General features: G+C 48.2%; 1 protein-coding gene across 5 annotated transcripts; it reads right to left on the minus strand.

Moving 5' to 3' along the window:
* Nucleotides 1-15,737: 15,737 nt before the first annotated feature.
* RGS10 (regulator of G protein signaling 10) lies at nucleotides 15,738-57,502 on the minus strand. 5 transcript variants are annotated; one of them, XM_061403637.1, is made up of 6 exons: nucleotides 57,190-57,502; nucleotides 56,556-56,654; nucleotides 43,599-43,717; nucleotides 42,343-42,429; nucleotides 30,817-30,960; nucleotides 15,842-16,193 (listed from the first exon to the last, which is right to left on the minus strand). In XM_061403637.1, exons 2-6 carry the CDS (start codon nucleotides 56,602-56,604, stop codon nucleotides 16,047-16,049), a joined length of 546 nt encoding a protein of 181 aa, XP_061259621.1. In that variant the 5' UTR covers nucleotides 56,605-56,654; nucleotides 57,190-57,502; the 3' UTR covers nucleotides 15,842-16,046. The 5 variants fall into 5 exon arrangements, with proteins under 5 accessions (XP_061259617.1, XP_061259620.1, XP_061259621.1 ...); XM_061403633.1 differs by lacking the exons at nucleotides 56,556-56,654; nucleotides 57,190-57,502 and adding an exon at nucleotides 49,914-50,108 and having other exon boundaries at nucleotides 15,738-16,193; XM_061403634.1 differs by lacking the exons at nucleotides 15,842-16,193; nucleotides 56,556-56,654; nucleotides 57,190-57,502 and adding exons at nucleotides 22,460-26,971; nucleotides 49,914-50,140.
* Nucleotides 57,503-71,467: the final 13,965 nt, after the last annotated feature.

Below are 71,467 nucleotides of genomic sequence, written 5' to 3' on the forward strand. Positions count from 1 at the left end.
GGGTGCTGCCACCCACGTGATGCGTTGGCAAATGTCTCTGTCACTCATTTTCACAAACCCAATTCAATGGGTTTTTGAAAAAGTGCCTGCCACAAGGGAACAAAGGCAGGCAGAAAAAAATAGAAGGACAACTCAGCCGGTGTTCCAAAGTTACTTGAGAGTTGCTCTGGGGACAGGGAAGCCAAACCAACCGGATGACTCTTCAGGCCAGAGTTCAGATGGCCAGAGAACCTGGGGTTCACAGGACAGACAGAGGGCAAAGCGCCAGATTCACAGTCAGAAGAGTTAAGCTTAAATACCCAGGTGTTCTTCATGCAGCTGTCACATGCCTCAGTCTTACTTTTCCCATCTGCTTAATGGGCGTATTGATACCAGTGTTTTATCTCTAGACTTCTGGTGAGGCTTCAAGGAGAGTACTTGGAAGAGTGAGTGCTTTGCGATCTATAAGATGGGGTTGTGGCTTGGGGAGCCAGAAAGGCAGATCGCATGCTACAACACCGAGCATTAGCTTCTTCCAGGTAGGAACCTGCTGGTCCCCCTCCATGAAGTACAAGGGTTAATAAGGTAACATACATAAACCCAGAACCTACATGGTCCATCTCAGAGCGGCCGCACAGGTGAAGAGGCCAGTCCAATGTGTTTTCCTTTTATTTCCCCCAAACCCTGCAGGAGATCCAAATACCAAGTTCTGGGAACTTGTTAAAACCCCGTTTCTCTCCCTCCCTATCCCCTCACCCCCAGCAGTCGCCCTGGCACCCCTCTGTGCATCTCTCAGCCCTTTTCTCTACCTTTCCTGTTTGATGGAGCTCCGTGTAGCCTCTCTGCTTCAAAAGAACCCTTTTTACGCGTGGGTGGTGATCCAGATGGTCCAGATGGGATTCTCGAGGGCAGCTGGTTGTAGAGGAAGGCTCCGGGGTTAATAATTATTTTTTATGCCAAGACGATTGTTTCTTTTGATGGTGTCCTCAAAGCTCTCTGTGGCCCAAACTTAAGAGCTTATGTAAATATTGAAAACAAATTATGCCTTTTAGGATTTTTTTTTCCTCCCAAATCTCCCTTTTAGCTTATTTTCTGCTTTCCCTCTGGGTGAAAATGAAGATTTGAGTTCCTGCTTTTCTTGAGAGGCGTCTTTCAGAACATAAACCCACGGCCTGTCCGAGTTGAAAGAGGCTTCAGGGTTCACCAAGCGCAATCTCAGGTGATGCTTAAAGGCTGCATTCCATAGCCCAGCCTCTGCGTGGAGACCTCCAGGGAGGGAGTGTTCTCCTCCTTTCCGAGGCCCAGCAGATGATGTCTGACTTCCTCCCAAGTGAGCCATCCCCAAGGGACACTCCGGCTTCCATGTCCAGGCTCTGCACCTCCCCACCCTACACGTCCAATCCCAGGGAAGGCTGAATGAAGGACATGAGCCAGAAGAGCCCCGTTTACAGAAGGTGCCCCAAATGTTCGAGCAGATGCGAGTTTTGAAGAATGGTTTAACTTTCATTCATCATCTTGTCATGCTCAGTCATGTCCAGCTTTTTGCAACCCCATGGACTGTAGCCCACCAGGCTCCTCTGGCCACAGGATTTTCCAGGCAAGATTACTGAAGTGGGTAGCCATTTCCTCCTCCAGGAGATTCCTGACCCAGGGACCGAACCCACATCTCTCACTGCGCCACCTGGGAGGGTATGATCAACTAGAATTTCAAAGGCTTCTTCTCAGATTCACAGTTGAAGTTGTCTCAGAAAAAGGAATTGGAAAAGCACTGAAGTCAGAAGCATGGGCCACAGCCAGGCCTGCTGATGGAGGCCATCTCTCAACATTTCAGTTGAGAAGTTTAAATAATTCACCAAGGAGACTGATATTTTTCATGGAAAAAAAGAACCCTTAGCTCCCCTTGCCTACTGAGATCCAGGGGAAAATGGCCTCATTTGCTGTGGGATGGGAGGGAGAGGGTCAATATCTATGGAAAACGGCCGTGACAGGGTTTAAATCTACCCTGATGCTAAGTCATACTTGGGAGATATGTCGTTTATGTCCCTTTCCTCTCGGCAGCTGGAGAAACTCAAGGGTAGTGCTGGTCTTGCTCCCCTCTGGGTCCCACGCTGCTCAGGGACTGTCATGTAGAGATGTACCCGACCAGCTCAGGAGAGCAGGTTTTCTAGAGAGGGGCATTCACAAGGCCGCTGGTATCACTCTACTGGTTGGATTAAGACTCAGACCTTTTCCACTGAAATTTTATTTTGTCTTCTTCCATGCTCTTCTCTGAGAGTGAACTCTGTCAGAGTTGACCTCAGAACACATTTATTTATTTATTCTTTTGTGGACCAAATTGTTAAAGGCTTTACTAAATTTGTTACAATATTCCTTCTGCTTTGTTTTGGTGTTTTGGCCACAAGGCATATGGGATCTTCACTCCCTGATCAGGGATTGTACCTGCACCCCCTGCATTTGTACGGTGACCAGGGAAGTCCCGGGATGCTCCGTTTTTAAACACGCATCTGAAACCCCCAGGTCGGTTTCCCTAGCTTGGGGCTAGGAGTGTTCCTTGTAATAAGATTCCCAGATGTTTCTGACGCATAGAGTTTAGGAAGCACTACTCCGGTTAAGGAGGTGGTGGTCTCTTTTAACTTAATGGTGACAAACCTGTATTGGTTGACTTCGGTTCCGTTTGTTCAGTCCGTTGTGTCCGACTCTTTGAGACCCAGCGGACTGCAGCACGCCAGGCTTCCCTGTCCTTCACCCTCTCCTGGAGCTTGATCAAACTTACGTCCGTTGAGTTGGTGATGCCATCCAAACATCTTGTCCTCTGTCGCCCCCTTCTCTTCCTGCCTTAGATCTTTCCCAGCATCACAGTGTTTTCCAATTAGTTGACTCTTCGCATCAGGTGGCCAAACTATTGGAGCTTCAGCATCAGTCCTTCCCATGAATATTCAGGGTTGATTTCCTTTAGGACTGACTGGTTTGATCTCCTTGCAGTCCGAGGGACTTGTCTTCTTGCCACCTTTAATCCTTGCAGCTGAAGTTAAGCAGATGCCAGACTCATGCTATGAGTCCCAGACTGCCCACAAGGCACACGGAGGCCACAGCAGACCAGGAGTGCCTTATACTTTCAAGGAAAGACACAGGGATAGCTGACACTGACTCAGCTCAAGATAGTTCATAGTTTCAGCATATCTACATTCCTTCTGATGGAGCCATCTCTTTCCAAAGCTGGGCTTCTGATCGCTGCTGTGAGAAAAAGGAAACAGCATACAAAATCACTGTGGGCCAGGATCTAAGGGGCATCACTCTGATTCCAAGGTTTGAGGAGCTAGGAGGAGCCCACAGGTGTATACGTTCCGTTAATAAATACTTCTGGTTATTTTTGAATGAAATAGAAATACTGTTTAAATTTTGATTTGTGTATATTATCTTAAATGTCAACTATGAAACTGTTAGGACCCAAATGCTTATTAAGTTGCTGGGACCTGTTTAATCAATGGAGCTGTTAGTTTGGGGTTTGTTTGTTCAACCTAAGGACACTGAAAAAATCTGAGACCCCGGGGCATCATGAACTGAGAAAATTCAGGAGCCACTGGACTAAGGAGAAAGTCAGCAAATGTAATGTTAGCCTCAGAAGTAAAGGAGACACAGGCTAAGTGACACCAGGAAGAAACAATAAAACAAGTCAAGAATGGGCCGCATTTTATACTACGCCTGGTTTCCTTGATAAAGGCAATGCCATTAAATAAAAAATAAAAAAGATTGGGAGACTGTTCTAAATTGAAAGACTTTACAATGCTAGTTCCTTGATTGAACCCTGGCTTTGAAATAAAGGACATTTGAAAATGTCCTTCTAGTTTGAGAAGTTTGAGTATGGAGTAGGTATTAGATAATATTAAATAATTGTTCATTTTAAGTAGAATAAGTGTTATTATTTTAGATGAACCATTACATCTAATTAAAAAAATAGTTTGGCAAAAAATATAAACTATGGCAGAAACATGGCTAATGATTATTAACAATTAGTGATAATTATCAGCAATTATTAATAAATATAGATAATGCTTTATTGCAATTGTGTCTTTCTTTTCTGAATGTTTTGAGACTCTTCCTATAAATAGTCTTCATAAAGTAACAGGTTAGTGGTGAACTGAGCAATACAACTGGTCAGCACTGAAGAAGCAGGATTGTAAAGATTTGGACAAATCCACTGAAATCCCTCCCAACTTTGCCACAAAACTGTACAAGCCGGGCCTTCCCTGGTGGTCCAATGGCTAAGAACCCACCTTGCAATGCCAGTGGGGGGTGGGGTGGGAACTAAAGTCCCGTGTGCTGTGGAGCCACAAAGCCTGTGCGCCACAGCTAGGGTCCATGTGCCGCAATGAAAGAGCCCACGTGATGCACCGAAAACCCCACGTGCTGCAACTAAGGCCTGCTGCAGCCAAAATAAAGTAAATATTTTAAAAATTGTACTAACTGAGAATGGCACCTTAGCTGTTAACTATTTTGCAAAGTAAAGTAACTCATTTCCCTAATGAAAAAAATCAGAGGAAAGTCTCAAAGAGTTCTGTACATGAAGAGACCACTTTATTTTCACTCCACACAGTTGAACAAGGAGCTGGGGACAGGGTGCTGATATCTGCATCCGTGAGAACTGAGACAGGAAATATGGAAGGCAGGGATAACCAGGAATGTGGGGGTCCTGGGTTCCTCGACATCCCATCCCCAACATCACTGCAGCCCCCTGGTCCCAGGGCTCCTGTCAAATGTTCTCTGGGGTGGACTTCTTGAGGGGATGCCCCTTAAAAACTGTCCCCCAGATGCTGGCAGTGTTCTGTAGCTGGTGTGGATTCCATGTGTTTAAACAAACAAGAGAGGCTTCCCAGGTGGCTCAGTGGTAAAGAATCTGCCTGCCAAGCAGGAGAAGAGGGTTTGATCCCTGGGTTGGGAGGATCCCCTGGAAAAGGAAATGGCAACCCATTCCAGTATTCTTGCCTGGGAAAACCCTTGGACAGAGGAGCCTGATGGGCTACAGCCCACGGAGTCGCAAAGAGTCAGACACAATTTAACTACTAAACCATCACCACCAAGCAAACGTGAACATCCACTGAGCTGCCCACTCAAGATCTGTATATTTACTAAAAATTAATTATTCCTCAGTTAAAGAAAAAAAAAAGCCCTCCCCTTACCTCTGAAATAAGAATGCAGCCCAGAGATCTGGGGAGAAAAGAGTGAAATTGTAGCCTTTTCTCTTGGAAGCTTCAGAAGTAATGACTACATTTCAGAACAAACAGGGAGATAAAAGAGGGGGATTTGGAGACAGACTTTTAAAATCCACCGATGAGAAAGAGAGAAATTTAATATCTCAACCATTTTAAACCTTTAAGCCTCTGTGCACAAAGCTAGTCATTTCTTGATCTCTTTGTTAATGTAGCTTTAGTACCGGGTGGTTTACTGTGCGAAGTTGTGCAGTTCTTTAATAAACTCACATCAAAACATTGTTTCCAGGTGCTTTCAAAAAATTAGCAGCAACTTTAGAAATGAATGAAATGAAGGAAACAGTCCTCCAGTGAGGAGTCTTTGAGGCCAGTAGAGGCCAAGGGGTGGGGTGTGGGGTGGGGCGAATTGGCGGGAAGAGGCTAAAGAAAACCTCAGTGTAAGCCCAGGAAGTTCCTCGCCCTCCTGCCTAAACAGCTATGGGACGGTGGTACCTACCTTTCTGCGACTCACACTAGAAGCCAGGGTTGTGGCCCTGGTCAGCTGCCTCACCCCCAGATCCCAGGTACCCGGAAGATGATTAGCAGAAAGATCCTTTTACAACCAGACCGGGGGAGGGGTCTCCACGGGACGCCTCTGGGGTCGGGGGAGAGGGGGACGTGTCCCAGGGCGGGTGGGAGTGATGCCCAGGGCCTGGGGAGGGTCCCGTTGCAAGACCCTCCCTGAAGGGAGCCCAGCTTCTCACTCCCTCCATGGCTCAGCAGCTCCCCCGTGAGCCCGAGCCGGGAACTTCAGGAAGCCAGGTTCCCTCCTCCCTGAGGGTCGAGGACATCCTGGAAAGCAGGAGGCAGCTTCTCCCAGGGAAACCACGCCAAGGGAAAGTCCTCAAGGATACAAGAAGCCCCTCGAAGGACATCTAATGGATTCCCTTCCCCTTGCTTCAGATGCAAAATGCCTCCAGAGGAGACCCCAGCTTCCTGTTTTCACTGCTTTAAAAAAGGCTGACCCTGAAGAACTGATGCTTTCGAACAGTGGTGCTGGAGAAGACTCTTGAGAGTCCCTTGGACTGCAAGAAAATTAAACCAGTCAATCCTAAAGGAAATCAACTCTGAACATTCATTGGAAGGACTGATGCTGAAGCGCTAATACTTTGGCCACCTGCTGCAAAGAAGTGACTCACTGGAAAAGATCTTGATGCTGGGAAAGATTGAGGGCAGGAGAAGAGGGGACAGAGTGAAATGACTGGATGGCATCACTGACTCAATGGACATAAATTTGAGCAAACTCTGGGAGATGGTGAAGGACAGGGAAGTCTGGCGTGCTGCAGTCCTTGGGGTCACAAAGAGTCGGACACGACTGAGTGACTGAATAGCAACAACCTTTGTCACACACTAACTTTTTCTGTCAGAGACCCTCTCTAAGACTTCTTGCCTTTAACTTGGCCACTTGGCTGAACTAGGAAGCTAGCTCCCAGTTGGGTTGGCAATTCAGCCGCCTCCCAGCCTTGATACTCAATTCCAGGCCCTCCTTGGTCTTACCCTCCCAGGCTGCCACTCACATCCTCCAGTGCTGACCCTCTCCTGCTCAGAGACCCACATTTTCAATGTCAGTTATTTGAGCAATATTCAGATCCAGCTCCCTGGTCCTGGGGCTCTTCTGTGGCCACTCAAACAATGTGGAGAAGCAGCCCCAGCCAAGGAGACAGGAATTAACCCAAGCTAGCAACCTGCCATGGGCTTCCCTGGTGGCTCAGCTGGTAAAGAATCCGCCTGCAATTCAGGAGACCCCGGTTTGATTCTTGGGTCAGGAAGATCCCCTGCAGGAGGGCATGGCAACCCACTCCAGCATTCTTGACTGGAGAATCCCCATGGACAGAGGAGCTTGGGGGCCTACAGTCCATGGGGTCTCAAAGAGTTCGACATGACTGAGTGACTAAGCACAGCACAGGAACCTGCCACACCTTCCCTGTGTGACCTTGAACAGACCACATGACTGGGGATCAGTAAGATTTATTGACCAAGAGCTGTGCTATGCACATTACATGTATTATCTCACTGAATCTCATTGAGTCAATGTTATCCCCATCTAACACATGAGGGAATTTAGACTTGGAAAGATATGTGACTTCCCAAGATCACAGAGCTAATCAATGATGAAGCTGGATTAGAATTTAGGCAGTTGAACTCCATGACACGATCTCAGTTGAAATTCTCATGCTGGTCAATAGTTTTAAAAAAAATAGTAATAATAAAAATAATTGATGGGCTTCCTGGTGGCTCAGTGGTAAAGAATCTGCCTGCCAAAGCAGGAGACACAGGTTCAATCCCTGATCCTGGAAGATCCCACATGCCACGGAGCAACAAAGCCTGTGCACACAGCTGTTAAGCCTTGCCCTAGAGCCCACACATGGCTGCTACTGAGCCCTCGTGCCACAACTACTGAAGCACGCACACCCAGAGCCCAAGCTCTGCAACAAGAAAGGCCACCCCAATGAGAAGACGCATGCGCACCGCAACCAGAGAGTAGCCCCTGCTCGAGCACGATGTTGCTGCTGCTAAGTCACTTCAGTCGTGTCCGACTCGCAACTAGAGAAAAGCTGGTGCAGCAGCAAAGACCTAGCACAGCCAAAAATAAATAAGTTAAAAAAAATTATTTAAAAAGATAATTGAGATTCTTCCACTGCTAAGATTCAGGGGAAAGCTGCCAATTTGGTGAAAGTGGACCCACGTTTTCACATCTCCAGATGGGCCATGGTTAAGGTAACCACCTAACAAAGTTGAGATAAAACTCCCTCCAGAAGGGGAAAGGACAGCCCTCCTGGGTGACCAGGGTCTCAATACAGATATTTACAAGGCAGCCAGTGGCACTATAATTCTCCTTGATTCTTCTTAACAAGGGTAAGAGAGGCGACATGTGGACCAAAAGTCACATACTTGCAAAGACATCCTTCCTCTGGAGACCAAGAAACAGCAGATTCCTTTCCTGGGAACATCTCTATCAAATAGACATCTGTTACTCTTTGGCGATCTGTATGCCATAACAGTTTAAAAAACAGAGTTTAAATGCTTAAATAAGAAGAAAACAGTTTGCCCGTGTTGCAAAATAGCATATAAACTGTGCTGGAATTAGTGCAAGGGGAACATTTATCTTTCCTAGATAATCTTGAAGCTGGACTTTTTTTTTTTTTTTGATGGTGTATAATTATGTTTACTGGCATGGAAAGATGGTCATGATATATCACTAAAGGGGAATAAAAACCCCAAACTGGCTGTAAACACCAAACCAGACTTATTTTTGCCTTTTTAATTACTTGCTTATTTTTGGTTGTGATGGGTCTTGGTTGCTGCCAGACCAGACTTTTTAAAGGAGCATTTGACTGTGACTCCCTGGCTGGGGTGAGATGCCCTCTCCATGTCCTGTGAAAGAAAAGGAAGAATGGGTCGAGACTGGCTGGGTTTCTTTTAGCTGTAATGGCCAAAGACTTGTCTGAGCTGAAATCTGGGCCAGCCTGGTGTGCAGAAAAGATGGTAGGGTGGAGAGAGGAGTCTAAAAGACCTGACTTCCAATCCTGGCAACACCAACCGTGAGCCACGGTGACCTGGTGCAGATTCGATGCCTCCGAAGGTCAGCCCCCTTTGATACAGTGGAAGCCACGCCCACTGCCCAAGTTTGATGCCATCCGCAGTGCGCCTTGCACAATGCCAGGCACATGGGAGGTGCTCAGGAAGTGGTGGGCCTCCCCATTCTGCAATCCCAAGGGTTGACCATTACCAACTGCAGTCACAAGTGTTGACCATTAATTACCAAGGGAAGAGACTGAGGTGCCAGGCTGTGAATGAGATCAACCAAAATCTGAGACCCCGATCCACTTGACATTCCTTTGCTCACTCAAGGAACACTGATGGAGGGACTGCCATGTGGCTGCTCGGGGCCAGGCAGTAGGCTCACCTCCGGGAACTCAGTGAAACACACCCCTTCCCTGTCCTTGGGGAGAGGGATCATAAACAGGTAACAGAGAAATAGCCTTGTGCCTGGGCTCTGGGGGCACTGGAAAGGGGGCATAAGGACAGGGGGCTGCTTCGTGGGGTCCTCAGGAAAGACCTCTCCCAGGAGCTGACATCTGGCCTGAGACAGGAAGGAGCCATGGTCAGGAGGGGCAGCCTGAACAGAGGCTGCAGAAAGCAGCATCTGTGCCCTGCTCACATCTGAGCTCTACTCAAATGAGCCGGAGAGGTATGCTGGCAGGGGAGGGGGGCTGGGCTCAGCTCTCCTGCCTTTGCAGTCAGGAGGCCATGGTCATGATCTGAACACTGGAGAGCAAAGAAAGGCCCAGAAGGGGTTTATGAGCAATGGGGTCAGGGTTGTGCTTTTAAAAGGTGGATGCTGGAAGAAGGTGGGGAGCGGATGTGGAGTGAGGAGGACTGACCAGCGAGGAGACTCCATCAGGCAAGAGATGAGGGACGCAGCTTGGTCAGGACCTGGGGCCGCGGAGACAGGAAGGGTGGACACATTCAAGCTAGATTCGGGAGAAGGTGCTAGAGGGTTGCTGATGGATCAGACATAGAAGTACAGAAAAGGGGAGACCATCAGGCCACATCCAGGTGCCCCAGCCTAGTGTCTTTGTGGGAGTTCAGAAAAGGTCCCCACTTTCTGCAATGGATACAGCCCTGGGAGTACCCTGCAAGCACCCAAAGAAGGTACGACCTGCAAGACCCCCACTCAGAGTTCCAAGCAGAGAGACCGTCAGGTTTCTGCTTGAGCAACTTTGGACTCACAAAGCTTGCACTTCCTGTGGGAATGCCAGGAAAGCCATTAGGGGCCATTTCAGCAGTCCTCCCCTGCCTCCTCTGGGTGTGAGGTTTCTCCCCTCCCAGGCCCGGGGCATCAGCCCTGCCACAGTGTAGGCTGCTGACCCAGAGAAGAAGCACAGCTTTAAAACCTCGGAAGCTAACGGTGCAGCACGACCGTTTAGCACTTAAATAGATGCGAGTTCTAGAACATCCACAGCCAAAATGAAAGTAAATAGTGACAGAATGTGAGTCATGACCGCGCTTGCCGAGTATTTGCAGAGCGTATAAACAAAGTGTGCTCACGGATTCAGAGCGAGGACCTAGGAGTTGGGTACCAATTCATCAACTCCCAACTCTAGCACATGCAAGGACATATTAATAAAATCATAGTCCAAGGGGTCGCAAGGAGTCGGACACGACGGAGCAACTGAGCATGCACACACACACGATGGAAAACTTAGTTAACTAAGCCTTCCTTCTCTGGAGTTCACCGGAGACTGGAATTTAAAAAGCTTATCCCTGGCTCTGTGACAACCTAGAGGGGTAGGATGGGGTTGGGTGGGAGGGAGACTCAAGAGGGAGGGGACATATGTATACCTATGGATGATTCATGTAAATGTATGGCAGAAACCAATACAATACTGTAATTATCCTTCAATTAAAAATAAATAAATAAATTTTTAAATACATATTCATTTTAAAAACTCTTATCCCCAGGACTTCCCTGGCAGTCTAGTGACTGGGACTTTGCCTTCCAATGTGGGGGGTGTGGCTTCTATCCCTGGTGTGGGACCCCATATGCCTTGAAGCCAAAAGCCCAAAGCATGGTGCAGGGGCAATATTGTGGCTAATTCCATAAAGACTTTTTTTAAATGGCCCATATTTTAAAAATCTTAAAAAAATAAAAAGCTTATCCTGATAAAAACCAGAGTACTCATTCTCATGTTTCTCAAATCACTTCACCACCAATGTTGACATGAAGCTTAATTAACACTCCGATATTTAGGGAGGGGAAAACAAAACAACTGAGCATGTAAACCTAAGAGATGAACACAACCAGCCAGTCTTGACCCATCAGTCTCTCTCCCAGGAGCTGGTCACTTATTTTCTTGTAGCAGAGTGTTTGGTAGTGACCCCTTATCATCTCCTGATAAGCTGGTCCCTTAGAGGCAGAGTTGATGCCTTATCCTTTAATCCTCCTCCATTCCTATAGCTAGGAGAAGGTAGTGAGTGAAAGTCTCTCAGTCGTGTCCGACTCTTTGTGACCCCATGGACTATACAGCCATGGAATTCTCCAGGCCAGAATACTGGAATGGGTAGCCTTTCCCTTCTTCAGGAGATCTTCCCAACCCAGGGATCGAACCCAGGTCTCCCGCATTGCAGGCAGATTCTTTACCAGCTGAGCCACAAGGGAAACCCAAGAATACTGGAGTGGGTAGCCTATCCCTTGTCCAGCAGATCTTCCTGACTCAGGAATCAAACCAGGGTTTCCTGCATTGCAGGCACATTGTTTACCAAACTGAGCTATCAGGGAAGCCCAGGAGAAGGTAGTAGTTGCTCTTTAAGTATCTGCTGTATAAGTGACCATCTTTACTAATTGCCAGTATTCACCGCAGCCCTGGGCTCCCCTAGGGTCCTGTCCAGGCAGAGGATGGACCCAAAAAGGGGGCTAGGATCAGGAGATGGAAGGTTTGGTTCCAGCGCAGACCCTAGCACTCACCAACCTGTGTCAGTCGTGTCCTTTGTTTTCGTTTTCTCGTCTCTAAAATGGGAGAAATTGCTATTCTACTTTTTAAGGTTTTTCAGATGAGGCAGTGGGAAAGAAACACTTGGAAAGGTGTTCTTCGAGTGTGAGGTGACCCCTGCCTTGCTTTAGAGGGCAGTTCTGTGCATGTGAAGGCAAGATGCTGCAGGAGTGTGGACCACGGCAGACTCTGGGCGGGTCAGCAGGGTGGATCGGGAGTTATCGTTAATGACCGAAGTGTCACAAAGGAAAATGTCACCAAGGCTGTGCTGATCTGCACACAGGAGATGGCAATCAGGGCACAGACTCTGGAGCCAGCAGATAACATAGAACGTGACTGGCCTTAAGGCAATAGGACATGATGGGGCCTGCGGCCAATCGGAGATCCCACTGGTGCTCTGCCCAAGGCAATTGCTTGGACAGCTTTAAAACACAGGCCGGGTCAAACACAGCATCTATGTTTTGAGACCCTGCAGCCTGTTGATTTAAATATATGTTTTATTCTGATGCTTTGACCTCTTTGAGAGTCCCTTGGACAGCAAGGAGATTCAACCAGTATATCCTAAAGGAAATCAGTCCTGAATATTCATTGGAAGGACTGATGCTGAAGCTAAAACTCCAATCCTTTGGCTACCTGATACGAAGAACTTACTCACTGGAAAAGACTCCGATGCTGGGAAAGATTAAAGGCGGGAGAAGGGGACGACAGAGGATGAGGTGGTTGGATAGCATCACCACCTCAATAGACATGAGTATGAGTAAACTCTGGGAATTGCTGATGGACAGGGAGGCCTGGCGTGCTGCAGTCCATGGGGTTGCAAAGAGTTGGAACCAACTGAGTGGCTGAACTTTGACCTCGGGTCCTGGCTGGCCCTGGAGCCACTGCTCGTCACAGCACCAGCCAATTCCTAGAGATAGAAAACAACTGAGCAACCCAGAGCTTGCACCCTAGACCCTTCTTTATGGGGTGCTTGCACTCTGAGCCACCTGCCCTAGTCATTCAGCCCAGACACCAGACCATTAGGGACAGCCCCAGAGCCCACAGAAACGATCCAAGCTGGCCAGTCCTACTCTTTGCCCCGCCCTTTCCAAGAATACCACAATAAAGGATTTTGCCAACATTTCCCCCTCACTCTCTCCACCTCCTGACCCACCCTGGTGATTTCCCATCAGCCCTGCATGGCGGGACCTGCTCCCTTCTCTTAAAAACTGTAACAGACTCTCCTATCAATGATAGGCATCTCCTGATATCCTGGGCTAACCATACCTGAATAATAATAACACCTACATTTTAACACACCTGTGAACCCCACTGGAGCTTGAATCATCATGGCAGCTACGCGGCCCCCATTGAATCTGGGCACCCAACACAGTGGACATGAGTTGGACGTGAGTCTGAGCAAACTCCGAGAGATAGTGAAAGACAGGGAAGCCTAGCATGCTGCAGTCCACGGTGTCACAATGAGTCAGATACGGCTTAGCGACTCAACAACAACCACCAGACACAATCTCTACCCCGTAGAAGACACTATTTATTCTTTTAAAATAATTGTATTTACTTATTTATTTTTGGCTGCTGGGTCTTTGTTGCTGAGCTGGCTTTTCTCCAGTTGTGACAAGTGGGGGCTACTCTCTAGCTGTGGAGCACAGATTTCTCATTGCAGTGCCTTCTCCTATTGTGCAGCATGGGCTCCAGGGTGCCTAGGCTTCCGTAGCTGAGGCTCTTGGGCTCTGGAGCACAAACTCAATAGTTGTGGCTCACGGGCTTAGTTGCTCCACAGCATGTGGGATCTTCCTAGATCAGAGATCGAACCTGTGTCTCCTGCCTCAGTAGGAGGATATTTTTTTTTTACCACTGAGCCACCAGGGAGGCCCCAGATGCAATTAAGGTACTAATCAATAAATGGATGGGGGAAAGTGAAAAGCTGAGTGTGGAAGCATCATCTGGGGATACACATGCCCTACACTTCCATCTCACTGTTGCAACAGATCCAGGAAGCTGCATTCTGTACCCGCCTGGTTTTGCACTTGGAAGGGATGTAGGCAGCCAGGCGGGAGCAAGCCGGGGGAGGTGGTGTGAGTACATGCTGGTGGGAGTAAGCTGTGGTTAAACGTAAGCGGCTCCCCCTCCCACTGGGGAGCTTTTCAACCAGCTCTTAAGAAGCTCTTCTCTTGGCAGACAGCCTTCCGGCTAACTCTAGCTGTTTCCTTTATGTGTTTCTGAAGAGATCACCACCTCAAAGGGTCTCTGAACCCAGGGGTAAAATTGTGAAAGCCGGAAAGAGGGTTCCCAGCCATCTGCAGTCTCTGGGACCCGCCCGGAACAGGCTCTCAAATAGGAGGATCAGGGTTTCCCAGGTGGCTCAGTGGGTAAAGAGTTTGCCTGCAATGCAGGAGACATGGGTTTGATCCCTGGGTCGGGAAGATCCCCTGGAGGAGGAAATGGCAACTCACTCCAGTATTCTTGCCAGGGAAAGTCCATGAATAGAGAAGCCATGGGCTACAGTCCATGGTGTCACAAAGAGTCAGACGCAACTGAGGCAATAGCACACAAGCCACTCACTCAGCTCCATGGGGTCTTGAAATTATCCTGTCTGTGACGGTGCAGGGCCGGGGTTGGGGGGGCGGTCTGTATCTCTGCACGTTTTTGGCTATTAAACTGTAAGTTGAGCTAGAGAACCTATTTCTTTTTTCTTTTATTCCTTACTCTTAAAAGTACATCAGTCTGTTCTGCTTGAAGATGGACTGAATTTTCCAGATGACAGGGCCCTTGGGTGTCATTCTCAGGATGACCATCTCATTCCAGGCAGAGAGAAAACCTGTCTGGGATGACCTAGGGGAGGCAGTTAACCCCCTGTTGGGAGCTGGGGGTGGGGGGCGGGGCAGAGATCAAGTATTTACTGTTTCTGATGAGCTTCAGCTGTGTGGTTCGGTTGGAAGCAGTCAATGGCTCCCTAAGACCCAAAAAGGAAAGACAGGGGGCATTTGACCACAGTGAAGGGACAATGAGAATCTGGGGGACTGCCCAAGTGGTCATGCCAGGAGAGGGGGGTCAGCAAGGCGACTATGCAAATGGGTTTCACCCAGAACAGAACCAGCTGATGCCCTGTTATCCCAGCGTGATGATTTAACTCAATGCCCTTCTCTCTCAAGTGTCCTGGTTTGATTGATAAATCATAGAGTTGTACTCAACAGCAGGGAGTTTTGCAAATGGAATGTCTGAGTTGGAAGGCTCTCAAGTAAGAGTCTAGTTGCTTTGTTTGTACAAACAGAAGTTTAAGGTTTGGCAAACATGCTGGAGAAGGTCTGGCAGCAGCAGATGGCAGGAACAGTGAGCAGAAGGGAACCGTGCCTGACCTTGGGCTCTGCTGGAGGGGAACTTGGGCTAGCTAGGACTGCCTGGGACCATCGGGCTTCACTCACAGCCTCCAGCCCAAGAGGGGGCTTCCAAAGAGCATTTCCATCCTCTGGTTGAAGTCTCAAGCCCAGAGTTAAGAAGTCTAGCGAAGGGTAGGCACTAAGAAAAAACGGTTTCACCAGATGGGCTGTGAGAGGAGCGAACATCCCCCACCCTCCATCATCAGCAGGGGCTGGGTACCACCATCCCATTCAGCACCACCTTGCATCGCCATGGGGACCCTGAACAATCTCCCGGTTTTCTTTCTTCCTGGTTGGGATCTTGTTTCTGTCAAAATGAACTATTTATCTGTGTTACATGAAACATCACAGATTGTGGGCAAAACCAGGACAAACCCAAACCTCAGAAATAAGAGCCCTCTGATGATACTCACACGCAACTACCTGAATCTTTAGAGGCTGCAATGAATTTTCTTTTCCTAACACTGAACTTATTCTCTAGAAGTATTTAACCCAAGCGGCATCTGACAGACAAGCCCCCAGTGGCCTGAGCATGCTAGATCAACTCATTCTCGAGCTGATTCACCAGGTGAATCCGTGGACCCGAGCGACCCACCCACGGAGGGAAGGTGAAGACGTCAAAGGGAAGATGTGGCTGTAAGTTTCACCTGGAGGCCTCACATGAACTTTAATCAAGCTGTAAAATACTCAAGATGTCCAGTGTATAAGGACTATTTCATTTTTGTGTGTGAGACAGAACTAAAACTTCAAAGCTATTTGTCTTTTTATCTAAGATTAGCCATCATGCAAAACTTACTGGTCAAGCAGATAATAAAATACACAGATCCCATGGAAGGGTTTTTGTACATTTCAGTCCTTGCAGGTAACAAAGCCATTATGCACCCTGCATGGTCCTGAGAGTGAGTTCCTTCAATTCTGAAAGCTGCCAGTCCTTCCGGTGCCTGGAGGGCTCATGTGTTATAAATTCTCGAAGCTCTTTTAGCTGCAGTCTGGGCATCTGGTGACTCTTCGTCCTCTTCCTCGGTCCGCTTGTGTTTTAAGAACAAGTCAGACTTTAAGAAGCGGCTGTAACTGTCATACTTCATGAGGTTGAAGATCTAAGGGGGAAAGGAAAATTATAAATCATTTAATTTTTATTAAATACCTATCATGTGCTGGGGCTTTCCAGGTGGCACAGTGGCAAAGAACCCTCCTGCCAATGCAGGAGACAAGGGTTCGATCTCTGGGTCGGGGAGATCCCCTGAAGGAGGAAATGGCAACCCACTCCAGTATTCTTGCCTGGAAAATTCTACAGACAGAGGAGCCTGTAGGGGCTACAGTCCAAGGGGTGACAAAGAGTTGGCCATAAATGAGCGACTGAACATGAGCACGATCATGTGCCAAGGAACGCATATGTGTGCCAAACACCCAAGGAAAGCTAAAGTAAGTCTTGTGGTAGACCAGGCAGATTTCCTGGATGTTTAGGGTCATTATGAAATTATCTTAATGGAATATAAGAGCTTAAAGAGCACAAGCAAACCTATATTTTTCACAGAAGTCTAGATTCACACAACATTGATGCATACCCTTGGATCAAGAGGTACTTAAGAATCACCACTTTAAAAAAAAAATAGAATTACCACTGTATTCGGGTTAGATATTACAGGGGTGTGGGTCTCCGGGACCTTGAGGTAGCAGAAGAGAAGCCATATCTGTAGAGACGATGAAATAAAGGCCACTATCATATCAGACAATGCTAATATTTAGACCCCCCGGAAGTCTGGCAACCAAGGTCTTACACAAACCTATTATTACACCAAGAAACAAAATGGGGCTTATTCAGTGCGGGGCAGAGAAGTGGAATGACAAGCTCAGGCAGGAGGGGCTTTGGGAACAGGCCCTAATTAAAGAAAATAGCAGTCAGCTGCAGGACGCAGACACCTGCTCGCTCACACAGGCCCAGAAGCGCCTCTCTGGGAAAGCAGTCATTCTAATGCACACTCGCCAGCTGCGAGGGGAGGACCCCCGACGGATTAGAGGACTGCCGCCTGCTGCACCCCAAGTTCACGAAGAGTTCCCCCCCTTCTCAGCCAGAGTCCCGGTTCCCAACATCCTCCTCCCCCGGCGCCTCCCCATGCTTTGCTGCAGTCCTCCCTTGCCCTGCCAAGGGGTGGGAACAGGGGGAACAAAAGGAAGCACTTTCTGGCTGTCGAGGGACAGTCTCTTATTTTGAGAAGTTTCTCTCCATCTCAGACCTTCCCACTGGACTCTCAGGACATTGCGCAGACTGAAAATTCACACCACGCAACCTGGCACCTTCACTGACGGCACCACCATGGGCTCGACAAACAGAAAGTTCCAGGGGCGTCTAGAAAGACGCTCGCTGCCAGGCGGGGTCACCAAGTGGGTGGTAAAACATCGTTTAAATCCGCCCTCTCACCACAGGCACATGAACTGCTTTGCAAATGAAACGCCTGACGGTGTCCACGGACTCGGAACACCTGGCTTGGGGCTGGGAGAACTGGAACTTGGGCTTGACACCTTCGTTTTCCCAAGATGGCTCCAATCACGGGAGGACCACCTGCATCGTTTTGCTCTCAGCCGGGGTTTGGGTTTTCCTAAAACTCTTGAACTGCTGTTTGCCCTTCTGTGAGTGCCCTTCCAGTCTGGGCCACCTGCTCACAAGGAGCACACCTCCAAAGACCCCTACCTTGCGCCTCTCCAGAGTGGGCCTCTATTTTGTAGCAATCTTATCATCTTAGACTGCTTCGATAAGGTTCGGAGAAAGTATTCATTAAAGCCCAAAACCTCCCAGAAAATCCAAAAATCATAGGCAGGGGTGAGGCAGGAGATGTGAAATGCCAGTAGCATGCCGTGTGGGTGTGTTACCATCCCTCATCACCACCTGCATTATTCAGCCCTTCCAGGCACAAGAACCCCCACAGGGGACTTTGAGATGTCCATCCAGTTCACCGTTTGAAATGATGTTTGAAGTCTGACTAATGAAACCAGGCTCGTGAGTGTCCCCGACCCAGGAACCAAGCCCCCACCCCCTCCTCCAACCAGGCCCGCAGCAGATGGGACCCAGCACCACCAGCAGGATGCGGTTCGACCCAAGTGTCTCGTCTGAGTCTCTGCGTGTGGGAGTGGTGCATCCTGTTTGCCTGCTGCGGCTCTTCGAGAAAAGAAGAAGAAAGGCCGGGGCTGGAGGCGCTTGGCCCGAGGTGGAGGGGGAGGGGGGAGGGGAGGTGGTTCCAGCAGGGGGGCTCAACCTCCCGGAGATGCTTGGCTCTCCCTTCCGCACAGTTGGAGCCAGCAAGCTCAGGGGGAGGGGGCTACAAACTATTTAACAAGAGCACAAGGACCACTCCCTGCCGTGGGCGGGTGTGAGGTGCCCGTGGAGGCCCTCGAGCTGGGGTTTCCCTCTTCAGGAGCCCTCACCTGCCTCCTGGTGAAACTGAGTCACCCAGTAGCAGCTGGAGGCATCAGACTGGGACAGATCTGAAGAAGGAAAGGGATGTGGCTCCCAAGGGCCTCATTTTCTGGGGATAGGAACTGCCTGGGATCTCTGGCGGGGTCTTCACTGCCACCAGCAAAAGGTCTCCTGGGCACTGGCCTTGGAGTTCATGGCAATAGGCAGCTTTAACCCAGGGCCCTTCAAGGGTACTCAGCAATGATGACTTAGAGAATGTCCTAAAAATCTCTTTCAAGAAAGTGACCAAAGACCAGGTACCCCGCTGCTGACCACAGCAGCCTTCATCACAGGGCACATGGTCATAATGGAGGTTCACCCAGTGAATAAACGGGGCCCATCCACTGAGCAACAACAGAAGGGCTGGTGAAACAATTCAAGGTGCACCAATCCCAGTAAAAGCGCCTTCAAACCACATGCCAGGCAGTGCCTGGGGCATGCTCTCTGATCTCCATTGAACCCCCGAGGACCCCACACACACAAGGGAAAGAACCGAGCCCAGGAGGTTTGTTGCTTTGCCCCAGTGGCTGGTATATTGCCCGCTCAGCTGCCATGACAAGTACCAACAACTGGGGACTTGAAAAGCAGAAATTTCCTTTCCCGGGGCTCTGAAGGCTGGAGGTCCAAGATCAAGGTGATTGCAGGGCTGGTTTCTCCCGAGGACTCTGTCCTTGGCTTGTAGGTGGCCATCTTCCCCAGTGTCTTCATCTGGTCTCTCCTCTGTGTGTGTTTATGTCCTAATCTCCTCTCCTTATAAGGACACTGGTCAGATTGAATTAGGACCCACCCCAAGGACCCCATTTAATCACCTCTTTGAAGACCCCCATCTCCAACTAGTCACACTCTGAGGTCCTGGAGCGTAGGAGTCTGACATCTGAATTTGAGGGGGGGACACAATTCAGCCTGTGACAGTGAGCAAAAGAGGCCGGCAGGATGCAAACACTGGCCGTCCAGCTCTCAAGCCCACACGCCTACCTTCGGGCCATCCCACCACTCACATGGCAGAGTGAGAGGTGGTCACTAAAAACAGAGATTGTGAGAAGAGTTTAACACGGAAAAATGAACATGAGTGTCAAGTGACTGAACACCGAATGTTTAAAGTTCACTAAAACTGAAAACAATGACCCCAAGTACATTCTCTAATGTGTTAGCTTGTGTATTTAAGTGGGAAATAAACGTCCCCAAAGGTCAGTAGAGGAGGTTGAACAGTGTGTCCCCCAAATTGACATCCACCTGGAACCTCAGAATGTGGAACGGGGTTAGCTGAGGATCTCAGGATGACGTCATCCTGGTTTAGGGTGGGCCCTAAATCCAAGGGAGCTTTCTCTGTGGCTCAGACAGTAAAGCATTTGCCTCCAGTACAAGAGACCTGGGTTCAATCCCTAGATCAGGAAGATCCCTGGAGGAGGGCATGGGAACCCACTCCAGTATCCTTGCCTGGAGAATCCCATGGACAGAGGAGCCTGGCGGGCTATAGTCCATGAGGTAGCAAAGAGTCAGACACAATTGAGCAACTTTTCACTTCACTAAAAATCCAAGGAGTGATGTCCTTATAAGAAAAAAAGAGCACACAGAGAGACATACAACCAGAAGAAGCCCATGCGAAGACAGAGGCTGGAGGGATGCAGCTATAAGCCAGGGACACCAAGGATTGCCAGGAGCCACCAGGAGCTGGAAGAGATAAGAATACAATCTCCCCTCCAACTTTCAGAGGGACCATGGCCCTGCCTGACACTCAGGTTTCAGACTTCTGGCCTCCTGAGCTGTGAGAGAGAGAAAAAAAAAACACCTATTTTCTTAAGCCACTTAGTTTGCAATCATCTGTTACGACAGCTCTTGGAAATGAACACAGGTAAATTATTGACTTCACCTCACTCCTGCTTGAGCGCAGAAAATGAGATGGCCCTTAGGGGTTCCAGAAGGCTCCACAAAACCAGGACTCTCTGATGGGAGAACTGGACTCACCAGGGCTGGACTGTGGTCATCAGCCTGACCATGCACCTCGAGTTGTCTGCAGGGAAGCAAAAGAAGAAGGTAGAGACCCAGGTGGGCTGGGACTGTGGGCAATGGACCATAGACCAAGGGAGCAGAGCTCTAACGCAGACAGCCTTTGGGGGAGACAGGCAGCCGACCAAGCAGAAAACCCAAGTTGGCAGCAAAGTTGCATTTGTACCTTTTTTTTTTTTTTTTGCCAACACAGCTGTGTCTGCCCAGGTTTCAGATTTCAGCAGCCCCACATCTGGGAGCTACATACCAGGACTGTAAATCGCTTAGTGTCTTGGCCTTGGGATCCAACCCTTAGTCTGCCAGATGTGAGACTCAAGTGAAAATCAAGAAGGGAGGCTTCCTGCTGCGAGGGCCCCCAACTCAAGGTTGATACACAGCAAGGCACCCCACCCTCCCCAGACCCCAGACAGCGCAACTAATTAGGATTTGCCTTTCAGTAACGGAAAATATCCATGAGGGGCTGTGATTTGAGACTGTTTTGTCTGCTGCTCTGGAAAGGATTCCCTCATGGACACACACTCAGTCGTGTAGAGAATGAGACGCTTAACCAGCTTTGAGGGCCCATCCATGGAAGCTTCATCCCTGTCTCGATCAAGTACACTGGAAGCCTAATAAATCTTCTAACCCATCTTAGAAGACAAGACGGCAGTCCAGTGGTTTGGACTCTGCATTTCCACTGCAAGGGGCATGAGTTCCATCCCTGGTCTGTTGGGGAGCTGAGACCCCGCATGCCATGCGACATGGTCCCCCCCCAAAAAAACAAAAAACACAAGGACATTAAAGACCTAAACTAAACACATACAGTGCAAAGCCTTCCACCAATGTAATTTCAACTGGGTACCAAGAGGAAAAAACATGAAACCTTTCCTGCAACAGAAAGTTTTATTAATGGGATTTCATATTTGCTACAAGCATTTGATTTAGTTTTTATGTAAAAATGATTGCAAAAGTACACAAGTGTCCACAAATTGCAGTTCTAGAATGTAATTGCACACATAGACTACAGACAAACTTTCACATGACGCAAATAGATGCAACGTGTGGAGAGAGCCAGCCCTCATGCAAGGATCAGCTGGGTGCTGTGGAGGCTCCTGGGGCAGGGGCACAGCTGGGGACACCCCCACCGCTGGGTCAAAGACCACCTTCCCCTCTGGTGAAGGGGGGATGGGAGAGGAGGCCGAGGGCAGCTGGCGGAGAGCGGGAGAGGAGACAAAGCTCAGGTCGGCCCCAGTCCCAAAGCCCCGGGGAAGGCCACAGAGAAGGTTCCGTCACCTGGATGTCGCTCCTGCTTCTGGAACGGGCCCCCTTAGAGGTGGACCACGTTCCCGGGGGACGTCAGAACTCCAGAGAGAGGCCGAACATGGATGGAGACAGTGGCCCCTGCCCCAGGCCCTCACAGGGCCTCGGGGGCTGGGGTAGGGAGGAGGTGGCCATCCTCTTGTTCCTGAAGTCCCTAATCCTCAAATCCAAAGCTGAAAGGACACCTTCTGCGTGGGGTGAAGGTGTTTTATCCTTGGCTTTCGCCACCATGGAGAGAATTCAGAGCTATACTGGTACCCCTCCCCCCCCGCCCCCCGCTTCTTCCCTTAAACACTATTTTAAAGTTGTTAAAAAAAAAAAAAGATATTTCAAATGCTGTCCTTCCTGCCCCACCCTCAGAAGCCAAAGGGCTGTGGCAAATGCCAGGATCCAACGCTCCCTGCATTTGAGTGGAAACCCACAAACTGCTCTTTCTGGCTGTGCCCGTTGGAACATGCCATGTTCTGGACTGGGCTTGATCTTTGGGAGCAAAGGTCAGCTGGCACCAAGACCGAGGCGCCCAGGAACCCCTGCTCCAGCCACCATCGCAGACTACCAGCTGCTCCAGACCTTCTTACTGAGGTCGACAAAGGAAGCGATTCTTACTTCTTGGGGTCTGGGGAAATTCAAAGAAACGACACTGCTAAAAAAAAAAAAAAAAAAGATGAAGAGGTCTGGTGCTTGGTTCCTTTCTCTGTCGAGGATGTGGCTGGGAGCACTGACATCTCACTCATGTGGCTGGGAGCACTGACATCTCACTCATGTGGCTGGGGGCACTGACATCTCACTCAAGTCTTTCTTTTTTTTTTTTAAACATCAGAGGTTGAGGACTTCCTTTTCAGTGGAAAAAACCTGCCTCCACTCTGTTCTCCCCAGACCAGACTTAGCATGCATCAACCCTGAAGCCTGAGGGCCTCCTGGAAAGCCTCAAAATCTGCCGTAAGTGTAGGCATTGGGGTTCCTACGATTTGTGGAAGGAGAAAGAGCACCCCTGCCCCCTCACACCTGCAGCCTTCTCTTTCATGTTCCCATGAGCAAGGACCTTCCTTCTTCTCCAATCTCCTTGTCCTAGGGAACCCATCACTCTACACTGTGGAATTCAACCCAGAAGCTTCAGAGCAAGACAGGTGTGTAAACGGGTGCCAGAGACTTGTGGAGCAGAATCCTGTTCTAAGTCTTTCATCTGCCACAACCTCAAGTCACTGAGCAGATTTCAAAGTGCTCCATTTTCAAACATTCAGGGTCTGGAGGGATACACAACATGAGGCAGAAAGTGAGAATGAAGAGGCAGGAACTGGGGGAGTTTAGCCTTTCATGTCATCTTCTGGATGGTGTCACTTTCTCCTCTTAATCTTAACAACGCACATAGTAATTTTACAATTGTTGTTCAGTCGCTCAGTCATGTCCAGCTCTTTGTGACCTCATGGACTGCAGCACGCCAGGCTTCTCTGTCCTTTACCATCTCCCTGAGTTTTCTCAAACTCACGTCCATTGAGTCGATGATACCATCCAACCATCTCATCCTCTGTCACCCTCTTCTCCTCTTGCCTTCAATCTTTCCCAGCATCAGGGTCTTTTCCAATGAGTCAGCTCTTGCTTTTTTTTTTTTTGCAATTAAAAATAACAAAAAATTAACTTGTCCAGGGGACTTCCCTGGTGCTCCAGTGGTTAAGACTCGAAGCTTCCACTACAGGGGGCATGGGTTTGATTCCTGGTCAGGGAACTAGGATTCCACATGCCATGTGGGGTGCAGCCAAAAACAAAATTGACTTGCCCAGAATCCTGGGCGAGCCAGTGACAGGATATGCTCGTGGCTAGTGGGGACTTAGTGGGTTCCTCTGCTGGCCTTCCTCCCTGGTGCTCCAGCCAAGTGGGCGAGCAGGACGCCTAGCTGTCAGGGCCAGCACAGACAGGCACCATCACTTCTCGTACAAAGAAAAGCATGTTAGGCTGCTATGACCAGTTTGATCCCTTTAGGTTGTAGGTGATTCTCAGTGCCTCAGTGACTGCTGGGGATGTTCTAGAATTAGCCAGGGCTGGAGGTACAGGAGAGGACGACTAAGCAAGGAAGGCCAAGGGGGAGAAAAGAGAAGAAGGTAAGCGCGTTGGTTGGTCTTTGAATGCCAAAGACCATGCCACTGTACCAGCCCCCAGGAAGGGAAGAAGGCGGCAGAGGCCAGAAAGAGAACAGCGAGAAAAAACACCACAGCTTCCCACGGAGCTCGGGCCTCACAGGGCAACCGCGTGGGGCAGCAAGAGTCCAGCTGAACGAGAAGCGCTGGGTTCTTGCCCCTTTTCCCCTCTTCCAGCTCTGGGAGCTCGGGCTAGCCAGGTCCCCTCCCCCTCTAGGGAACTCTCCCATAAGCTAGGTGCCAGGTCCCACCTTCCCCAGGACCACCTGAGAGTCAGACGAGATGCACACACAGAGGCACTGTGTTAACTGTGAAGAAGTGCAGCCTGAGTGTTTTCCCAGGACTCCCTAAAGTGTAGAAAACTGCCATATACATTATTTGGTGCTTTTTTTAAAAAAAAGGGGGGGTCCTGAGGCTCAGTGAGGGTAAGCCACATGAATTCTACTACATTTCGGAAAGCCACACTAAGCCAGGATTGCTGCTTCTCTGGTGGCTCAGATGGTAAAGAATCTGCCTGAAATACAGGAGACACAGATTTGATCCCTCGGTTGGGAAGATCCTCTGGAGAAGGGAATGGCTACCCACTCCAGTATTCTTGTCTGGAGAATCCCACGGACAGAGGAGCCTGGCAGGCTACAGTCCATGGGGTCGCACAGAGTCGGTCATGACTGAGCGACTAATACTTTCAATACTTTTCTCCTCCTCAGCACCACTGACATTTTGAACCGGATACATCTGCATCGGGGGTGGGGGGTGGGGGGGTCTGCCCTGTGCACTGCAGAGTGTTTCACAGCATCCTGGCTTCTACCCATTAGGTGCCAGGAGCACACCCACTCCACTTGTGACAACCAAAAATGTCTCCAGACACTGCCCATTCCCAGAGGGGCAAAACCACTCCCAGTTAAGAACTGCTGCTGAAGGCAATTTAAAGGACACACGCACAGTTAACACTTAGGCAGTTAACACTCACGGACTGCATGCCAGCCTCTGCACTAGGTTAGCACTTCACAGACACGAGTGCATTTCATCCTCACAACTGCCTTATCATAATCCGCATTTCACAAACAAGGAAACTGAAGCTCAGAGAAGGATAGCATCTTGCCCAAAGTTTCGCAGCTGCTAAATGCTCATGTCAAAGAAAAGAGACACGTCGGGTCTAAGGGCACAAGGTTGTGGCCATCAGGGAGCGACTTTTTAACACGGGTCCTTGAAGGCTCGTGGACTGCCTTGCAGCGGAGCCTGGAGGGGCAGCCATATTTGCCGAGAGCCCTGAGTTGCCGATGAGGCCACAGAAGCCACACCAGGAAGCAGGACCCAGTTGGGGGGCGGCGGGATGGAGGCCGTCCTGGATCATAAGCTTGTACTTCTCCTCCTGCCTAACCTAACATACAGTGATGAAGACATGAGTGTGAGTCGGTGTCCAGGAAGTGATGGGCAGGGAGTAGGGAGCGAGGCCGCAGGGAGTCAGGCCATTGGGTACAGAGATGAGCCATGGTCAGGAGACTGTGGGTGCGCAACTGACTTTCTAGTAGCAGAGATGGCTCTGCACTGAGTCATCTGTATTCCCTTGCCGCCCAACCCTGCCCCCCGACCCAGATGAAGGACGGAAGCAGCTGGCATCAGGGGTCAGAGCCAAGGGCCCTGGCTTTCAAGAGGACCAAACCTTATGAGCCCAGCTGGCACATAGTCACCATTGAAATTAAACTGGTTCCCTCAGGGCCTAACCCCAGCCAGTCCCTCCCAACTTAGCTTCTTCTGTCTTCCTCCTTCCCCTCCAGCCACACTGACCTCTTCCAACACACCCAGTGGATTGCTGCCCCAGGGCCTTTGCATGTGCCACTGGCTCTTGCTGGAAGGTCCTGCCCCGGGCTTCGTACCTGGCTCCCCCTTCTGCCACTCGGATCTTCAAGGAGTACTCCCTGATCACTAGACCCCTCTCGGTCACTCTCAGTCCCATTGCCTGTTGTATTTCCTATCCTCATGGTTAGTCAGATGCCGATTTCCTCACTGCACTCACAGTTCCAAGCACAGTCCCTGGTACATAGTAGGCCCCCCACCAATATTAACAGCATAAAGGAATGAAAGAAAAAACAACTCCACACACCAGCAAAACAACTAGAACCAAAATAGACCTCCCAGGGGAACTTTTTTTTTTTTTTTAATGTGGACCATTTTTAAAGTCTTTATTGAACTTGTTACAATATTGCTTCTGGGTTTTTTTGTGTGTGGTTTTTTTTTTTAATATTTTGTTTTTTTGGTCCCTAGGCATGTGAGATCTTAGCTCCCTGACCAGGGGTCAAACCTGCACCCCTTGCTCTGGAAGGTGAAGTCTTAACCACTGCACCACCAGGGAAGTCCCCCAGGGGAATTTTGAAGATTAAAAAGTCACTGCAGGGAACTGCGATTCATTGAAGAAATCAACTCTTTGTAAGATCATCTCCTCCCCATTCCAGATTCCTGAAACTTAACTTTATCCAACAACAGCCTTTGACTATAGGCGGAAGTTCCCAAGGATGCTCCCAGTACTACTCTTGCCTCTCCTGGCCTTACCAGCGCGAGCTCGGCAACACAACTGGGCCCCATCAGCAGAGGAAAATTAAATCAGAGAACAATCTCTCCAATGACAAATTTTCTAGATAACAAAGTTTTAAGCCTCCACACTTCTCTTAAGATATCATTTTAATAAGTATGCAATTCTTATTAAAACATCTAACACACTCTACAGTAACTATGCTGACCACAGTATAAGTTTTGCTTGAAATTTTAGGGTCATTAGGATCACTAACTGCATCACCATCCTGCAGTACTGGGATGCCCCCAGTGTGGTGTGTGGGACTGTGGTACCCCACGCTTGGTGGTTCCCAATCACTGTGTTATGGTTTTGTGTTTTTAGTATTGTTTTTCTGCCTCCTCCTTGGCTGTTAGCCATTGCTTCTTGCAGCTCCTCACTCCACAGCCTCTACCAGCACTTCAAATAGGCTGTGAGCTGAAAAACCAAAATGTGTTAGAACTGTGTGTAAACCAAGAATCAATAGGACCTGAGCAAAGACCCAAGAAGCTCTCCTTTAAATGAGATTCATGGATGTCAAGTCATCTCATCTGATGCTCAGGGAAGATTTTCCCATCATTCTAGGCATCAGCTGTGCCCCAAAGTCCATGCTACCCTAATAACAGCCTCCAGGGCTTGGGGCACTGTCCAGCATGGGGAGGGGTTAAGGTTCCCTAAAGCTTTCCTGGTGAGCTAGTACTGAAGGCAGCCTACTCAGAAAGCTCAGCCATAAAACCAAGTGGTGCTGAATGAAATCAAGGCTTCCCTAGTAGTTCAGTTGGTAAAGAATCTGCCTGCAATGCAGGAGACCTGGGTTTGATCCCTGGGTCAGGAAGATCCCCTGGAGAAGGAAATGGCAACCCACTCCAGTACTCTCTTGCCTGGAGAATTCCATGGACAGAAGAGCCTGGCTGAATGAAGTCAGAGCTGCTGAGGAAGGTTTTTAAGTTATCCGAAGTCTTGTGGTTCCAAACATGCTCTCCTCTGCTTCACTCTCCTTAGGAAAACAGGGCTCTTGTGGGGGCCTTGAGGAGCAAAGAACCACAAACTGTGCTGAGCATGCATTTTTACGGTTACCAGCAAGGCCCCTGGGAGAAGGCAATGGCAACCCACTCCAGTACTCTTGCCTGGAAAATCCCATGGACAGAGGAGCCTGGTAGGCTGCAGTCCATGGGGTCACTAAGAGTCGGGCACGACTGAGCAACTTCACTTTCACTTTTCACTTTCATGCACTGGAGAAGGAAATGGCAACCCACTCCAGTATTCTTGCCTGGAGAATCCCAGGGACAGAGGAGCCTAGTGGGCTGCCGTCTCTGGGGTCGCACAGAGTCGGACACGACTGAAGCGACTTAGCAGCAGCAGCAGCAGCAGCAGCAGCAAGGCCCCTGAGAGACAGAGTTTTCTGAAGTGAAACAGAACCCAGAGGCCCTCACTATGGAATCAACTCAGATTCCAAGCACCCTGTGCTGTGCTTGGTTGCTCAGTCATGTCCCACTCTTTGTGACCCTTTGGGCTGTAGCCCACCAAGCTCCTCTGTCCGTGGGATTTCCCAGGCAACAATACTGGAGCGCGTTGCCATTTTCTCCTCCAGGGGATCTTCCCAACCCAGGGATTGAGCCCACATCTCCTACAGCTCTGGATTCCTTACCATTGAGCCATTTAGGGAAGCCCCTCCAAGTACCTTGCTTCCATCCAGTTATGCCCAAGGAAGACAGTTAGCACCTCTCTCTCCCTCTCAAGTAAATGACGTTCAACAACAGGATATAAAAGTACTTTCTTTACAGGAAGTAGTTTGAACTGCATTATGCCACATCTGTTAGATGTGTGTACACGTGCATATTTACAGGAAAAAAATGATGGAAAGTCTAGACATCAGATGTTACTTAGTGATTCACTCCAAGTATAAAATTACGAATTTTCTCATTTTTATATTTTGGTTTCTCAAGTTTCTTTTGTTGAGTACATATAATTTTTCTAGTTAGCCAGATGAAAGATTTTTTTTAACAAAAATTATTTTTTAAATGTTTTTGGGACTTGCCTGGTGGTCCAGGGGCTAAGACTCCAGGCTTCCACTGGAGGTGGGCATGGGTTCAATCCCTGGACAGGGAACTAAGATCCCACATGCTGCATGGTGTGGCCAAAAACCAAAACTAAATTAAAATATTTTTGTCACTTAAAAACATCATCCTCAGTCCCTTGTATTTCCTCCTTTCTGCACCAGCTAAACCTCCCGAGGTCTGAATCCAATGGGGGTGCCCTGGTCCCAGCAGCCCAGCTCCTTTTTGAGATGCGTTGCAGGCCTAACTCTCACAGGAGAGCAGGGTCTTTGGGAGACCGAGGTGACAGCAGCCCACCTCATTCCTTTCTGTTACCTTGGCTTCTGCAGTCCCAGAAAAGGGCTGTATTCACATGGTAACCCCTCTGCTCCAGCTCCTGGGGCTTTGAGGAGCTGTGAGGGGCTGTGTGAGTCCAGAGTACAGTCTTATTTTTTTCCCTTTGGCCACCTCACGCTGTGTGTAACTTTCCTGACCAGGGATCGAACCTGAGCCCCGTGCAGTGCAAGCGCAGAGTCTTAACCACTGCACTGCCAGGGAAGCCCGCAGAGTACAGTCTTTAAAGGCTGGTGCATCGGCCTCCGGCATGTCCTAGACCTGTGGGACTCTGTGCTAACAAACCACGTAGTCCCCCTGATCCTTGCTTTTCTCATCATCAAAATGGGAGTTCAGCTCCTCACTGGAGATTAAATGAGATGATATGTGCCAAGAGGGCACAGAAGGGCGCCCCTGAAGCGTGGGTATTGTTTTTATGGAGAACACCTAGAACACAGGGGTGTCACCCTGGCATCTCACCCTGGTCACCTGCAGGGTCTCACCCTGGCATCCCTTCACAGTACCCTAGGAAGCTTGTAAATGATTCTGAGGTCCGGGTAAAGCGGAGACCTCCGTGTGGCTCCAGTCACAAGCACGCCTTTAACCCTGCCTTCCTTTCCCTCCACAAGCCCACGTCCACGGCATCGCTCCCATCCGCTCAACATCACCACCTCCAGGAGGTCTTCAACAAGTCTCTCATGCTAACTATAGAGTCCCTTCGACACCCAAATTTGAGGTCGAATTCATGTGGAATTTGCATTTGCCACTGTATCAACTGGAAAACATTCTCAAGTTAATTCTCATATTTGTAATTTCTACCTATTTGTTTTCTATCTCATGTTGAGCAGATGAAGCTTTCTGGATGCTGGGACATGCTCTGGGCTTTGTGCACACTCCAGCTAATTAAAAAAAAAAAAAAGGCCAACTGATGCTGTGGACCAGTGGTTTCCAAAGTGTAGTCTCAGAACCTGCAGTGTCAACATCACCTAGGGGTTTGCTAGGACAGCAAGGTCTCAGCTCACCTGGAAACCATCAAGTCTGCTAGTTAACTCTGGGGCTGGAGCCCAGTTTCTCTTTTAACGAGCCCTCCAGGTGGCTCTGGGCTTGCTCATGTTGGAGGATTGCTAAATTAAGCTAAGAGCTAGTCTCCACCTGTGTGCCAAAGAAGGCCTTTGCTTCCCCAGTAAGAACAGGGCCCTCAGAAGTTAGCAATCTGTCAGTGTTCCATGGTCCACGGGTGTGTATATAACGTTTCACAAGAACAGAACCTGCTATGAATAGTCACATCTGCAAACACATATCCGAAAAAAACCTCTGCAGTACAGTTTCAGCCTGTTGCCTATTTTATTGCTGGCATTCCTCATATGACAATTCGCCAGAGAACTAAAGTTTATCCCTTAGAAGTCCATTTTTTAAACCTAACTTTTCTTGCATTGAGTGGACTATGTTGACAAAGTGGACCAAGGGCCTACTGAAGTAGGTGGTGAGGTTTGGATATTTTTACAAAAGCCTCAGGTTCCCTGCCACTTCGGGTCTTGTGCTTGCTTTTCTAGACTTATCTGGCTGCTCCCAACTTTAGCAGTTATCACACGTTGCTTCTTCAGTGTGGGTGCCTCAAACAGCTCCAGCCTCCCTTCTAATCTGGTTGAGAAGACTGACATCCCTGCTCGGTCAAAGTGTGAGTAGAGCAAGAGTAAAGAGGCCTGCGCGAGGATCCGACGGGTCAAATCCTGGGCCTGGCAGGCCAGCCTGTCTCTTTCACCAACCATGCCCCCTCCATGTGCCCCAGGCCACCCAGATGGATGGGACTGCTTCTAGGGTGCTCAGTATTTAGTTTTAACTGAATTCTTCCAAACAGAGGTGGGCAGAAATGTCAGTTTTGCCATCAAGGTGCAGCTAGGGAAGTCAGGTTACCTGGTCCTGAAGCTTCTGGAACATCAGTGGATGCGGTTCCTCCAGGATCTTCTCATTGAGGCGGGACTGGCCCTCGACGTTGACTTGGGACGAGGCCTTGCTGGACAAAAAGGTCATGTAGATCTCCTTTGCCTTTTCCTGCATCTGCGGGGAGACATGGAGAGCCTGTCTGTTATCTGTGAGCACAGCCCTTGCCAGCCGGAGCCCAGAAGGAACCACTGCTGGAAGAGCCATGGGGGATCTGGCCATGGCTCCAGAGCTAAGCTAAATGAGGGGGTCAGGGGGGCGGGAGGCTCATGGTCACCCTGCCCCTTCCCCTCCCCTTCAATGCATCTGTGGCCACATCACCTGCCTCAAAATCTACACTATTCATTCTGAAATGAGGACAGGAAGAATCCCAGCCCAGAGTGCGGGACATTCAGTAGCATTCACAACCATGCTGTGAATTCTCCAAATTAAGGCCTCATGAAAAAATTTTGTTGTTGTTGTTTAGTCACTCAGTCGTGTCTAATTCTTTGTGACCCCGTGGACTGTAGCCGGCCAGGCTCCTCTGTCCATGGGACTTCCCAGGCAAGAATATTGGAGTGGGTTGCCATTTCCTTCTCCAGGGCATCGTCCCAACCCAAAGATTGAATCTGCATCTCCTGCATTGGCAGGCGGGTTCTTCACCACTGAGCCACCAGGGAAGCCCCATGAGAACGTTATTCAGCCATAAAAAGGAATGAAGGACTGACACATTCTGCAACATCGATGAGCCTTGAAAGCATTATGCTCAGTGAAGGAAGTCAGACATGAAAGGCTACATGTTACATGATTCTATTCATATGAAATATTTAGAATAGGCAACTCCATAGAGACAGAGAGATAAGTGGTTGGCTCGGGGAGGGGGAAACAGGGAGTGACTGCTTAACGACTAAGGGCTTTGTTTGCAGTGATAAACAAGTTCTGTAACTAGACAGTGGTGACAGCCATGTAATACCGTGAATGTATTCAATGCCACAGAACTTTAAAATGGTTAAAATGCTAAACATGAGAGCCCTAAAAATGGTTCATTTCAGTTCAGTCGCTCAGTCGTGTCCGACTCTTTGCGACCCCATGAATCACAGCACGCCAGGCCTCCCTGTCCATCACCAACTCCCGGAGTTCACTGAGACTCACGTCCATCGAGTCAGTGATGCCATCCAGCCATCTCATCCTCTGTCGTCCCCTTCTCCTCCTGCCCCCAATCCCTCCCAGCATCAGAGTCTTTTCCAATGAGTCAACTCTTCGCGTGAGGTGGCCAAAGTACTGGCGTTTCAGCTTTAGCATCATTCCTTCCAAAGAAATCCCAGGGCTGATCTCCTTCAGAATAAAAATGGTTAGCATGGTAAAATGTATGTCTATTTCACCATGGGTGTGCTCAGTCATTCAGTCGTGTCCAACTCTTTGCAACCCTATGGACTGTATCCTGCCAGGCTCCTCTATCCACGGGATTATCCTGGTAAGAATACTGGAGTGGGTTGCCGTTTCCTTCTCCAGGGGATCTCCCCAACCCAGAGATTGAATTTGCCCCTCCTGTATTGGCAGGCAGATTCTTTACCACTGAGCCACCAGGGAAGCCCCACGAGAACATTATTCAGCCATAAAAAGGAATGAAGGACTGACATATTCTGCAACATTAATGAACCCTGAAAGCATTATGCTCAGTGAAGGAAACGAGACATGAAAGCCTACATGTTACATTATTCTATTCATAAGAAATATTTAGGCAACTCCACAGAGACAGAGAAATAGATAAGTGGTTGGCTCGAGGAGGGAGAAATGGGGAGAACCACCCAAGAGGCCATGGATTCTTTACAGCCATTGGCAGGCAGATTCTTTACCACTGAGCCACCGGGAAGCCCCTTTTATTTTACCACAATACCAAAAAAATCAAGTTAAACCATGAACACATATCCCAGCCAGTGATCAAGCCCCTATTAAGTGCCAAACACAAGCTAGGCATTTTACATCTATGGTCCAATTTCCTTAATCCCTCACGAGCCCAGCAAAGTGCCGTCTTCCTGTTGCTGCCATGTCCCTGATGGGGACACAGAGGCCAGGAGGGGTGATATGGCTTATCCATGAAGCCTGCAGAGAGACATGGGATGATCTGACTCCCGAGCCTCGCGTTTCTGCTCAGTTTCACACCTGTGACATACATTATCTGCCCCCTCCCTGCCCCCGGTGATGCACTGTCAGCCCTGCAGGGCTGGGGTTTTTTCCCCAGAACTAGAGATGAGCGTTAGCAAGAGATAGAACACTGCCGCCTGCCCTGAACCCCAAGTGCAGTCAGGCCAGAAGGCATCAGCCCTAAATAGGCACTGCCCTGGGAGGGCTTGTCAGCAGGGTTGGAAAAGGTATGCACACCTGCACTCAGGCCGCACCAAAAGCCAGCAGTGACTAGTGCAGGAATGTGTTGTTCAGTCTCTCAGTTGTGTCTGACTGTTTGCGACCCCATGGACTGCAGCACGCCAGGCTTCCCTGTCTATCACCAACTCCCGGAGCTTGCTCAAACTCATGTCCATCGAGTCAGTGATGCCATCCAACCATCTCATCCTCTGTCATCCCCTTCTCCTCCTGCCTTCAATCTTTCCCAGCATCAGGGTCTTTTCCAATGATGGCAAACGCTTTGTCTTACAAACAGCAGGCCTCCATGCGAGGGTCCTGCAGGACATCCCCTGAAGGCTGTCTGCTCTCTGACTTCCTGTGCTCACCCCGCACAAGGCTGTTTCTCCAAACATTAGAGCCTCAGGAGTAATCCACCCTACAGAGGTAGCCAGACAATAAAAGCCTCAGAAATGGAGCTACGGAGCTATGATTTGCACAGGAAGTCAGGGGCTTCTCAGGGTCTATGTGGAAAACTCCACTCTCTCTAGATAGCCCACCTGGGGTCCTGCATGCTGCAGGATTTGGCCTAGGTAACCCCAGGCTCTGAAAACCCTTTGGGCTCATAGAAACCACCGGAAGGCTTCAACACTTGATGCTGAAAGGAGGACAAAAGCAGTCCTTTCACTTCTTTTGGTTCCGGGGACTAGCAGACAAGAGATCCCATGAAAAGGAGGTCTGACCCATCTCCCATCCCCCAGAAGGAAAACTTTGGCTAGAAGTGCGGGAAGACCACCCAGGTGGGAGCCTTAAGGTAACATGGCTGTTGGGGGGACAGGCCAGGAGGCCATCGAGGAGACCCAGGGGGCCTCTGCATCGGGGCCACACACCCCTCCAAGACCCACTCATTTCAGGAAGCTCTGAGCCTCCCTCCCACCACCCCCATTCTGTCAGAAAGGAACGTTTTTGGAAAACCACTTCCTGTTTCAACGATAATTCATAAAAGCAGACTTTTAACCAGTCAGATTAGCAAACTCCATGTAGGGCCCTAGAAGAAGAAATGGCTTTAGGCCTCCCCTCCCCCTTAAATATTCACTCACACACACACACACATTTTCCAGATGGATCCAGGCTGTCTTGGGTGGTTCTGAAAAGAAGAAGTGTACTGAGTAGCTTGAGGCTTAGAGGTGGGGGTGGAGGGAGAGCAGGAAGCAGGTTTGTGGGGGACGCCTGTAGGTATACAGGCCTCGGGCCTCTCAGCCCCACCATGTGTCTGCAACTACCCCGAGCATCTGTCGAAGAGTGCAGGGTCCCTGAGGTGCCTGGACGTGGGCCACCCTCATCTCTGGCTGATGGCTCAGGGTGACAGCTTCATGGGCAAAGCTTATCTGGCTGGGGTAGGAAGCGTGACTGAGAAGGGAAACCCTGAGACTGCTGACCACAAGTTGGTCACAGGAAGGCCTGGTGTCCACGCCGAGGATGCATAACAAAAAAGAAGAAGCGGGTCTCTCAAGTTATTTGGGGATATTTTCCAGAGCGTGGTTAACCCTATTCTAGTTCCTGTCGGGACAGGGTGAGACCATCCCCCACTGGTGGGGGCCCCCGGGGTCTAGGACCCAGGGTATGATGTGGAAGGATGGCTGGCCACTCTCTTCCAGTCATTCCAGCCTCCACCAGAGCATCTGCACCGCCATGGACAGCAGCCACGCCTGACTCCCAATCCTGCCCCAGAAGGTGCTGGAAAAGGATCACCCCTGGGTGCAGGTGATGACTCCAGGTATCAACCTGAAGACCCCCGTTAGAAGCCATGTGTAGCCAGGTCTGCCTCCCAGACATGGTCCCTAGCCCCTCTGCCCAGGGCCTTCCTCCCAGCCCGGCAGCGCATCAGCCAAGAGCAACGTGAGCACTCAAATGCCGCTCCCAGCAAGTGCACTTTTAGGAGAAGCAAACTCACTTGAGTATCATCAGCCCCAGAAAGAGAAATCGACCCAGAACAAAGGCAAAGGCATTCGCAGACCATAGTGCAGATGAGCACTGCTCTGGACGTTCTGGCTTCTCTCCCTCATTAGTAAGTGTGCTTTAACTTTATCCACTGGGAGAAATAAAAGCTTTTACTCCACATGCCCCTGTAGTTAATGACTTCTCACTGAAACATCTCAAAAGAAAGCACAAGTGCACTTTCTGTCTCCACTTTCTCCCTTCCACCTGCTCCCCCATCCCTGGCTCCTGCCCTCCCACTGGCTTACTGACATCCTTCTTCGCTCTCCAGGGCCGCTCTCCAGGCCCCCACCCTGCTCACCCCCATTGCCCTCTCAGGATTCTCCAACACCTCGCTGCTTCTGTCTCCTTTGCCAGCTCCCGTCCCTCTGTCCCCCCCACCCCTGCAAATTCTGGGGTTTCCTAAGCTTGGCCCTAGTCTGACCACTTTCCTAACCACATGGTCTTCCAAGATTCCAGCCCATTCCTCTGCCCCAAGCAACTTACCATGCAGATAACTGGTGTCTAGAATTGTGGGCTTAGATATCCCACAGACATCTCACACCTAAAACCAAGGAAAGGAATGGTCCCCTTCTGGCCTGGGGGGGTCTCCCTGTATCCACTGCAGGAACCTGGGGGTGGTGATCCCCTAACACCCCACTCATCTCTGCACCCTGCCTGTCACTGCGTCCTGCTCACCTGGCCTCCGTCAGCCCCTCCCCTGCTGTTCCCATCACTCTGCCAGAGACGGACAATGGGACAGGACAATAAGAAAAGGCAAAGATCGAGCCACGCACTACCTGTGTTACTATCAGCTTCAGACAGAGACTGAGGCAAGGAAAAGGTCAAGTGAACGATTCGAGATAACTTCTGAGAAGGGGCTCAGGAAAGAAGGCAGCTGGAGGAACAGTGAACGACACGGCAGACAGCAGCAGGAGGAAACCTAGGCCCTGCAAGTTTGTGGGGGTGCAAAGTAGCATCCTCACATGGCAGGGACTCAAGGGCATCTGGGAACCCAGGCGGGAGGGATGAAGAGGGCAGCAGGAAGAAGCCGTGAGACCCCCAGGTTCTGACCCCCAGCGCTGAGCAGTCATCTCCTCCCTCCCCACCCACCTACCACCCCCACCCCCCAGCCTGGAGTTTTCTTCTCTTGAAGACAGAGAAAGGCAGGAGGGAAAGGAAGAGATGCGAAACTGAATACAAGGGTTAACTGAAAATCCGCATACAGACACGCAGCAAATTTCTCCCAACCCAGCTCAATGGAAATATGTTCAGTTTATAAGCCTATCAGGCTTGCCACCACCAGGACGAGAGGGCCCCGGTCTATAGAAAACAGAAGTGGAAAAAATTCCATAGAAAGATTTAAAGATAAAGTTGAAATCTCCAAGAGAAAATGTAGGAACTGAAAGGTACAAAGATGAAAAGCTCAGAGGGAAAGACGAGGAAACTAAAGACTCAGTCCAGAGGAGGAGGGCCATCATTGGGAGAGAAACCAGAGAGAACGGAAGGAAAGAAGTTTCAAAAAAAATAATGATAATAAAAATACGAGAACATTTCCCAGAACTACAAATTTCCAGATGAAAAGGCTCCAGAAAATGTCCCATACAATGAATGCACCTCGCCCTGCTCCCAAGCCTCTGACTGTACAGCTTTAGAATACTGGTGATGAAAAGAGGGCCTTAAGTCATTCTGGAGAGAAAAAGCAAAGAAAACAAAACAGCTTACATGTAACACACGGATTCGTAACAAAAATGGAAGATAATGGGACAATGGCTTCCAAGTTCTGAATGAGTTTTAACCTGGAATTCAATTTTATGCCCTGTCGGATTACCCTTGAAGCGGGACAATAGGAAAACAATTAACATTTTCACTCAATAAGATCTTTAAAGGTCTACCTGCTGTATGCCCTTTCTCAAGAAGTTATGACTGGTCTTGCTCCATTAAGATGAGGAAGTGACTCAGGACAAGCGACGGCCTGGGTCCAGATGGCAGGAGAGGGGCAAAGGGAGTGGCCAATGGCAGCGAAGAAAGACCTGGGAACATCTGGGTGGGAGCTGTGGTCTGAGGGCCCCAGGAAGGGCCCCCAGGGGAACCCGGACTACAGAGATGACGAGATGCCTGAGTCACATCATAACAAGAAGCATTTCACAGGCTACTAGAAAGTATAAAAAGAAGAAAAGCAAAAATAGTCCAGGGACTTCCCTGGTGGTCCAGTGGTTAAGAATCCACCTGGCAATACAGGGAACACAGGTTCGATCCCTGGTCCGGGAAGATCCCACATGCCTCGGGGAAGCTAAGTCCGTGCTCCACATCTGCTGTGCCCACGCTCAAGAGAGTAGCCCCACTCGCTGTGACCGGAGAAAGCCTACAAGTAGCAAGGAAGACCCAGTACAGCCATAAATAATAAATAAATAAATTTTAAAAAATGATCCAAGAAGGAAAAAAAAAAAATGTAATCGTAGCATCTTCTTTGGCTTAGTAGCAAACAATACACAATAAAGTTTTAATAATGAAAATGCCGTAGACAGGGCTATAAAGTAAGTAGAAACTCATAGTAATGGTGAAAAGACATGAGGAGAAGATATTGGAGAATGATGAAGTGAGCCAGGACGGGGTGGAGATGTAGGCCAGGCCCGCACCGGGCCCCAGACCACACTATGAGCCGCTGAGCTCCTATCCGATCCTGCCTGGACCCAGCCAAGTCCTTGTCAAAGATCAGAAAGACACAGCCCAAAACCAGAGAGAGAGGGAAATCTGGAGGCTCCTGAGGGCTGACGGGAATGAAACCTTCATACTCCATTCACTTGTGAAGTGAATGAGCTTCACATAAGGAGCACTTTTGGATCTTTAAACAATATATATATATATATATATATATTTAATAAAGAAGACGATGTGTTAGTCTTTTTAGGAAGACCTTTATGGTTACTTTAAATAAGAACACCAAACACTAAAATCCTGGATCAAGTTTTAGTGTTAAATATAATAAAATTAATAAACACGAAGATCCCCTGGAGAAGGAAATGGCAACCCACTCCAGTACTCTTGCCTAGAAAATTCCATGGACAGAGGAACCTGGTGGGCTACAGTCCATGGGGTCGCAAAGAGTCGGAGAAGACTGAGCGACTTCACTCTTCTTTTATAGACCCCTCCCTCTGGTTAACTCTAAACCACTATAAAAAGGCAAGGTACTGTTTGTTACATTTAAATACCAGTGCAAGTTGCTCTCAGAGCTTTGATTATTAGAAATCTTGCACCACCCCACCACTTCCCCACCCCCACTCAGTTTGGTTTTTACAAATCTGTAGGAGCTGCTGTATCCATTTCAATCACTGTCACATAGTAAATAGGCCCTTTATACATGTGCTGATGAATGAATGAGTAAAAATGAATGAATGAATGAGGGATAGCCAAAGAACAAACACCTTCTTGGAGCTTTTTCAGATAGGTAGATGTATCTCCCATGCTAACTCACGGGGAAGAGGCCCTTTATAGAAAAATGTCAAACCATAAAGAAATTGCCAAGGGAGAGAACAGCTCTGAAAGCTGTCTGCAGAATAGGAACACGTGGCAGTTACAACCCTCAGGAACCCCGAGACGGGAGGGGGTCAGGCATCACCTCCCAACTTCCTAAAGCCCCAGCACCCCCCACCATAAACAGAGCGCTGAGACCCTCCCAAACTAAAGGGTTGCTTTCCTGCCTGCCAGGGGGCAAAGCACAGACCAGGGAAGGCAGTGAAGGCACAGCATGGGTCCACTGTTTGGAGTTTCTGAGAAGTCAAACCCCAGAAGAACAGAGAGCACGCCCCTCTCTCAAGTCTACCCCTAAAACTGTGACTGCTGCTCAAGGTGAGCAGGGAGGCCAGGATCCTGCCCATCGTGGGTCCTCAGGGGTCAGCTGACCTGAGTGGAGATCAGGGAGGACCCAGTGAGCCAGGGACCATCCTAGGCTTGGGATAGGAGACAAACAAAGCTCGCCAACCTTAGAGAGCCCTCATGATAAAGGGAAAGCCAAACTGCACAGGAGATAAATAAATACAAAGTACCAGGTAAGTTGGTAAGAGCTTATGGAGCCATCTGACTGGATCATGATAGTAAAAGAACGAAAACAACACCCAGCACAGGTCCAATTTAAACCAGGCAAAGGTGAGACCAGCCTCCATCTTAGAACGGCCTTAGTTCACGGTAGAGACAGACAGTCAACAAACTCCCTGCTGGCTCAGACGTGACGAGTCCGATTGTGAAATGCAGTTGGGCTGACTTCTCCCTGGGCCATGTCCTCCTCTGCATCTTAAAATTAGTGAAGCAGAACTTAGTTCTGGTTTTACTTCCCTGCGGCCGGACCCGCAAGACAGTCTGGAGAGAGAGCCGGGCTGCATTCCCGGCTCTGCACTGAGCCTGGGGGGCCGTGGGCGAGCCACAGCCTAACCTCTCAGACCGCAGCCCCGGTGTCTGGGAAGGAGGGGGAACGGTCAGGATGCTGAGTGTGATGACCGGGAAGGAGGTGTGGACCCCATGGGCTTCCCGGATGGGATGCACCGTCTGTCCCAGAGCCATCCACATCCGCAGGCAGCTGATGGGCAAGGCAGCATTCACTGCCCTGAAGCAACATCCAGACCTCAGGACAGAAACCCTGGGTGTCAGGGCTGGGGGTGCAGAGAGGGGCTGCTGGATTCTGGAGGCTCTGGCCGTAGGAGCTGGATGGGCCCGTGCACCCCCAGCCCATGGCTTTCCAGTCTTTACCTTGGTGCCCAGGTTCTCCGGCCGTGACCCCACCTCCCTCCCAGCACAACGTGCAAACAGGCATAGCAAAGCCAGCCCACCCCCAAACACGAGCCTCCTGCTGCCTGGTCTTCCTTCAGCTCTTCTCTCCAGGCCTTCCTCCCCACAGGCTGTGCCCTCTTCTGGGAACACTCCATCCACCCCCATCCCCAGACTCCACTGAGGTGTCAGCTGAAGAGTCACTTCCCCAGAGCCCTGCCCAACACCGACTGCCTGTGCTCCCACGGAACCTGCACTTCCCATTTCTGGGCTCGTCGCACTTGCAAAGGCTTGGTGAGCAGGCAGCTTCCGCTCTCGGGGTCTGTTCCCTAAAGAGGCTCGGCTGTCTTGTCCCCGCACGTTGCCCATGCTTTCTACAAGGCCTGGCCCTGAGCAGGTGCGCTGCGGAGGTCTGGCAAACTCAACTGAATGGAAGGGCTTGTCAGCGTCATGGGCAGGGACACCTGGGAGGCTCGGGAGGCAGGTTCAAGTCCCAGCTCAGCCGTGCAGGGACCTCCGCTGCCTGGTTTGCAATATAGAGGAGCGGCTGGCTGACTGGTCAGCCCCTCGCACCTCCAACATACAAACTGAGGCAGAAGAACGGCCATCTGTCCGCTTGACTCTGAGCGAGGGCTTTAGGGTGGGGCCAGATGAATCCATTGCTCAGGTCAGCATTTATCAACAGTGGCCCCTGGGCTCTGGGCTGGGTGCTGGCGACCAAGGAAAGCTATGGGTGAGACAACACCCAAGTGTTAGTCGTTCAGTCATGTCTGACTCTTTGCCATCCCAGGACCGTAGCTCACCAGGCTCCTCCGTCCATGGGATTCTCCAGGCAACAATACTGGAATGGGTTGCCATTCCGTTCTCCAGGGGATCTTCCTGCCCCAGGGATGCAACCCAGGTTTCCTGCATTGCAGGCAGATTCTTTACCATCTGAGCCACCAGGGAAGCCCAAAGTGCTCAGGCAAAGTCATCCGGGGGGAGAAGCAACAAGGAAGCCAATGTCAAGGATCATGCCCAGGATAGCTTTCTGGGCTGACCTGGGAATTCCAGCTCCAGGAATCTCGGAATCCATCTATCCTTGCCCCTGCAGAACGGAAGGCGTGGAACAAAGGCCACACCACTCCATCTTGGGGAAAGAGTGTCTGAGGCAGAAAAGCCTTTGAATAAACCAATGACAGATATTTTCTGCAAACACATAATGGCTTCTGGCTTCATGTATTCCAGCTTTTTGGAGCCAGAGGCTTAAAAACTGGCAGCCCACAAGCCACATCTGCCCATGGCTATGTTTTGTTTGGCAGGAAAGGTTTTACATTTTTTTTAAATTAGTTCCATCATTTATAAGATTGGGTGGTTTCACATAAGAAACCAAACATCCAGCTTCTCTGGAAAAACAGGCAGCGGTTGGACTGAAGATGGGAGAAGATGCCCTAAGAAGCAAGGTCCCTCAGGGTTCTGGGGCAAGTGAAGACCTAAGTGGGTAGAACCCAAGGCAGGGAAAGCTCAGACAGCCAGAGACCCCAAGGCATTTGCTGCCAAAGTCAGCTAAACAACCAGCCCCTGGAGGCAGGACAGGCCACCCCCTAATGCCCCAATCCCACCACTCCCTACAGCCTCACACCAAAAACCTTCTTCATGCACATTATTACCAGAAGATACCCTGGAGGAGAAAATGGCATCCCACTCCAGTATTCTTGCCTGGAAAATCCCATGGACAGAGGAGCCTGGTGGGCCATAGGTCCATAGGCTTGCAAAGAGTCAGACACAACTGAAGCCACTTAGCATGCATGCATGTAGGCATTTAGCCATGAGCCTCTTAGAAAGACACAAGCACGAGCCTTGTAAACACATCCAATCCACAAGCCTCCTTGCCCAGAATCTCCTCCACCTCCCCTGACACCCAACCTTCAGTGGCAGAAAATCCGGCTGACATTGGAATTAAAGACTACCTCCTGCAAAGAGCACATATTCACCCAGGAGAACAGTCAGAAGCTTTCTATGTGGGATGCCTGCCAACTACAAGATGTTTTGTAAAGATAGATTGAATAATTGACGGTCTATCTGATGCGCCTTGTGCTTTTATCACCACGCATCTGCTTTACGATGTCCGTACAAAACACCAACGTGCCAAGCCCCGGAGGGAGCGTTCACATAAATTATTCATGAAAAATAAAATCATACTCGATGACAGACTCTCAGTGACTTAAATCGTTATTTTTACTTTAAATATCTGTCCATTTGAAAATAGATTCACACACTCTTTTAAAAATTGTTAATATTTGATCAACACAAGGTAAGCTATTCTGAATCTTAAGTCCTCCCCTAAATCCAATATGGTTCAGATTTCTGTTGGCAATTTCAAAATTTATTGGAAAGGCAATTGTAACTTTATAAAAAAGAAAAAAAGTTAGCAAGAACATGGTTACAGAATGAAAGAAGTACCTGCTTTTTATCTTGTGTTTTCTTAAAATCTTCACATGCTAGCCAAAATAAAACATTTTCTTCACTGAATTCCTTTTTTAAAAATTCCTATGGATGAAGAGAAGAAAAAAATATCAAACAGTATTCTACTTAAAAAACAAAGAAACAAATAACGCATTTCCCGTCAAGAAGTGATAAGTCAAAATTCGACAAATGAGCACGTTCATTCACTCTGTAAAAGCTCCACCCCAAAACAGAGTTATGCTTAATATTAAAGCTAGAATTTCATATGCATTCGAACTTAATGGTTTTAACATTGTGAAGAAGTGTAAAAACGGAGCAGGAATCTACTCAACAGTTCTCAACTAACAATAAATTACCAAAAAGTAAATTAAAGTGGAAGATATATTAGCTCCTTCCAGACAGTGTTTAAACAAAGTACATTCCTCTAAAATCAGGCTCATTTTTTTTTAAACAAAAGAAAAGAAAACATATTAAGCATGTCTAAAAACGCCACAATGAAAACTATTTTAAGTTGGAGGTGCGCTTTCTTTCGGCAGAGGTTGGGGGTCAGTGGCACAGCCAGCTATCCTAATGTGCATGGAAAAGTTTTCTCCCCAAGATCTAGATGGTGCTTACAAAGGCCTTGTGTCCCGGGATGGCTGCCACCCGCTCCCTGGAGTCTGCAAAGGGAATCAACAGCATGATGGCTTTTGATGGCCTGACCCAGGGCTAAAGACAGAAGTCAGTGGGACTCAGGCAGATACAGGCATTCTTGAAATTTACAAGTTCTTCTGACACCTGGGGTTTCTGGAGGCCATTTTAGGTAGTCCTGACATTTCCCCACCCGCCTGTCCTCCTTTGAGTTCAGCTTCACTTTACCAGCTGTTGTCCAGCTCTTTCACTCTATGAGCAGTGTATCCTGAGAAGCCCCAACACACAAGAGAACAAACCTTCATGTCAGGGAGACCCTGACCACCCCCTCCTAGGTGTCACGGAGCTGGAAATTCTTTGCAGATTCTGCCAATGGGCACAGTACCTCTTCCCCATCCCCCACCCCTCCCAGTTATATAAAAACCAGACACAGTCAGTGCAAGCCCCTCAGTGCTGGTCCATGAGCACCCGGGAAAGCATTCCCATGTTGGTCATGACAGGTGAGAAGTTCTTTCTCTCAAGTTGGGATGGACAGTATCAAAAACTGGCCTGTGTTTCCCCTACAGGCTTCTAAACTTCTTTGTGTGGTGTGTCATTTCCGGTCAACAAGGAAAAAGGCACACCCTAAATCTTTTCACGCCTTCTGGGTCTTCAAGCAGATTCTCCAGGGAAGAGGCCCATTTGGCTGTGCTCTTGGGGGTCTGGTGGCTGCTGCTGGAGCTCCCATCACTGTCGTGGATGTCTGCAAAGCAAAGTTCAGAGACTGTGTATGTGATCCAAAGATACTGTCATCTTATAAGGAGCATTATTTTCATCATCATCACCACCACTGTGACTAAGACACAGTATCAGGTTATACACCAGAATCTACTCTCTGGGCTAACACAGGGAATTCATTCATTCATTCATTCTTGACAACAACCTTATGAAGTGGGTGCTACCATTCCATTTTACAGATGCAGAAAACTGAGGCTCAGAGTCAAGAAGGGACTTGTCACTTTCCAACACTCCCCATACATCCTTCCGCCACCCACATATCCACTGGCCGACCCACAGGCAGCCTTCAGATCTCCCTCAAGCCCTCCTTCCAGGGACCTTGAATCAACGGCAACTCGTCTCCATTGCTTTCTGTGCGCAGTCTTGTAATTACCCTGCTGTGTTGTGACTGTTTGCACAGTCGGCTCTCACTAGTCTGAAAGCTCCTCTGTGTCTTGATCTTGTATCTCAGGAGGGACCTCATTGCCTGGCACATAAAAAAAGTACCAGAGTTGGGACTAAGGTGGGGAAAGGGAGACAATGGACACAGCTGCAAATTTTAAGGGGATGCCACAAAACTCAGGCATCAGATAAAAGAGATTTTCATGCAAAAATATATTGAAAAAACAAAATTAATGCAAAAAATTCCATAATGAACAAATACTAAAGACAGAGTCGTTATAACTGACTTTTCCTGTGCCTCTCAGTCTCCAGTATGGCTCGGCGTCACCCTGGCACAATGGATAAAGACTAAATGAGTTAATGACTGCACGTGCCCAGCTCATGCACTCTCTTACTGTTGCCTCCAAAAAGAGCCTCTTGATTAAAGGAAAGGGGACTGGCACCTCCAATTAACACACTCCGGCTACTTGCCTGAGGGAGGAAGCAATAGCAAAAACACATCTCATCTCACTTGGCCCCTCCCTGGAGTCAAGGGAAAAACCACGGAATGTCGCTTCGGATGGGTCCAGGTTCCAAAGCCATTTTGGCCAATTTGAACTACGTGCCTGGATGAGCCCCTCACTTGTGTCCAACTCTTCGCGACCCTGAGGACTGGAGCTGGCCAGGTTCCTCTGTCCATGGGATTGACTCAGCAAGAGAACTGGAGTAGGTTGCCATTTCCTCCTCCAGGGGATCTTCCCAACTCAGGGATCGAACCTGCATCTCCTGCATTGCAGGCAGATTCTTTGCCACTGAGCCACCTGGGAAGCCCTTGAACTATTAATATGTGAACATGGGCAAAGCTCTCTGCAAGATGAAGATAATCTCCACATCCCTCGGGGTTATTGTAAGGCTTAAAGAAGGAAACTCATTAGGTAACTAGATGCTCACAGTGGACCCTCAAGAAATACTAGTTCTTCTCTCTGCTTCCTTAAAAGTATGATCTGTCAAGTGAATATTTTTATAACTAACACTTCTTTTTTCATTGCTTTTTTTTCAAAGTATAGTTATGTCTCTCTAAAGAAAAGTTTGAAGCTGGGAGGAAACAAACTTTAAATCAGGGCTCCCCAGCCTCCGGGACCTAATGCCTGGTGATCTGAGGTGGAGCTGATGTAATAAAAATAGAGTGCATCATAACTGTAATGCGCTTGAATCATCCGGAAACCATCCCCTCACCACTCCGGTCCATGGAAAAATTGTCTTCCACAAAACCGGTCCCTGGTGCCAAAAAGGTTGGGGATTGCTGCAAGGAATCGGCAAAACAAATCATTTTAAAATAAGGATAAATCTTAAAAGTCTTACGAATATTAATTGCTGCAGGTAGCTAGGGGGCCATATGGTTTCAAATGCTTTTAGAGGAAAGTTGCACCCAGAATACAGTGAACTTTGAAGTACCTCCGCTTCCATGATCTCTCATGCATTACTGGGGGTCAACACAGGTTCATGTCTGTGAACAGCAGAGATTGCGTTCTCCCAGCATCTTGCCACTAGGCTAAATAAACCGGAAGCAATACACTTTGGTGACGGAGTAAGAGAATTGTTTGGGACAAAGCCACTCCTTTGAGAGGCAAACTGACTCAAACATCACAAATGGACCTGATGCTTCTCTGAAGTGAATCTCCAGTTCGTGGATATTAAATTAGTTCTCTGCTGTCTTTGCAAATGCTAAAATGGCAAGCTTCTGAACACTGTGTTTCTTCCCAATGAAGTATAAATCAAATTAAAAGATCATTATCATAAGGAATTCTGCAGCAGGGTTCATTCTGCCAAGCATTTCACAAATTTACTCTCTGTTCTCTGCCCGAAGAATACAGTTTGATGGTTTTCTCCACTTCCCCAGCAGGTTTTCTCTTAAGTAAATAAATTAGAGACACAATTTGCTGTTCCAGGAATAAACGTAGGCAGCCAGAACTTTCTCTTGCCATGGCAGAACAACTCCTTTGTCTATAAGGTTTCAACCTTGGCCTGTGGTGATTCCAAAACTCTATGACATTCTTTTCAATACTACATGAAACCACATTTGGGCTTTCACAGTTTCACAGTCTTGCAAGTAAATATGGTTGGTGGATTCCCATTTAGCCAACGGAGTGCTCTGGTTAACTAGAGCTTCTGGTTAACTGAGAGATAAGGTAGCTGTATTATGAGACACCGTGAGCCAATCGCTTCCTCCCTCCCCTGTTTCATTTCATACTCTACTCACTTTGCACATTAGGTTTCTGGGTCAGCTTTCTGTGCCACTTGACAAAAAGTTTTACAGCTCAAAACCCACTCATCTGATCTAGTCTCCTAATTTAATAGGCTGAGACATAAAGGTCCAGAGGGGAAGGTGACCCAGCTAAGGAACTGCTGGATGGAACCAGTATTGGGACTTAAATGTACAGGCAATTGTCCCCACCAGGACCACCTCCTTGGAACCCCAGGGTTCCTCAGAATACAGGAGTTTGCAAATGGGTGACCCTTCCTTTCAGTTCCCTCCTGGACTACCAGTTCCCTTCCATCGACATTGTGAAATACATCTATGGCCGACACTGTTACAAAAGGCATAGAATTCTTAGGGCTAGCTCAGAAAGCACACCGAGATACGGTAAGTACCCCCATAACCATGGTTACTGCCTTCTGGCTTTCATGCCCTGGATAAAGAAAAATTCCTTCTTGCTTTTTTTTTTAAATTTTTTGGAACCTTGGATCCTTCTTGCTTTTTTGCTCACCTTCTGCCCTAACAGTCCTTACTATAAGAATCTTCTACTCACACTCTACCGTCATGTGTTTTCACTTCTCCAGAAATATTGGTTCAAATTTTGCAAAGACTTCCCGATTGTCTTTCAATTTTGATTAAGGCCTCTGCCTCTAAAAAAAAAAAAAAAAATCCTTCTTGATTGTATCAATATACATAGATAGCTCTAGTTAGAGCTACATTTGCAAACTCCGTTCACTTAATGGTGTCTCTCTTTTCCAAGTCATTATCCCCAGCTTCCAATGAGCCTGGCAGAGGTCCACTCCCTTTGGCACTGCCCTAGAGACTGCCTCATCACCTGAGGCATTTCCGTTCCTCGGGAGCCTCTGTACAAGGAGACTTCCACTATTTTCCAATGCATACAAGTAAGGACTTCTTAAGACAACTTGGTTCACTGTAAATGTTACAATCATCCAGTGATGTCCAGGAGAAAGAAATAACCTTTCTTCATAGCAATCAGATATACTTCTGAGCTTAAGAATAAAGCAAAACCCAGCGGTAAAGAATCCACCTGGAATGCAGGAGATGTGGCCGGAGCAGAGGGTTCAATCCCCCTTGGGAAGATCCCCTAGAGGAGGACATGGCAACCCACTCCAGTATTCTTGCCTGGAGAATCCCAGGGACAGAGGAGCCTGGTGGACTGCGGTCCATAGGGCTGCCCAGAGCCAGACACGACTGAGCAACTATAACAAGGGTGCCCAGCTTCCCAGTTCCTTCCCAGTCCCTAGCACTTGGAAACACAAGGGTCCAACACTCTTCTTTCCTTTTTCATTGACAAAAGTGTCCATTTTAGATGGATGACACAAGAAGGTAGGTTTGGAAAGGACAGGGAGAGGGACTTCCCTGGCGGTCCAGTGCTCCCACTGGAGGAGGCATGCGTTCGATCACTGGTCTGAGAACTAAGATGCCACAGGGCACAGTCAAAAAAAAAAAAAAAAAGCACAGGAGGAAAAAAGTTAAACCTATCTATCTAGCAGCTTTAGGACCACTCACGTTAGTAAAGAACTGCTGGTGATAACATTTGTTTGTTTCAATTTTGTTCAGCTCTGCACACTTGCTGTCATTTAGATCAGCTGCAAAGCATTTTTGCAATGAAAAAAATAGGTTTTTTACCTCCTGGGCTCTTCAAAGTATTTTAGCTTTTCAGATTTTTGCAGGCACAATACTTACTTTTCAAGAAATTCATCTTCAGATGAGTTTATCATGGGTTAGTAGTAACCATCGGAGAAGGCAATGGCACCCCACTCCAGTACTCTTGCCTGGAAAATCCCATGGACGGAGGAGCCTGGTAGGCTGTAGTCCATGGGGTTGCTAGGAGTCGGACAAGACTGAGCGACTTCACTTTCACTTTTCACTTTCATGCATTGGAGAAGGAAATGGCAACCCACTCCAGTGTTCTTGCCTGGAGAATCCCAGGGATAGGGGAGCCTGGTGGGCTGCTGTCTCTGGGGTCGCACAGAGTAGGACATGACTGAAGCGACTTAGCAGCAGCAGTAGTAACCATTACACTTAAAAATTATTCACAGCATGCTGGGCACTAGCTATTCTGAGCTTTTTCCATAGGTTAAACCATCTTGTTCTCACAATGACCCTCTGATTATTCCCACATCACAGATGAGGAAACTGAGGCACACTAACTGCAAGGGTCACCCAGCTTTGAAAATGGGGACTCATGGTCCAAGCCCAGGGAGCCTTGGCTCCAAAGCACAACACACCATTTGCCACTGGCTCAACTGCCATCTTTATTTTTGATATCTGCTGATCTTCACCCTCACAGAGGCCAGAACATGCCAGCCTTGAAAAGAATGGTAACAATTATGTGGGAGAAGACAGTGAAACTAAGAGTCTAACTCCTCGCAGACAAAATCCCACACACGACTGGGCCAGAATCATCCAGCACGTAAATACAATGGGCATATGCTTCATTTCCGTTGGCGCTGTTCTGTGCAGTCTCTGACTTCAGTAAAAGCTAATATTGCAAAGCCAGTGCAGCACCCAGGTGCAGAGGCCTGAGGCTGGTTGCCTGTAGCATATTCTGGGATGCATTATTTATAGATGCTATGATGTCATATCTACCAGAGACCTTCTCCAGACATTAATTCCTTGGAAATCCACATTCAAAAGGCATCTCTAACATTCACCACAACCGAGTGCTTACAGTATAAATTCTTGCTATTAGTCTACAGGAAGGTCTAAGTAATGATCCTGAGACAATTTCCCCAAGCCAAAGATTTTAGTAAAATCTCAATATCCAGCTTCCTCAACAGCAGAGTCAACTTACATCCTCAAAGGGTTTGTCAAAGGCACCCCCTCCCCACCAAATGCACAGCTTATTTTTAAAAAATAAACATTCAAGCCTAGGAAAAGGCAAAAACATTAGCTCTAAATTCTAAAGTGGTTGGTAATACACACACAAACACACACACTAGACTCCTTTAAAATACGCAGGGAAAGTACACACCCCACAGAATTTATTCAAATCCTTGTATCACCTACATCACGCCAAACATTACATTTTTTTTTAAAGTCATCCCAGCTTAGAAGCGGAGAATCTGTTTTTAAAATTGGTGATCCATGGAAGGCTCCAGAGAAACTGGGTCATGGAAATCCTCTATCTAAATATTCCTTAAGTGTTTGTCGGCTCCAGTATCTAGCTTCTGAGAATAACGACCCTCAGGCATGCAATTCCCTTGGTGGGGAGGATTGCATGAACTGCCATTAGCAGAAAATAAAAATAAAAACATTTTGAAATAATCGTACTAATAGAAAGCATCAAAGACCAGAGCAGGCCCACAGGCTGGAGAGGTCAGCTCAGAAAAGGCCTCATTGGCATTTTCCCACGAGTTCTGAAGCCTCAAAAAAAAAGTCAAGTGCTCGACGACCCCCAAAAAGGCCCCCTGTGTACCTGTGACTGCACCACACACACCCCGACCCTACTTTGCCTGCCAGCACCCAGCGATGGCTAAGTGGAGGGCATATCAGCTCCAGGGATGGGAACCCTCCTTACGTGCCATGCCCTGGGGTCCGCCTGGGGACGTCCACGCAGCCCCACACTCCGCCGTCTTCTCAGAGACACGTTGTACAAGACGAGCAGGGGCTACGGGGCTCCTGAGCACCCTTGGGGCCAGAGGAAAAACAAGCCTCAACATCCTCTTTTGAGTGGACTAAACAACAGATGGCCACTGGTTTCCAGTTTCTACCAGAGGGAAGGAAATAAGAACGCCAGACTGTTATTCGTAGCCTCTTAGAGTCCTCACTTTCTAGGCAAAAGCCCAGAAAAAATAAAAACTCCCCAAGAGCCCAGTTCTGGAGGTGAAAGTAAAGACCCTGACAGTGTTTTTTCTCACTTTCCAGAAGCCCCTGTGCTTCCTCTGGAACCAGTTATTGTTCAGTCGCTAAGTCATGTCCGACTCTCTGCGACCCCCTGGACTGCAGCACGCCAGATTTCCCTGTCCTTCACTGTCTCCCGGAGTTGGCTCAAACTCACGTCCATTGAGTCGGTGATGCCATCCAACCATCTCATTCTCTGTCGCCCCCTTCTCCTCCTGCTCTCAATCTTTCCCAGCATCAGGGGACTAGACATTTATGCAGAAATGTGCCCTCGCTCTCCCCTGGCCCCAGGTGGTGGTTTAGCCCCTAAATTGCGTCCAACTCTTGTGACCACATACTGTAGCCCTCCAGGCTGCTCTGTCCCTGGGATTCTCCAGGCAAGAATACTGGAGTGGGCTGCCATTTCCTTCTCCAGAGGATCTTCCTGACTCACGGATCAAACTCTGGTCTCCTGCATTACAGGCAGATTCTTTACCGACTGAGCCACAGGGAGGCCCACCCTCAACCCCGGCCCCTACATTTGGGCAAATAAGCAACTTTTTCCCTCCAGTGTCAGTAGGGTAGACTGTGTATTTCTTGAGAGTAACAGTTGTGTCTCCCTCAGGGTACACAGTGCTTGGCCTTCATGTATAGATTTACAGTGATAACAGTTTTCTGATAGATTGTTGGGGTGGAGGGTAAGGCAGAAAGGATGATGGTTGTACAAAGATCCGGCATGTACTGAACACCGATTACCTCCCGTCTCAACCCGACCACAACCCTTGGAGCCTGGGTCCATCACTGGCCCATTACAGATGAGGAAACCAAGGCAAGCAGAGGAGCAAGCCAGGAGCTAGATGAGCTAGGACTCAACCCTAGGCTGCCTGGCTGCAAAGGCTTCAAAGGGAAGGGCTGAGTAAGATGCAAGAAATAAAAGGCAGGCCCTTTTTCTCAGGGAACTTAAAATTGACAGAGAAGATGAGGCCAGGCATTCCCTGATGGCCACTGCCTGCCTTGCCACACACTGCATGAAATTTTCTTCACTGGTCCATGAAGGAATGAGAATGAGCAGGAGGAAATATTTACCAAAGTGAGCTGTGTTGACCAAGTAAGGGCAGTCTGGGGTTGTCTTTTTTAAGTAAATAAATGCATTTATTTACACGGTACAAAAGACAAGAGCTACAGTGGGACACGTCTTCCTATCTTCCCTGTCCCTCAACAACCCAGAGCCTCTCACTAGAAGCAACAGCCTCTAGAAGATTCTTGTTATCAGGACAGTTCTTTACATGAGATTGTATCTTTCCTACTATTGGGGGTGTTGAAACATCCTTCATTTGTGGGATGATAAAGACATGTGGGATGATAAAACCAGTCCATCCTAAAGGAGATCAGTCCTGGGTGTTCATTGGAAGGACTGATGCTGGAAGCTGAAACTCCAATATTTTGGCCACCTGATACGAAGAGCTGACTCATTTGAAAAGACCCTGATGTTGGGAAAGATTGAAGGCAGGAGGAGAAAGGGATGACAGAGGATGAGATGGTAGGATGGCATTATCGACTCAATGGACATTAGTTTGGGTGGACTCCGGGAGTCTCCCCCATCACTTCGGGTGATGGACAGGGAGGCCTGGCGTGCTGCGGTTCATGGGGTCACAGAGAGTCAGACATGACTGAGTGACTGAACTGAACTGCAAGACGGTTGATGATGGTGTTGTTGGCTTTTAATGTCCTGATTGGAGAGGGAGAGACAGAAAGAAGGAAGGAAGGATGTGAAGCAAGGCAACAGGGAGGCAGGGAAGGAAAAAGAAAAGCCAGCGCATCACACTCACTCTCAGTATTAATACAGGTGAGCTAAGAGGACAAAATGGATACTGCGTGAGGTCACGCCAGCAGCTCTGGGCTCGGGTCAGAGCTCTGAGTCCTTCTCAAATAGGCGGCTCCAGACTGTCCCTGTCCCTTGACGGTCTCTGCGCTGTTCAAGCAGAAACAAGATGGACAGGCTGTGTTTCTGGTGCTGAGAGAGAGGGAGGCAGGAGGTCTGGAAGAGTGGGTCTCCTGGAGTTCTGGGAGGACACAGGTCAGAGGCGGGGGGATGTCCAGCCACCCAGGAGCAGAGCTGGGGATGGGGGCACCGGGAGAGAAGGCAGGCCAGATGAGGGGTTCCCTGAGAGCACCCCAGACCAGGGGCAGCAGAACTGAACCACAGGCACTGGGCCCTCGAGAGCAGGGTACTTGCTCGTGAGGGAAACTGGTCCCCGGAAGCCTGCAAGGCACTGTTTTGCCCCAGTGAACGCCTCCTGACAGCTCTTATCGAGGAGCCGCTGCTGTCGCCCACGTGGGCCCCTCTGACCCCCACTGCCACCCCCGGGGTTGCTGCCCTGGAGAGCTATCTGGGGGAAGCAGATGAAATGGGTGGGAGTAAATTTAGTACAGTTTAAACAGCAAGTTCCCAGAGCCCAGCAGCAGGAGCCCAAGGGGGATTACTCAACCCCAGGGAGGGAAGTGACTCAGTTCACCCAGGAAACCCGAGGACATGGCCCAGCCCAGCACCTGCCTAGTTTCCACAATTTCTAACAGCGAGGGGAAAAAAAAACACATCGGTTCCAATACAAAGTCTGTGAAGACAAGTAAAGCACCCCGAGCGCCTGGCACCCACCAGCGTGCAAGCTGCTCGTGCCCGTGTTCAGAGTTGGCACTGAGGACTCAGCCGGTGTGGAACACGCATGTATAAATGATGCCCCTCTCCCAGCCCGTCCTCTCTGTCTCCTTCCTTCTCTCTGAGCCCACAGGCCAGCCCAGTGATGTTCTGCAGGGAAGATTTCCCCCAGCAGCCAACCCAGTCCTGCTGTTGGAGTGTTATAACAAAGACATTAAATTGTTATGTCAACTGTCATCTTTAAATAAAAACTTAAGCCCAGCAATAAATCTGCAGCTGGTCCCAGAGGTTTAATGGGATAATGTATAACAGGCTCGGGGCTGGGTGGGGAATTCCCCTGGTGGTTCAGTCCTGTTCTGGTCACACAGGGCGGTGGAAGGCTATGGCTTTGGCTTTTTTTTTTTTTTTCAAGTGAAGAGCATCCCAGGTACCATCAACGTCACAAGTCATCGTGGGGGGCAGGGTGGGTGCAGGGAATCATCCAGGGTTCCTCACACTTCAGTAGCCTAAGAACCAACTGAGCGCTTGTCAAAAATGCAGCCAACACTCCCTCCCACCTTGGGTGCTCAAGACAGAATCAGACAGGGGAGGGGTCTGGGTCGTGGCCTGGAAAGCTGCATTTTATCAGACCACCCCCACCCCCTTGTGGTTCATGAACACACTTTGAGAAACCTCAGAAAGGAGAACATTCACACTTTGAATCACACTTCGAAACTTGGAATTAAGGGTTGGGAGTGCCAAACCTCAGTTTAAAGACATGGTCTCCAATTAGATTTTGTGGGAAAACAGAAAAGGTTTGGAGTAAAAGGAGCTGGGAGGCAGGACTGCAGCCAGGTCTGAGTCAGGGTCCAGCAGGGATGGATCGAGTTTTTGTGGGGCTAGATGCTTATACAATTTGGACAGCCACTTTAGGAAAATAATTCAGAATCACCAAAAAAGAAAAAAAAAAAAAAGTTCAGTCCACAGTCCCCTGGATCACTTGGCTGGCTTCCCAGTGCGTTTGCCTCAGGGCCCACATTCCCCCTTTCTCACTGCTGGGTGGTGATGACCAAACTTGCAGAGGCTCATTTGTCCTTTCCTACCCAGAGACAGACGTTAAACCTAAAAATCATAAAGAAACCAGGCTCCTGGAAGCCAGACATTTAACACCAATCCACGATTTGTACCTATTGATCTTTCTATCAGTGACCTAACCACATTTCATCAGCCTTAAAATGTGTTACTCTGAAAGAGGTACACTTCACTGGTATCCCTAAAACTGCCCCCAGTCTTTCTGGGGTACAATCTGCACATATGCAACAGCACCCTAAAACCATGTGTGATCCATAATTCACTTGTTCTATTTGGAAGACTTCACCCCAAAACCGACCTGTGCAGGGATGTTCAAAGCAGCTCTATTTATAATAGGAAAAAGGTGGAAAAGATAACAGCTAACCATTATCCTCAGTTATGCCAGGCACTGTACTGGAGACTTCATATATATATACATATATATATTATATTATATATATGTTTTTGTATATTTAGTTCCACAACTCTATGAAACCCACTGTACAGATGGGAAAATGGACACTAAGTATGGACAGCAGCTCTCCTAGAATTAAAAAAAAAAAAAAAAAACACATGATTTTTAACATCTGCTGATTTCCATGGTGGAAATAGCCACTAAAATAGCCAATTTCAAGCTACCTATGGTTTAGCAACCAGGTCCCAAATTTCCCATTTAGCAATGGCTCTGAGGTCAAGTAACTTGCTCAAGGCAGCTGAAGGCTAGAGTCAGGGTAGGAACCAGGGGTGTAAGTAACTTTAGACTCCAGGCTCTGAGCACCACTCCTTTGGCCTGTGAACATCCAACAACAGGGAATGGCTAAATCGAATAGTTCAGACAGTAAAGAATCTGCTTGCAATGCAGGAGACCTGGGTTTGATCCCTGGGTCGGGAAGATCCCTTGTAGAAAAAAATGACTACCCAGTCCAGCATTCTTGCCTGGAGAATTCTATGGACAGAGAAGCCTGGTGGGCTACAGTCCATGGGGTCGCAAAGAGTCAGACACAACTGAGTGACTATCACTTTCAAAGCAAACACCCAACAGGGAAAGCCTTTGACTCACAGGCAACACAGAAAAGTTTACATGACCCCTAATACTAACACTAATATAAGCAATTTACAATAACTCTATGGAGTCCTACTTTGAGTTGTTCTCAATATTAGAGGGAATAATTTGCAAAATATGATGGATGGGAAAGCAGTTTCAATTCAGCGTTTAAGGAGGGGTATTTTATCGCCATTCTGCAGATCCTTGTCTGCACAGAGATAGTGCACCTAGTTGGAGAAGGAAATGGCAACCCACTCCAATATTCTTGCCTGGAGAATCCCGTGGACGGAGGAGCCTGGTGGGCTGCTGTCCATGGGGTCACACAGAGTTGGACACGATTGAAGCAACTTAGCATGCATGCATGCATTGGAGAAGGAAATGGCAACCGACTCCAGTATTCTTGCCTGGGGAATCCAGGGTGGGGGTGCCTGGTGGGCTGCCATCTCTGGGGTCTCACAGAGTGGGAAAGGACTGAAGCGACTTAGCAGCAGCAGCAGTGTACCTCCTAGTGGAGGTGGGACTTGGACTCAGTCGATCTACTTTCAACTCATCCTCTTAACCACAGTGTCCCTCATAAAATAAGACACGAGGTGAAAAAAAGATAGGGGCCAACATGTACAGACCCTCTTGGTACCAGCAGAAGCGACTCTTGGAGTGGGAGGTGGCAGAAAAGCCTCTGAACCCCAGAGTCAGGCTGAGCTGGGTTTGAAAGATTCTCCATCACCTAAGTGTGACTTGGAGCAAGTTACCTATCAGCTGCCTGGTGGCGAGGGCTGAGGACAATGCCTATCTCAATGGGTTGTCCTAAGGGTGAAGAGAGAATTCACTAGGTCCCACCTGGAGCGCTAAAAGGGGCTGAGCTGCAAGAAACAAAAAGGGTGAGATGGTTGGAATCAAGGACATGGTTTCATCTTCACCACAAGCTCTTCGTCCTATCGAAACGCTCCCAACTGTGGTTGGTCCAGAGTGACAGGCTGGTCCAGAGCGACAGCCAAGCTGAATCCTTTGTAACGTCTGTTGTTTCCTGGCGCGAACTGCAGATGCGCCCTTCACCCGGTATTCACCATCCTTCTCCGCCCTACATTTCGGCTCCTCGGCGCAGAACCGAAGACGCCCTGCAACCCAGGCCTGGCCGCCCAGTTGGATGCCCCGGGTCCGGGCGTGCCTTCCGCGGGCTCCGCGCTGCGCACCAACGACCGCAGCGGAGGCGAAGACCTCCAGAACTCCGTTCTGCTTTCGGAATCTAGAGCCCATGCTACCTGCAAAGTTTGGAGGTGTTTTGGATCTCCTTTTTCTCCCAGACCATCACTAAGAAGAAAACGGCTGTTGTTCCTCCTTTCAGACAAACTTCCTCCCCAACGCGCGTCTCGGGACTCAGCGCTCCCGCCGAGACTGGGACCGCGGGGACGCTGGACAGAGCAGGGAGAAGTGGCGCGTCCTGCCCGGGGCATCGCTGAGCCGCACCCGACCCCGGGCAGGAGGGAAGGATGCCCGGGGAGGTGGGGGCAGGCAGCACCAGCCCGGGCGGCTCATCGCGGCCCCTGCGGGCGCCCCAATCCCCAGCCCGCGGAGCCCTGGAAACCGCTTACCTGACGGCGGCCGCTTCCTGCTCAGTCGACTCACGGCGCGGTTGAACATCGCCGCGAGCACCCCGGGGAGGAAGGAGGAGCAGCCGGGCTGCGCGGCTGCTGAGCCGGAGGAAGACGAGGAGGAGGAGGCCAGAGGAGGAGGAGGAGCTGGCTCAGCACCGCCCCGGAGCGCGCGGCCCCCACCCTGCCGCCCTCCTCCGGGCCAAGCGCCGCGTGGCGCGATCAGTGCGCCCTACCGGCCCGCCCCCGTGGGAGCCCCGTGGTCCCGCCCCGGGGTGCCTGGGCGGGCAGGGCGCACCCGGGTGACTCCCAAACGCCGGGAGTCCAAGAACCCGGCCAAGAGCCCAAGAAGGCGCGCACTCGCTCGGAAGTGGCCCGCGCCGCCCGAGACTTAGGAGCCTTGCCCGGGCGGCTCGCGCGTCCCGGGGACCCCTCGCCGCCTGGCGGGGTTCTCCAGAGATGCCGTCCGAGCCCCGCCCAGCCCAGCCCAGCCCAGCCCTGCCCGGCTCCCAGCTCCAGCGCCCATCCTGGCCTCCCGCCTTTTCCCTGCAGCCCCGAGAAACGGGCGCGGATCCTCCAGCGCACTGCGCTTCGAGATTCCGCGCGCTTTTGCTGGGCGGCAGGTGAAGGTCACCTCCTGGTTCCGAGACCGGAAAGCTGAGATGTCGTGGTTCTGCAAAGCCCAGGTGCAGCCCACGGCCTTCGCCCTCTTGCCTCGGGTTCCAGGATCCCTGCGCTCCCCGGCCTGCCCGACACCGTGGGCATTGGGTCCTCCCACGGCCGCGAAAGCCAGCGGGGGCGTCGCCTGGCCCCGGGCCGCGATGTCCGCGGGCGGAGCAAGCCGAGCCCGCGCCGGTGGGCGCCCTCTCCCGGGCCGCGCTGCGCGGGCACTGAAATTTAGGCGCCTCCTGCCCTTGGTCTTGTGGCTCCAAGGGCCGGCCTCGGGCGAATTCCGTAGGGTAGGACCCCCTCCGGTTTCAGCGCTGAGCGATGCCTCTGCCCGGCACGCCGGCTGGCGGAGACCCTAACTTTGGGCGCCACTCACGTGGTGCACCTGTCGGCAGGGCCTTGGCGATCAACCCTGGAAATCGGGCCACACTGAGTTCTGCTTCTGATTCCTCCTTTCCCGCCGCCTGTCACCTGCTCCGCGGTGGCCAGCTCCAGTCAAATCTATTATCTCATTTCTTATGCAAAACAGCCCAAGACGGAGTGTCATTAGCCCCACTTTCTTGAGGATCTGGTTTACGAGGAATTGTCTTTCTGGCAGTCCTATTTTCCTCCTGTGTATCTGGCTTTGTCTCTAAATTGGTCTTTATTTTTAGCAGTACTAATTGCTATTTTTCTCAACTGCTCCCCAGTCGTCTGTCCCCCCCTCCAACCATCCTTTCTCAAGATTTTCACTAGTTGGCACTTTCCTTTATATCTTCTGTTCTGAGCTTCCCATTCCGCTTATTTTTCCTCCCTCCCTCCACCCACCGTTTTGGTCCCAATTCCACCCCGTCTCTGGCCTTCTATGGCTGCTTCTCATTTCTGTCCCTCCCATCCCTTCCCCTCTCAAAGTATTTTGCTCAGAGTATTTCTAAGCACCCTGCCCCTCTACTGCTGGAGAGAAGCTTTTCTAGCTCGTGAAGGTTACAGGGGTTTTCAGCTGCAATTCTAGGAGACCACCATGACCAGGAACAGAGTGAGAACCATCTGAGAAGCTCGTTTTTTTTTTTTGAAGCCTCTCCTGCTGTCAGCCTGCTCTGGGCCTCCTTTTTCCTCTTGGTTGTAACAGGATTGAATCGTGGTGCTTAAATATTCTGCTTAAATAGACAGCAGGTTCAGCCATTGTGAGAGCAGGACTTTTTAGTCTGCAGAGTCCAGCATCTAAATGATGCTGCATTATCATAGCAAGAACCAGGGAATTGTGCAGAACCTCCCCAAAACTTCCTCAGGAGAGATTACAAGTCATCCTAACACAGGAAATAGAGAGACTGGCAATGGGTGAAAGTTAGGCACAGCTCAATGTGATGCCAGTTTCCAAGTCCACCCTCGCTGTGTCCTGGAAAAAAAAAAAAAAAAACCTGGTGTGGCCTAGGACATCCATATTAAGCTTTTCTGAACTATAGACTGTGGCCAGGCCTTTTTGAAGTGAAGGGAAAATAGAACAGCTTCAACTCACTTTTACTGTCCCCATCAGATAGTGAGTACAGAAATAAAGACCCATGGGTCAACGGTCACAGTTTAAAATTTGTTTCGGGGCATGAAAAGACTGTCCTCATGAAATTGCTATAAATACTTGTCTCAAGTGTCTGAAGATCCAACAGCCAGTTTTCAATGTGTGCTGTGCAGAAGACCAAGTATAGAAGTATATAGCCTCATGGCTCCTAAGGCTTGCCAAAAGAAAACGCACACACACCCCTCCCACAGCATTCAAGTGCTGCCTGTGGCTTGCAGTACCTAAAGGTACTCTCCATCGGAATAGCGTCACTCACTCTCTCTAGCTCATCTCAAGCCTTTACAAACACTGGTAATCAGTCTAGGTGGAGAAGGCACTGGCGACCCGCTCCAGTACTCTTGCCTGGAAAATCCCACGGATGGAGTCTGGTAGGTTGCAGTCCATGGGGTTGCACAGTTGGACATAACTGAAGCGACTTAGCAGCAGCAGTAGCAGCAACCAGTCTAGGAAAGAAGAGGACAATCAGCTTGGCCCCTTCCTAGCCCTGTTGGACTCACCTTTTGTTGAACCACTTTCACTCTGACGAGGCAAGGAGCAGGGGACTAGGATGTCTCCTGGTAAAGCAGAATTTCAGAATTATCATTGACTTTAGAATTTGATATTTTTTTATTCGCAAAACCTTAAAAAAAAACTGGTAAGCTGTGAATACCTTTTAGTCTTTTATAATAAAATTGATTCCAGGTGGTGCAGTGGTAAAGACTCTGCCTGCCAACACAGGAGACACAGGAAACGTGGGTTCATCCCTGGGTTTGGAAGATCCCCTGGAGGAAGAAATGACAACCCACTCCAGTATTCTTGCTTGGAAAATTCCACAAGCAGAGGAGCCTGGCTGGGCTATAGTCTATGGGGTCACAGAGAGTCGGACATGACTGAGGGACTGAGCACACACAATAAAATGGGAAATAGCTTAGAGTCATAAAGATTATTCTCAGCCATTTGAAACAGGTGAGGTGTAGTAAAATAAGTAAATACCGAAGTGCCAAGCTTGGAATCAAGAGCCCTGGGTATCGATCTCTACCATACATCAGACCAACTGTGTGTCTTTTGGGGTTTTTTTGGCTGCACCTCGAAGTTTGCAGGATCTTAGTTCCCTTAGCAGGAATCAAACCTGTGTCCTTGGCAGTAGGTGCACAGAATCCTAATGACTGGACTGCCAGGGAATTCCCCAACTGTGTGTCTTTCAACACAGACTCCTAGGATTGGACAAGGAAAGGATGCCGCCTACATTCTAAGGGTGTGGTGTTCACAATAAACAGGAGTAAACAAGAAAGCATCTGGCACAGTGCCCAGAGCATGTAGGCACACAAAAATATACTGGAAACTGAATCACTCCCCCTACAATGCTGTTTTAATAAGTAATAAACTTTGCCTTATATTCAGTGAAAGGTGACTTTTAAAAAGAAGTCATAGGAAGTTGGCAAGGTTTGTAACAGCATGATGCAATCGACACACACAGTGAAGGCGGGAAAGTAAATTGTTACAACCTCTCTGGAAGGTAAGAGAGGCAGATGTGTTGAGGTGGTTTTTGGCAATATGCCCAAGAGCCTTGAGAATGCTTCCACCCATTGGACCAGTGAATAATTCTACAACTGGCTGTTTATGCCAAAAAAAGAATAAGACATGCAAAGATTTATTTATTTGTTTATTCATTTTTAAGCCTTTTTGGCTCTGCTGGGTCTTCGTTGCTGTGTGCTGGCTTTCTCTATTTGCGGCCAGTGGGGGCTACCCTCCAGTTGCAGTGCGTGGCTTCCCATTGCCACAGCTTCTCTTGTTGTGGAGTGTGGGATTCTGGAGCACAGGACTCTGGAGCACAGGCTCAGCAGTTGTGGCACGTGGGCTTAGTTGCCCCAAGATGGGTGGGATCTTCCTGGACCATGGACTTGAACTGGTGTCCACTGTGTTGCAAGGTGGAGTCTTAATCACTGGACCACCAGGGAAGCCTAAAATACGAAGATTTATGTGCAAAGTTGAACATCCTAACACTTCTTTTATCAGCACTATTTATGATAGCTATAAATGCCCACTCATAGAAAGACTAAGTTACAGTGTATTCCTAGGATGGAATTTTGAACAGCTGTATGGGCTTCCCTGGTGGCTCAGAGGGTAAAGCGTCTGCCTACAATGCAGGAGACCCGGGTTCGATCCCTGGGTCTGGAAGATCCTCTGGAGAAGGAAATGATAACCCACTCCAGTACTCTTGCCTGGAAAATCCCATGGACTGTAGCCTACCAGGCTTCTCAGTCCATGGGGTCGCAAAGAGTTGGACACGACTGAGTGACTTCACTTTCACTTTTCAAGAAGTAGTGAAGAATATTTGGTGATGCAGGGAACATGCTTGTGAAGCTGTCACTGAAAAAAAAAACAGGATACAATTATAGAGGCATTTTTCATTGAGGGAAGAGGGGAAATATGGTATTATATTTATGGATAGAAAGCTTGAAGGAAATGACTCCACAATGTTACTATCATTTATCTCTAGATGTTGGGATAATGGGTGATTTTAATGTTCATTATTATATTTTCATGTTTTATAAAATTTCTGGGGTGAACATGCTTTTCATTGAGGGGATGGGTTTGGTAGTTGGAAACTAATCAAAATCTCTACTAGCATTAATCTACAAATTCTTAAGCCCACATCTTTACAACATTAGTTGTGCTTTCTTTAAACTCCTAACTTCCCATGGAAGAAGCAAGCAGACATTGTCTGCCTTTCCCAGCTTTTATCTCCCTTGCTTTTCAAGTCACCCATTCATGCCATATCACATAGCTAGATCCTTGGAGATCAGCGTCTTACGCTGCAGACCAGGAAACTGAGACCCAGATGACTTTGCCAAGGAGTGATGCTTGCTTTCCTGAGTCATCGGAAGGTGGTCTTCCTGGCTCAGCTCTCTCTGTCTTATATCATGCTGCATCCATGAAGATGCACCTACAAAAAAGGCAGGGCTTTCTGTACGTTTAAAATTCAAATTGGGATTCCTGCTAAGCAAAGACAGATTTGAATTATAGCATCGTGCCATCATACTTGCATTTCTCCAATCTCAAAGCCAAAAAAAACACAAAAGTTTTATGTTGCTCTATTTCACTGCAGCTTCTCAGCAAAGTGCCTCCATTAGTTGCCTGTAGTCACTGTCTCCTCTCACCCTCCTAAGCCTCTCCAGTCTGCTTGCATCTTCACCACCCCACTCAACTGCTCTTGCAAAGTCACACTGGCTTCTCCCTTGGGAATTCCGACAGTCAGCTCCATCTCCGTCTTACTTGACCCACTGTCAGCATCTGACCCTGTGGATCCTGCCCCCCATCCTGAACCACTTTCTTCCTTTGACTTCCAAGACAGCATGCTTTCCTACTCTTCTTTCTTTCTGCCACATGTGCTGTCCCTACCGCCACCTCTCCTTCCTCCTGAAGGAGGGCACTGCAGGTTTTTGCGTCTCTTGTCTTGCATGCTTACTCCCTTGGCCATACCATCAAGTCTCATAAACAAATAGACTTTGTTTTTCAGAAGAATTTTGGTCCCACGGCACAATTAAACAGAAAGTTCAGAGTTCCCAGGTACCCTTCACCCACCCCTACAGATAATCTCCCCCACCATCAATCTTCTCCCTCAGGGCGGTGTATTTGTTACAAGCAATCGAACCTGCATCGACACATCAATTTCACCTAAGCCCACGTGAAATGCCATTCTTAGACCAGGGGACTCCCACGTTTCCATCTTCAGCCTGGTCTTGCCTGTTTGACATCTCCTCTTGGAAGCCAACTAAGACACTGCAAACCAAGTGTGTCCGGAACGGAACCTCCTCTTTCCATCCACACCCACTCCACCCACCTGCAGCCTTCTCATTCCAACTAAAGACAGCTCCACCCTTGCTCAGGCCAATTATCCTGGAGTCATTTCTGATCATCCTTTTTCTCACACCTCACATCAGAGTCCAAGGAACTCTGCAGGTTCTACTTTCAAAATAAATCCAGAAGCCCATGCTCCATCTCAATCTCCACATCACCCCCATCCAAGCCACCAATCATTGCTCTGGTTCACTGTAGCAGCATCCTGACAGGTCACCCTGCTTCCAATTGCCATGGTCTGTTCTGAACCCAGCAACCAGAGTGAGCCTTTTGAAATAAGGGCTGTCTCACCATGTCAACCCTCCCCTCAAAATGGCTATGGCTCCCCATGTGGCCCCTAGAGAAAGCCCAAGACCTTATAAAGACTGACAAGACCCCACGTGACTGGGACCTCTCTCCACCTCCGAGCTCCTTTCCTGTTCTCTCCCCTCACTCATCTGCTGCAGCAAATCCTCCTTACCCCTCACCCCCCACCCCCAGCAATCCCACCTCATGGCCTTTGCTGGGGCACTTCTCTCTGTCCGGAGCATCCTGCCCTGGGTATGCATGGTGCATGCCCTCAGCTTCTTTGGGTCTTTATCCAAATGTTACCTCCTCAGTGTTTCAAATGGTAGCCTCATCCCTGAACTTCCATGCTCCATTTTCCTCTATCCCTTCCCTGTCTCTCTGTAGCACGTACACTTTCTAACACACTGGAACTTACCTACTTACTACGTATGTCTGTTCTCCATGGAGTCCTTACACACACCCTAGTCTCCATTCTCACTAGAATGTCAGCTGCCGTCCCAACACCTGGAGGAGTGCCTGTCACACAGGGAACACCAATGAGCTGATGAATCCAGAGGAGAAGTACTTATCCCCTCTCTCCCCAAACTCCACTAAGATGACAGAGAAGACATTACAAATAAGGTATAGTCAATAATAGGGTACACACCTGGGCTTCTTTGGTAGTCTAGTGGTTAAGAATCCACCTGCCAATGCAGGGAGCACGGGTTCTATCCCTGATCCAGTAGGATCCCACATGCCGTGCAGCAACTAAGCCCAGGCACCACCACTACTGAGCCTGTGCTCTAGAGCCCAGGAGCTGTAACTATGGAACCCGCACACCCTGGAGCCCAAGCTCCGCAACCAGAGAAGCCACCGCAACCAGAAGCCATCACAACGCTACTAGAGAGAAGCCTCTGCTCTCCACAACTAGAGAAAGTCTGCACACAGCAACGAAGATCCAGTGCTGCAAAAAATAAATAATTAAAAAAAAATTTTTTTTAAGTATAAACCTGCCTGGATGAGGTGTACAAGAAAGGAGGCAAAAAACGGAAGAGAGATTTCTTCTTCTTTTTTTAATTAAAGTGTAGTTGATTTACAATATTATAAAATGCCAGCCAATCTGAAAGCCGATGGAGCAGCAGAAACTGCTTCAACAAGAGAAAGGAGCTCCCACCCAATGTGGGTAGCTGGGCATTGGCAGGAGGCCAGTGTACCCTGCAGAGCCACCCATGAGCTGTGAACCAAAAGGCACAGGGCCACCGACTACAGGACAGGCAAGGGCTGGAAATGGGTTTTGGATCAATCTCCAAGGAGGCCTCAGGCTCCCTCCCACCCCAGCCCAGGAAACCAGAAATGACTGTGGGAAATGTGGAGGCATGGAGGCTGAGCTGATGTGCAAGTGGGATTCTGGGCTCTGTGAGGGTGACGTGAAGTTCTGCATCCTGAATTGGGAGGCCCCTTCCCCTTGCTGCACCCACAAAGCCAGCAGTCAGGAGCCCTGGACACATTTAATATCTCCCTCCAAATAAATATCAAAGCGCAATAGATATTAATATTTGGGGATTCCCCAAAGGTGTCACGTCTAACCAATCATAGAGAAATACACCATCCACATGCAGCTTCGGAGAGCTTTTGACATCTCCCTCTCAAATATGAGGGGTATGCGAAGATCACAGACATTCAAGGAATGCCTCCAGCCTGAGAGAGAAACCAGAACAAACAGAAGAATTCAGAGGAAAGACAATGGAGACAGTAGAATAAATCTTTTTTAAAAACTGTAATTACCTGAGAGAGAGAGAGAGAAGCTATTGCATCCATAAAAGAAACAGAGCTTAGAATACAAATACAAAAACAATTATTTTTTAAAGGAAGGTGGAAGAAAAAGTCAAAGAAATCTCCTAGAAATTAGAACAAATGAAACAATGTATAATAGGAAAGAAAGAAAACTAGTGAAAGAATCAGCCTGAGCAATAGAAGTCCTAGAAAGACATTGCAGAGAAAATAGCAGAGAGGAAATGAAAGATACAATGCCACAAAATTGTCCAGACGGAAGAAAACTCATCTCCAAACTGAAAGAGCCCACAAAGTGGGCATAATGATATACCTACAACGAAGTACACCAGCATGAAATTTCAAAACAGCTCTTTCCAAAAAGCTTATGGAAAGTGTACTGCTGGTGGAAATATGAAAATGTTTTAAAAAGTCAAACATATAGACCATATAATTCAAATATTCCACTTCTCGGCATTAAATCAAGAAAAATAAAAGCATATGTCTATAACAGACTTATACATGAATATTCACAGCAGCTTTGTTTGTAATATCCTGAAACTGGAAACCACCCAAATGTCTATCAGCTGTTGAATGGATACACAGATAACCATGCAATAGACTGTTATTCAACAATAAAAAGGAGTGAAGCCTTGACATATACCACATGCAGGAACCTAAAAAAATATTTCACTAGGTGAAAGAACCATCACAGAAAACCACATATTGTATGGTCACATTTAGGTACATTTCATAATAGACGAATCTGTAGAGATGGAAAGTAGATTATTGTTATTGCTGAGTCGCTAAGTTGTGCCAATTCCTTGCAACCCCATGGACCTTGCCCACCAGGTTCCTCTGTCCATGGGATGTCCCAGGCATGAATAACGGAGTGGGTTGCCATTTCCTTCTCCAGGGGAATCTTCCCAACCCTGGGATCAAACCCACATCTCCTATATTGGCAAGTGAAATTTTTACTCCTGAGCCACCAAGGAAGCCCCAGAGAGTAGATGGGGTTAATTAACTGTGGTTAATAGATATAAACTTTCTTTGGTGGATGATCAAAAAAGTCCTAAAATTAGGTTATGGTGATGGCTGCACAGCTCTGTAAATATACTAAAAGTCATGTAATTTTATGCTCTAAATAGGTTAACTCTATGGTATATACATTTTATCTCAACAAAATTGTTGAAGTTTTTTAATTGCAAAGATCAGGGGACTTCCCTGCTGGTCCAGTGGTTAAGAATCTACCTTCCAGTGCAGGGGAGATGGATTCAGTCCCTGGCTGGAGAACTAAGATCCCACAAGCTGCGCTGAAACTAACCCCTCAAGCTGCAACTACTGAGCCCACAGATTCTGGAGCCCCCACATTGCAAGAAAGAGCCCTAGTGCCACAATGAAAGATACTGTGTTTCACAGCTAAGTCCAGATGCAGTCAAAAATAAATAAATTAAAAAAATATATTTTTTTTAAAAGATCAAAACCAGCTCACATACAAAGGTTCAGAAATCAAATTGTTGGGACTTCCCTGGTGGTCCAGTGGCTAAGACTCCATGCTCCCGATGCAGGGGGCCTGGGTTTTATCCCTGGTCAGGGAACTGGATCCTCCATGCAGCAACTAAGAGTTTGCAGGTTGCAACTAAAGATTCCACATGCCACAGTGAAGACCCAGCAAAGCCAAATAAATAAATATTTTTAAAAGAGAAAGAAACCAAATTGTCATTGAATTTCTTAGAAAACTACTGGGGGATATTCTACAACAATATGAAGTGGAGTGAAAGTCACTCAGTCATGTCTGACTCTTTGTGAACCCATGGACTGTAGCTGGCCAGGCTCCTCTGTCCATGAAATTCTCCAGGCAAGAATACTGGAGTGGGCTGCCGTTCCCTTCTTTAAGGGATCTTCCTGACCCAGGAATAGAACTCAGGTCTCCTGCATTGCAGGGAGATTCTTTACTGTCTGAACCACCTGAGAAGCCCCTATAATATGAGAAAATGCAAAAAGAAAGGAAAACACAGGCTTCTGGGAACAGGGAACCCAACCCCAAAGACACACAAAGTGCCTGTACGAGATGCTGGACACTGTGGTAAGGCTTTCTAATACAGTTGCCTTAAGAGACAACAGGATTGTATATCGTTCTTGTTATATGGAAGTAAATAAAAGACTGAAAAAATAGGACTGGAATGAAGGTCTTCAGGTTCCCGGTGCTCTTCTACATGTGCCTCATATAAGTACATCATGTGAAATGCTGGGCTGGAATCAAGATTGCCAGGAGAAATATCAATAACCTCAGATACGCAGATGACACCACCCTTATGGCAGAAAGCGAAGAAGAATTAAAGAGCTTCTTGATGAAAGTGAAAGAGGAGAGTGAAAAAGCTGGTTTAAAATTCAACATTCAGAAAATTAAGATTGTGGCATCCAGTCCCATCACTTCATGGCAAATAGATGGGGAAACAATGGAAACCGTGAAAGACGTTATTTTGGGGGGCTCCAAAATCACTGCAGATGGTGACTGCAGCCATGAAATTAAAAGGTGCTTGCTCCTTGGAAGAAAAGCTATGACCAACATAGACAGCATATTAAGAAGCAGAGACATTACTTTACCAACAAAGGTCCATCTAGTCAAAGCTATGGTTTTTCCAGTAGTCATGTATGGATGTGAGAGTTGGACCATTGGACAGCAAGGAGATCCAACCAGTCCATCCTAAAGGAAATCAGTCCTGAATATTCTTTGGAAGGACTGATGCTGAAGCTGAAACTCCAATACTTTGGGTACCTAATGCGAAGAACTGACTCATTGGAAAAGACCCTGATTCTGGGAAAGATCGAAGGCAGGAGGAGAAGGGGATGACAGAGGATGAGATGGTTGGATGGCATCACCAACTCAATAGACATGAGTTTGAGTAGGCTCTGGGAGTTGGTGATGGACAGGGAAGCCTGATGTGCAGCAGTCCACGGGGTTGCAAAGAGTTGGACACGACTGAGTAACTGAACTGAACTGAACTGAATGTATGAAAAAATGATTTTTTAAATTGCTATCCCTAGTGTCTACTTTGTAACACTGTTTCCTCATCTTATTTTTAAATATTAAAAGAGAAAAGGGTTTGGAAATGCCAACCCCTTAAAATTAAGGGTTAAACCTTTAAACCCTTAGAATTCAGATGAAAAATGCTCTCTGAAAGGCCAAAAAGGAAAAGAAATGGTAGACGTAAGTGCATTAGTGCACACAAACTCACACAAGCACATATGAGGCATGACCAAGGTAAAGAATCTGCCTGAAATGCAGGAGACAAGGGTTCTATCCCTGGGTGAGGAAGATGCCCTGGAGAAGGGAATGGCTACCCACTCCAGCATTCTTGCCTGGGAAATCCCAAGGACAGATGAGCCTGGCGGGCTACCGTCCGTGGGATTGCAAAAAGCCAGACACAACTGAGCCACTAATATAGTAATACTGGGTTTTTGAACAATTGTGTCGCAACCCATCTCCCACTAAGTGTGGTCCCTTCAGTGTGGTCCCTGAGATGTTCTCCTGAGACAGCTGGGTGCCCCACTGCTCAGACCTTTTAAAAAACCTCGGCTTGGGTGTATCTAACAGCAAGCAATGTGGATGTAACTAGTTTTAGGAAACTGCTAAAAGCTATTTGATAAAAAGCGGAAGAATGAGGAGGCTGATACAGTGGTGAAATGCTAGTGGTGAGACACAGCTCTAAAATAGCTGGGCCAATTTACTCTCGAAAATGACTTCATAAGAATCCACATTTGGGAAGAGGATTATGGGTGACTACTTTTTAAGACAAGCATATTCTTCACATTTTGGATATATAAAATCTGGCATGATTAAAAGAAATTCACTTTATGAAAGCAAAAAGTTACATTACTGAAGTTTATGGCCATCATATAACATACTCACAAATATTACTTGGTACTTAGTAAAAACAATGGACATTTTGTAAACTAATCAGTCCACTTAGAATTCAATGAAAAACATTTACAAAATCATTTTTTAACCCAAGCCTAATTGATATTGAAAAATATAAAAGTTTTAATGATTTAAATTAAAAATCTTCTGATTATTCCTCTATACATATAAACTAATCTCCAGAATGCTTTTAAAAATTATAAAACCCAACCAAGAAAGTTAGCAAACAGTCTTCAAAAGATAGATTATTTATCAAGATGTTCCCATTTACCATTTCCAAGTACCATTTGATCAGCCATCAAGTTTCACCTAAAAAGTTATTTTATAGCTGTTCTGTATATCGTTGAAGAAAATGTTAAAAAATGGTGGTAATCACATAAGAAATTCATCTGACAAAATATAGGAACTGTAGATCATGTTGTTCTTGCTTAAAGTTAGGTTAGAAACTTTTCTGAATCACTGCTTCTTAGTCATTGACCAAGTTCTCAGAAAGTGTTCTTTGGCTCACCAGTTTTATAATTTTATCAGATATTAAAGAAACATTAAATGTAGAAAAACTTATGGTTACCAAGGTGGGAGGGAGGGATAAATTGTGAGATTGGGGGGACATATACACACTACAGTATAAAATGACTAATAAGTACCTACTATATAGCACAGGGAACCCTACTCAGCACTCTGTAATGATCTATATGGTAACCTAATCTAAAAACCAGTCAATGTATGTATATGTATAACTGATTCACTTTGGTGTACATCTGAAACTAATGCAACACTGTAAATCACCTATAATCCAATAAAAATTAAAAACTAAACATTACATGTTTGTTTTTTTACCCTAAACCAAAAGAAAAAAAAAAGCGGAAATAATATACAAAGTCATAACTCAGATCTTGAAGATACTTGGGGTAGAAAAATACATGTGTGTATACATCAATGAGGGTGATTTCCTGATGGCTCAATCAATAAAGAATCCGCCTACAATGCAGGAGATCAGTCCTGGGTGTTCATTGGAAGGACTGATGTCGAAGCTGAAACTCCAGCACTCTGGCCACCTGATGTGAAGAGCTGACTCATCGGAAAAGACCCTGATGCCAGGAAAAATTGAAGGCAGGAAGAGAAGGGGACAACAGAGGATGAGATGGTTGGATGGCATCACTGACTCAATGGACATGGGTTTGGGTGAACTCCGGGAGTTAGTGATGGACAGGGAGGCCTGGCATGCTGTAGTTCATGGGGTAGCAAAGAGTCGGACACAACTGAACGACTGAACTGAACTGAACTGAACAATGCAGAAAACCCAGGTTCGATCCCTGGGTCAGAAGATCCCCTGGAGAAGGCAATGGAAACTCACTACAGTATTCTTGCTTGGGAAAACCCACGGACAGAGGAGCCTGGCGGGCTACAGTCCATGGGGTCACAAGAGCCAGACACGACTTACTGACTAAACCACTGCCACCATACACAAATGAACATGTACCTACATATGCACACTTAAATGAGTTTGTAAGCAAGCTGAAAGCACTGAGGGCTGTTGGCCCAGCAGCTGGATAAATGCACCTCAGTCTGCACAGCTACACTTCTTAAGAGTAGGCATTAGTTCCACACAGAGATCTGGCAATCGTCAGACAGACCCAAAGTTTTAAGCTCATAAAAAGGACTTACTTTTACAGGGAGGCAAATACCACAAATTTCTGGTTATCAGTCTTGTTAGGTGATCTCTACTGATAAAGACAGGAGAATCTACTAACACTACTTATTTTTACAAGCTTCCAGTCATAAATACCAAAATACTTTGTTTAATAAATTGTTAATCCCACACATTTATAAAATAGGCTATCAAGTGCCATTTTGGATTGGGGTCCGTTTTTTGAAGGAATTTATAGATACAGATAAAATTTGTTGCCAGGCACTATCTGCAACCTCAAACAAACTTGCCAGCTGAGACCACGTCTGTTCTCAGCCACCACTACCCTCAACCTTTTTAAGTCAGGGTCACCAGGTTTTCTTCACCCTTAACATAAACAGTAGTAAATTCTCTGAGGGCAAACATACCATTCTTGACTTCATAGGCTAAATGGATACGCAGCAATTGAGGATCAGACTGCTATCTGCTACATTTTGCATGCCTTGCCCTCCTAGTGTTGTTGAGGTTGGTGGCCTAACTTATTTCTTCACGTCTAATATTTTTATGACACTGGCTAAGAAATACCAGTAGACTAAAATCAGCTTAAGGCAGTTTAAGTTAAGAGGAAATTCACTAATAAGCTGACGACTAGCTGAGATCTTAACTCACCTAAATGTCTTAAGTAACTAAGTTTGGTTACATAAAACGTAGACTTGACAAAGCAAAAACAGTGGAAGAGTACTATTTCTCAAGAGGAAAAGTATCTAAGGACAGTCACCTAACAAGAAGAAAGCTGGGTAAATTTACACAGAGGATCTAATTCTGTCAGCGAGAAAATGAGAAGAATTCGGACAGCGCTGACAAATCTGAAAGGAAAAGAGTGGTTAGGCCCAAACAGTAATCATTCTCTTGTTTATTATTATTTTTTAATGTGATCCATAAAATTCAAAAGTTACATACTTTATCGTGTTGAAAATACAGAACATAAAATTTTCCATCTTAGCCAGTTTTAACTGTACAGTTCAGTAGGGTCACATTGTTGACAAACAAATCTCCAGAACATTTTCGTCCTGCAAATCTGAAACTATCCCCATGAAACATTTCCCCTTTCCCTCTTCCCTTCAGCTCCTGGTAACTTTCATTTTCCTTTCTGTCTCCATCAGTTTGACTACATTAGATGTCTCATATAAGAGGAATTACAAAATTACACAGTATTTTTATTTTTGTGACTGGCTTGGCCACCTGATGCGAAGAGCTGACTCATT

The sequence above is a fragment of the Bos javanicus genome, chromosome 26 (genome assembly GCF_032452875.1).
Source record: "Bos javanicus breed banteng chromosome 26, ARS-OSU_banteng_1.0, whole genome shotgun sequence".
Taxonomy (NCBI): Eukaryota; Metazoa; Chordata; class Mammalia; order Artiodactyla; family Bovidae; genus Bos; species Bos javanicus.

What these genes read in the sequence shown, in the direction of transcription:
- RGS10 (XM_061403633.1), bottom strand. Translation starts at nt 50,055, where the DNA reads ATGTTGAGGCTTGTTTTTCCTCTGGCCCCAAGGGTGCTCAGGAGCCCC. An exon ending in CGGACCCCAGGGCATGGCAC is followed by an intron (nt 43,718 to 49,913) that starts GTAAGGAGGGTT and finishes TTTGCTTTGCAG; the next exon opens with ACATCCACGACAGTGATGGG. An exon ending in TCCAGAAGCTTCAGGACCAG is followed by an intron (nt 16,194 to 30,816) that starts GTAACCTGACTT and finishes TTTCCCCCTTAG; the next exon opens with ATCTTCAACCTCATGAAGTA.